Source organism: Syzygium oleosum, unplaced genomic scaffold (assembly GCF_021117445.2).
Source record: "Syzygium oleosum isolate NSW1041296 unplaced genomic scaffold, Sole_v2.1 Sole_v2.14, whole genome shotgun sequence".
Taxonomy (NCBI): domain Eukaryota; kingdom Viridiplantae; phylum Streptophyta; class Magnoliopsida; order Myrtales; family Myrtaceae; genus Syzygium; species Syzygium oleosum.
The window spans coordinates 1,668,131-1,736,971 of record NW_026607498.1 but is presented as its reverse complement, the minus strand read 5'-3'; the positions used below and the strand labels follow the sequence as shown (position 1 = coordinate 1,736,971).

At 42.2% G+C, this 68,841-nt stretch overlaps 9 protein-coding genes and 1 long non-coding RNA gene across 17 annotated transcripts in view; 4 read left to right on the top strand and 6 right to left on the bottom strand.

Moving 5' to 3' along the window:
* Positions 1 to 12,738: 12,738 nt before the first annotated feature.
* Positions 12,739 to 17,434, top strand: LOC115694038 (uncharacterized). Of its 5 annotated transcripts, none has more exons than XM_056317764.1 (4): positions 12,739 to 12,952; positions 13,302 to 13,391; positions 15,476 to 16,142; positions 16,511 to 17,434. In XM_056317764.1, exons 3-4 carry the CDS (start codon positions 15,535 to 15,537, stop codon positions 17,196 to 17,198), a joined length of 1,296 nt encoding a protein of 431 aa, XP_056173739.1. In that variant the 5' UTR covers positions 12,739 to 12,952; positions 13,302 to 13,391; positions 15,476 to 15,534; the 3' UTR covers positions 17,199 to 17,434. The 5 variants fall into 5 exon arrangements, with proteins under 5 accessions (XP_056173739.1, XP_056173741.1, XP_056173737.1 ...); XM_056317762.1 differs by having other exon boundaries at positions 12,740 to 12,952; positions 13,302 to 13,417; XM_056317766.1 differs by lacking the exon at positions 13,302 to 13,391.
* A 1,398-nt stretch (positions 17,435 to 18,832) lies between these two features.
* Positions 18,833 to 23,534, bottom strand: LOC115694035 (tubulin-folding cofactor A). The gene is made up of 4 exons (XM_030621141.2): positions 23,401 to 23,534; positions 22,416 to 22,570; positions 19,332 to 19,418; positions 18,833 to 19,239 (listed from the first exon to the last, which is right to left on the bottom strand). Exons 2-4 carry the CDS (start codon positions 22,566 to 22,568, stop codon positions 19,138 to 19,140), a joined length of 342 nt encoding a protein of 113 aa, XP_030477001.1. The 5' UTR covers positions 22,569 to 22,570; positions 23,401 to 23,534; the 3' UTR covers positions 18,833 to 19,137.
* On the top strand, positions 19,412 to 20,605 carry LOC130139876 (uncharacterized). The gene is made up of 2 exons (XR_008817924.1): positions 19,412 to 19,489; positions 20,412 to 20,605. It is a non-coding gene; the product is annotated as an uncharacterized LOC130139876 (long non-coding RNA).
* A 9,501-nt stretch (positions 23,535 to 33,035) lies between the features above and the next one.
* Positions 33,036 to 37,614, top strand: LOC115694030 (protein NUCLEAR FUSION DEFECTIVE 4-like). Of its 2 annotated transcripts, none has more exons than XM_030621136.2 (3): positions 33,036 to 33,561; positions 35,649 to 36,555; positions 36,842 to 36,982. In XM_030621136.2, the coding sequence occupies exons 1-3, from the start codon at positions 33,253 to 33,255 to the stop codon at positions 36,877 to 36,879; spliced, it is 1,254 nt and encodes a 417-aa protein (XP_030476996.1). In that variant the 5' UTR covers positions 33,036 to 33,252; the 3' UTR covers positions 36,880 to 36,982. The 2 variants fall into 2 exon arrangements, with proteins under 2 accessions (XP_030476996.1, XP_030476994.1); XM_030621134.2 differs by having other exon boundaries at positions 33,047 to 33,561; positions 35,649 to 36,559; positions 36,842 to 37,614.
* On the bottom strand, positions 35,964 to 39,824 carry LOC115694034 (B3 domain-containing protein Os04g0386900-like). Of its 2 annotated transcripts, XR_008817915.1 has the most exons (5): positions 39,590 to 39,824; positions 38,803 to 38,963; positions 38,103 to 38,360; positions 36,819 to 37,266; positions 35,964 to 36,570 (listed from the first exon to the last, which is right to left on the bottom strand). XR_008817915.1 is itself a non-coding variant. In XM_056317684.1 (3 exons), exons 2-3 carry the CDS (start codon positions 38,938 to 38,940, stop codon positions 38,061 to 38,063), a joined length of 438 nt encoding a protein of 145 aa, XP_056173659.1. In that variant the 5' UTR covers positions 38,941 to 38,963; positions 39,590 to 39,815; the 3' UTR covers positions 37,892 to 38,060. The 2 variants fall into 2 exon arrangements, 1 of the variants encoding a protein (XP_056173659.1); XM_056317684.1 differs by lacking the exons at positions 35,964 to 36,570; positions 36,819 to 37,266 and having other exon boundaries at positions 37,892 to 38,360; positions 39,590 to 39,815.
* Positions 39,825 to 40,368: 544 nt separating this feature from the next.
* Positions 40,369 to 42,599, bottom strand: LOC115694031 (xylulose 5-phosphate/phosphate translocator, chloroplastic). 2 transcript variants are annotated; one of them, XM_030621137.2, is made up of 2 exons: positions 41,051 to 42,599; positions 40,369 to 40,597 (listed from the first exon to the last, which is right to left on the bottom strand). In XM_030621137.2, the coding sequence occupies exon 1, from the start codon at positions 42,403 to 42,405 to the stop codon at positions 41,062 to 41,064; it is 1,344 nt and encodes a 447-aa protein (XP_030476997.1). In that variant the 5' UTR covers positions 42,406 to 42,599; the 3' UTR covers positions 40,369 to 40,597; positions 41,051 to 41,061. The 2 variants fall into 2 exon arrangements, with proteins under 2 accessions (XP_030476997.1, XP_056173658.1); XM_056317683.1 differs by lacking the exon at positions 40,369 to 40,597 and adding an exon at positions 40,709 to 40,726.
* Positions 42,600 to 46,788: 4,189 nt separating this feature from the next.
* On the top strand, positions 46,789 to 52,807 carry LOC115694033 (AUGMIN subunit 7). Its single transcript, XM_030621138.2, has 9 exons — positions 46,789 to 46,996; positions 47,106 to 47,191; positions 47,332 to 47,393; positions 48,814 to 48,905; positions 49,144 to 49,269; positions 50,328 to 50,418; positions 51,164 to 51,271; positions 51,383 to 51,481; positions 52,357 to 52,807. The coding sequence occupies exons 1-9, from the start codon at positions 46,863 to 46,865 to the stop codon at positions 52,552 to 52,554; spliced, it is 996 nt and encodes a 331-aa protein (XP_030476998.1). The 5' UTR covers positions 46,789 to 46,862; the 3' UTR covers positions 52,555 to 52,807.
* A 2,015-nt stretch (positions 52,808 to 54,822) lies between these two features.
* On the bottom strand, positions 54,823 to 56,130 carry LOC115664318 (aspartic proteinase CDR1-like). Its single transcript, XM_030586260.1, has one exon. The coding sequence runs from the start codon at positions 56,128 to 56,130 to the stop codon at positions 54,823 to 54,825; it is 1,308 nt and encodes a 435-aa protein (XP_030442120.1).
* Positions 56,131 to 58,702: 2,572 nt separating this feature from the next.
* On the bottom strand, positions 58,703 to 60,028 carry LOC130139932 (aspartic proteinase CDR1-like). Its single transcript, XM_056317931.1, has one exon. The coding sequence runs from the start codon at positions 60,026 to 60,028 to the stop codon at positions 58,703 to 58,705; it is 1,326 nt and encodes a 441-aa protein (XP_056173906.1).
* Positions 60,029 to 67,246: 7,218 nt separating this feature from the next.
* LOC130139931 (aspartic proteinase CDR1-like) overlaps positions 67,247 to 68,841 on the bottom strand; it is a 3,994-nt gene continuing 2,399 nt past the window's right edge. The window contains exon 2 of the mRNA XM_056317930.1: positions 67,247 to 67,723. Coding sequence (XP_056173905.1) covers positions 67,247 to 67,723 — 477 coding nt within the window. The remainder of the gene's footprint in view (positions 67,724 to 68,841) is intronic.

Below are 68,841 nucleotides of genomic sequence, written 5' to 3'. Positions count from 1 at the left end.
CTTAATATCCTAGATAATATCAATAAATGCTGAATATCCAAGATGTCACATTGCCTCTCCACGATTGAGATGATACGCATGCCAACTAGGGTATGGCCCTCTTGCCTGGTTCAGCTGGCTCATGTACCCCCACAATACACAAGCGATGGCTAGCAAGCTAACTCCTTATCAAAAATTACATGTTTCAGAATAAGTTAACTAATGTCACAACCCTTACCGATGCCGTTGAGAAGATGGGTTTAGAGGCAATGCCTAAAAGGCGAACCAACAGCTCTTGATTAGGTGTAAGCTCTCCCAAGCCCTTATCTCACGCGACGTTGGGGTTCATTTTAAGTTCCAATTAATCCTAAAAGATTTTATGTAAATCGGGAATTGCCACTAACCTATTGAGGTCAATTAGAAACCAAGTGACGCACGAGAGAATACCTCACTTCCTTCCCAACCAAAGTTTTCTAAGTTCTGGGACTTGATTATACTAATAGTTATTATTAGTGCCCTTTCGGTGCCTTTTACTTGATTGGGTGTTCATCTAAGCTATCAAATGGTCTCGTTTACCAATTATGAGTCCTAGAGGTCATTTAAGTCGTTAAGTGTTCATGCGATGGTTTTAAAGGGTTTATGATGATCTTAAGGTTTGTCCTAACCATTCTAAAAAGGAAAAAGAACAACCAATGTAAGAAAAGTGCGGTAATTAAACATTCAAGTATTGAAAGACTTAAAACAAAGGTACAGAAATGAAAACCCGATACTCGTTGGGTAAAGAATATTACACGGTTCTATTCTAAACCCCGAGACATGATCTCTCATGAGCTTGACCCGATACTAAGTCGGGCAAACGAAATTACACCACCTTATTTTAGGCATCGGGACATGAACATCTGTAAGCTTGGGTCTAAAGATTAGCCTATCTTAGATTGTATATTATTGGCGCTCAATAATGATTTAGAGGTTTGGAATTCCATGTGGATGCATACACTATCCTAGTCGGGCCCTCAATTCGATTTAGGATGATAACACTCTTTAGTCATTTCCAACTCTCTCTCATTACGGCCTTTCCCAAATCACCTTTTTATTTATTAGAAATGATCCTAGTTTTTTTATTTTTGGTCGAAGATCCTAGTTTAGACTAAACTATCAACTATCATTTTTATCTTTTGCAGGCGATATCTAAACTATTGGGAATGAAACTAAGCCTAGGAAATGCTAAGTGATTTGGATGTCGACATGCAATTCGGTTACCCATCCACCTCGTAATCAACTAGAGATTAATTAGTTAATGTCAAGTGATTACTAACCTCCACTAGCAAAATCCTCAAGCGGTGGGCTAGGTCACTTAACACCAAAATTGGCCGGATTGACTGAATTGGCAAACTATCAAAAGGTCTAGGACTAAATTAATTAAATTGAAAGGTTTAGGACTAAATAGGCACAATTACAATACGTTTAGGACTTTTTTGGTAATTTCCCAAAATGAATTTTGACACATTCTTCAATGTGAGATCATTCCGTCCCTCCATGAAGGAAACTAAGACTTTTTTTTTTTTGCTAAATCGAACCTTCCATTGCATCAGAAAAGTACAATATTACACAGAAGAGTTAGAGTCTACATCAACACGATAAATTAAAGAAGACTCCGCTAACACTAAGTTTTTGACTATAGGTGGGAGATCATTAAAAAAGAAAGACGAAGCATTTCCCAAATGATAAAAAGCCCATTTTGCAAGCTCATGAGCAGCAACATTACTAGATCTGTTGATCCACTTGAAACTCCATTCTGGGTTGTTGCTGAGTAATGAAGGAAACTAAGACTTGGCAACTTATTAGCGTGCAAGTGTCAAATTTGGACAATCGAAAACTTGGGAAAACTATAAATTTTATGAAAAGTAAGTGTGTATAATAAAAAAAATCAATGATTTGATAAAATAAAATAAAATAAATTAATCACATGTTCATGAGAAATCAAATATAAAGAAATTTTCCACTAAAAATTAAAGTTTTTTTTTTTTGGTTAAAGACTAAAAATTAAAGTTAAAATTAACTCTATCACATAAATTTTGGGCAAAATCTTCATTAAATTACGTAATGAAATTGCAACATTAAGCAAAAAAAAAAGACCACAAGAAAAGATTTTGAAACTTAAATTAGATATAAAACTACCATTAAAGGATTTCACGAAAGTCTGAGTAATTCGAGATTTGGAAATGATATCGAAATTAGTATTAGAAAACATGTGAATGAACTTAACACTACAAAAAAACAAGGTTTTAGCGACGAATTTTACGACGGAAAAAAATCCGTTGCTAATTTGGCGTCGCAAAATTTAGCGACGGAAAATATCAATTTTCGTTGCTAATTTGCGACGAAAAAAAATTCGTCGCAAATTAGCCACGAACTTTATTCATCGCAAAAAATTCGTCGCAAAATTCGTCGCAAATTAGCCACGAACTGTATTCGTCGCTAATTGTCCGTCGCAAAATTCGTCGCAAATTAGCCACGAACTGTATTCGTCGCAAAATTCGTCGCTAATTATTCGTGGCAAAATTCGTCGCAAATTAGCCACGAACTGTATTCGTCGCAAAATTCATCGCTAATGTGCCACAAATTTTTTTTTTTGTCTCTAAATTGCGACGAAATGTATTCGTGGCAAAATTTGTCGCTAATTTTTGATGAATTTTTTTTTTGGTCATTAATTTGCGACCAACTGATCCGTGGTGAAATTCGTTACTAATTTGCCATTCCAAATTTTGACTTTTGCCACAGACGTTGGTCCGGAACGGATTTAGTGATGATTTTTTATTAATTCTTTAGCGACAAAGTGTGCGACGAATATTGTTTACGGACGATTTGGATTTTAAATCTAATTAAAAGTAAAATTAATTTCTAGAATTTATATTTAACATTGATTAAATAATGGAGTAACTGCAGCCCCAACGGGCTCGGCGCGGCGGTCGGCCAATGAACAAGGCCTCGGCACGGTCGTCGGCACGGCCCTCGGCCACGGGCTAGGTGCTCGACCACGGTAGGGCAAGTGGCCGGGCGCGGCGACGGGCGACGGCCTGGGCGGCTAGGCGACGAGCGGGCAAGCGGCACGGCTGGGAAGCGGCCAGGCAAGCGGCGAGTGGCCGAGGCAGTGGCTGGGACGGCGGTAGGCTCGGCCAGGCGAGCGGCCGGATGAGCGGCTGGGCTGGCCGGGCGAGCGCGACGACGGCGACGGTGAGCTGGGCGAGCGACGACGGCGACGAGCGGCTGCTGGGCGGTGACGGCGACGGCGACGGCGTCAGGCGGTGAGAAGGCGAGCGACGGCGACGACGGCTGGCGACGACGGGGACTACGGGTTGGCGGTCTGGCGACGACGGGCTGGCCAGGACGGAGGGCACGGCCAGAACAGGGGGGTCAGCGTTGATGGCAACGGCGTGCGGTGACTGGACGGCGGTCGGGGGCGGCACGGCGGCGTTGCAGGCGGCCGGACAACGCCGGGCGAGCGGCTGGACGCGACGCGAGCGAAGGGACGTGCGCGCGCGAAGGGAAGAGGAAGACAGCCGGCCAAGGGGGGAAAAGCACGGTGGCGGAAGGCGACAGCGTCGGCGACGGGCGACCGGACAAGAGCCGGCGCAAGGCGGACGGCGCGCGGCGACGGGCGACGAGCGGCGGCTGCTGGTCTGAGCGAAAGGTTGCACTCGCGGTTGGCTCGGGGCGAGGCGCGGTCGAGGGGCGACGGCGGTGGCGCGGTCGAGGGGCGAAGGCCGTGGCACGTCGGCCGGGTGGAGCCTGACGGCCAGATGGCGACGCGGTGACCAGACGAGCGGCGGCGGCGCGCGGCGGTAGGGTCCCGTTGGTGAGTCGTAGGAGGAGCAACGGACGTGCGCGCGAGGAGGAAGAAGAGAAGAAGAAGAAGAAGAGGAAGAAGACAAGACAAAGAAAAAGGAAGAGAGAGAAGGGGGGAAAAGGACGGTCTGGGCGAGAATTTTTTTTTTTTTTTGGTGAAATGGGTGGGAATTTTTCCTTTTTTTTGGTCAAATCCGTCGCAAATTTGCGACGAATTTATTTTTCTTCGTAAATTTGCGACGATTTATTTTTTCCGTCGCAAATTTGCGACGAGATTCCAAAAATAAAGGGCATTTTTCAATCCGTCGCAAATTTGCGATGGATTTATTTTTCGTCACAAATTTGCGACGGATTTATTTTGCGTCGCAAATTTGCGACGGATTTTGCCACGGATTCCAAAAATAAAGGGCATTTTCCAATCCATCGTAAAAATCCATCGCAAATTTGCGACGGATTCCAAAATAAATGGCATTTTCCAATCCGTCGCAAAATCCGTTGTAAATTTGCGACGGATTTATTTTCCGTCGCTAATTTGCGATGGATTTATTTTTCCGTCGCAAATTTGCGACGGATAACCTAAAATATATGAATAGGGCTCTGATACTAAGTCAAGAATGTGATAAAAAAAATTAAGAGCAATATAAATATATATATATATATATATATATATATATTTATATATCATTGTCAAATGAAAAGTACATGAATCTATTTATCGGTTTTATAGGATGACTATCTAAACGAAAAAATATCAATTACAATCAATTAAAGGACATATAGGGAATCTTCTAAATATTTCTCTAATAGAATGCATGCCCTCTATTCACTCGTCATTTGGATGTAACCCTTTAGGAGTAATTCATCTAATTGGTTAAATCAAATTGGTTAGGTCTAAATAAGAATATCTCTTTTATATGATCTCCTATAGATATCCCCATATAGATACGTTGACTTTACATTTCATACATCCACCCGATTCCGATCTATTTGAAAATTGCTATAATTTATTTACCCATATATTTACGCATACATAAGAGCTACATGCGGAGGAAACCGCCATATTCAACGAAATAGATATCTGTATTATCTATATCTAAGTCTTGAAAAAAAAAATAAGATAAGATTTGCAGTTATCGAATCTAAAAAAGCTTATTTGGGACGAGAACATTTTAAGAGATTATCTAATATCTTGAGTTTATAATAGATCTTCTTATCTAATTTGAATTTGTAATATCTAATCTCTCTTAGAATTGGACGTGTAGCAAATCGTCCAATCTCTTTTGAATTTGAACTTGTGACAATCATCCAATTTAGTTTGAATTTCAATTAATAATTGTTAGTTTGCATTAGATTGATTTCATTAGGCAATATTTAGTTTGTCTTGTGATGGAGTATATTCCTTATGTAGTCCTCGTCCTTATCACGAGAGATTGAGACATGGTAATCATCGTGATTAGACTTAGAAGAACTTAGGTTTAGTTTTAGAACACTACAAAAAAACAAAGTTTTAGCGACGAATTTTGCGACGAAAAATTTGGCAAAATTCGTCGCTAAACGAATTTGCGACGGATTTTTTTTTCGTCGCTAATTTGCGATGACGGATTTATTTTCCGTCTCAAAATTCCGTCGCTAATTAGCGACGGAAAATAAATCCATCGCAAATTCCGTCGCAAATTTGCGACGATTTATTTTCCGTCGCAAAATCCTTGTTTTTTTGTAGTGTAATAATGCGATGAGAATTCTTTCTTCATAACATCCATTAATCAAATTGAGCACAAGTACATTAATAGAGTAATTATAGAGGTTTATTTACTTTTCAGTAGAATCTGCTATTGAGTAATATGGTTGAAGACAATACGTATTATTCCCAATGAGCAACTTAAAGTGTACAAGATGAATAGAACGACAGTAGGATTCGATCATTTGATCAATGATCAAGAGAAACCCTAACTTGCACGAGAAACCCTAAAAATACGAAACGCATTTCTTCCAGATCTTAGTGCTTCTATCCAAGATGGCATTTGAGCTCTTCACGAACTCAGGCCTCGCTAGAATGGTCTTGACCCATCTGTCATGGCATCCCGTTCCCATCCTCACAAGCTTCGAGCAACACCCTTTAGTGACTTGTCCTTTCCCATAGAAGATGCCTAACCCGATCTCTTGGCCACACTCGTCGTCGATCTTCGTTTCGCATGCCTTCATGGACGGAAGGCTTCATGTGAAGTATGAGCACCAGTTCCAGACCGACGTGCTCCCGCGGAGAATTGCCATCTTGTTCGACCCGAGCTTCGCAGAGGCGACGTGCTCGCTGACTAGCTTGTCATGGCAATCTTTTCCGATTTCCACGACCACTCCACAATAGTCGTTGCTGAGCTCTCCTTGGCTGTGAAAAATTCTCGAAAAGATTTGTTTTCCGCAATTCAGGTCGGACACCGGGGGACATGATCTGTTGTGCGGAGCGGATGAGTGCACTGTTGAAAGCCACTGGCTCCAAGTGCTTTGGCTTCGCGCTAGGATTGCCTTCGAGATCTCCTGGTACTGCGGCGACGACAAAAGAGTCGTCTTGACTAATTTGTCATGGCATGTCTTTCCCATTGCCGTCATTGAAGAAAACCTTTAGCAAGATCTCGTATCCACACTTTTCGTCCAATTGTCTCGCGCACGTTGCAACCTCCGTAGGACGACCCACCGAGTCGACGTAAGATGTCGCTGAAAGCACATGAACAATAAGGACTGTTAGGACTAGCCAGTTGTTATTGAAAGTGGCCATGCTTGCTCTTCTATGGCATATGATGTTACTGGTTTCTGAATTTTTTTCGCTGTGGATTGGGTTGACAGCATATCTATTTATAGTTGAAATACACCATAATCATAAGATTAAACGATCTTACAGATGCATTAATGTTATCTGCAGTGATTCATCTCCTGAACCTTTATGACCATCCATGAGTTCAGACAAAAGCATTTAATTTAGTACCAACACAAATTCATGTTTCTAGTATAACGTCCAGAAGAATTTATTCCATCTCATTGAAAATGTAGACATAAGTAATTGTCACCTTAGAAACCCTAAAGAACACTACTTATGATCTTGATAGAAGCGCTTGGGATTTCTTTCAAAATGAAGGAGGGTTTGACACAAAAGAGTTAATACTACCTAAGAGTCTGACATCAGAAAAAAATGCAGAATTTTCACATGGAATTATAGGAAGAGGGGTGCCGCCGCCGCCCTTCCTTCATCGGCTGCCCCAGTCGGGGCCTCGAGCAGTACACCGTCCCTCACACGGAATCCAGCGAGGGCCTCCAGCCCTTGCGCAGATCTGGACGACAACAAGCACCAGTGCATGGTGGTGACATCTCTTGCCACCACCGAGCGTAGTTCGGTTGACCCTCGCTCAACGGTGGCCAGTTGCCACTCCACCGCCGCGTCACGGCAAGCAGGCCCTTGTCGGTAATCATGCGATGGCCGCCGGCGATTGTGAGATGACCGGCGGCCCTTGCCAGGAAAGGAGTCTCTCTCTCTCTTTTGTGTCTGTTTGTTTTTTATTTTGCCCTTTTTCCTATTTTTCTTAACTTTTTTCGACTTTTGTTGATTTGATTTTGATGTGTCTATGGTTACCATAGCTGATTCGGATTGCCCCGTCGAAGGTCTATCGGACCAAATTGACTCAAAAGGGCTAATTTAACTATTTTGGGTTACACTTTCTAACTATTTTTATGTTTCGTACTTGATTTTTAGATCAAAACGAGGTTGTTTATACCGTATTGAATACCTTGTCGTTTTAATCATGCTAAAATAAAGAGAAAACTAACATTTCATATATCTTCTTTTTTCTTTAGTATGTCACTGGTATTAAGGTCGCACTCTTGATTCGATGAGTACATTTGAATGTCTTGACCTCAATTGGACTTATCACAGCTATATCGTCCATCGAATTCTATAAGATTATGCTTAGCTGCACATTTTATACTTCTAGATAGTATAAATTTCTATCTTATTGGTATTCCCATTGTTATCCTTAAACCCTAAGCTATGATGATGATAATTATCTTGCATATTCAACAAACAAAAATCAATTACATGCATAAGGCTTCACTTAGGATTGGCCAACAAATTCCTTTTCTTCTTCATAAGACAATTTCGAAACATAATGCTGTTTGTTTTTTTCCTTCCCTTTTTAAAGTACGAGTTTGTCAGGCCGTGCCGCCCGACAAACCATGTGCCGAGCGCGGACCGTGACGGCTCGTGGATCACGCCACGCCACAGTCCTGCACCATCAGCCCCGCATGGCCCCCCGCCAGCCGGGCCCCAACTCCCGTGCTCGGATGATACATGTGAATGCATGCTGGACAGGATCTGCAGATTCCAAACGCTCCATGCAGCCGATCAACGTTCGGCGCCATGTGAAAACGGGATGAGCAGATAGCTAAAGACCGAAGACTCTTCGCTCTGGCTTCAAGCTCAGGACATGATCTAGGGTAGCCAGGAATGTCGGGATCCGAAGAGGACAGACAACGCACGTTCCCCATCTGCTGATCTCTTTTCCTGGAAGCAAAAGAAAATGATGAGGGGAGCTCGCAGGGTCAACGGTCAAGGTCTCCAGGAATCAAATATGTATTGAGACACGCACAGTCTCTTCCTGGGGATTGACAACTGCTGCACCACTGCACAGCATGTTCCTGCGAGCAGAGTGGTTCGGAACGGGGCCCCACCTGCTCCACGTGGTGGGTAGCTGTCAGCGTTAGGGTCGTGTAGGGTCGATTTGGTGATTTTTGGAGAGATACTTCTTCAAATTTTCTTCTCAAAATTAGGGATAGGGGCGTTGAATTTCGTTTCGCGAAATGATAACGACACGAATGATCCATGTATAATGTCGTCGCCGAATTTTTAATTTATTCGATGTGATACCTGAACTTTAGTCTAATATGCATTGTCCTCCCTGAGCTTTTTTTTATTGCTCAATGTGGTTCCTGAATGTTTGGTAAATGCTCAATTTGATCTCCAGATTATACGAGAATATCCAATATTATGCTCCCATTGATTCAAGTTCACGGGCAATATTGAACATTTTCATATAATCCAGAGGCGACATTGAACGTGCACCAAAAGTTCAACAATCACATTGAATAAGTTAAAAGTTCAAGGACGACATCACGCATTTGGCTAAAATTAAGGGACTTCATTGAATAAATTAAAAATTCAAGGGATCTTTCCCATAACTTAAAACGGTTCGTGTGAAGTTGCTCCACCCCAATTATATGCTTCAAAGATCTATAGCTTTGAAAAATATATTACAAGTATAGGTGAAAAGCAATAGGCCAGCGTGCCAAAGAAATTTCGACGAAAATGGGTGTGCCAAGATGATCCGACTTCAGACGACTGGCAAGCGATCGAGATCACTCTGTGGTTCCACACTCGATCGCAAAGTGCATGAACGAACCTTCGGCGGAGTGATAGATCTACGGATGTAATCGCGGGTGAAAGAAAGTTGCATTAGAATTGTAATTACAAGTGAATCGCTCGTTAGAAACACGCAGTAAAAATGGGTACTAGCAAACCGAGACACACTAAGGGCCGTTTGGCAACGTGCTTAAGCGGTGAAAATTTATGTTCTTTTGTTCCCAGAAATAGTTTGGGAACGAAATGCGTTTGGTAAACTTTTTGTTCCGGGCACATTTTGCAAAAATTTGTACAGAAACGATTTTGGAAGACAAACAAAAGTAAAAAAAAGTTGCTTCTTGTTTCTCGGCACAATTTTGAGAATCAGTTTTTTTCTTTTCTTATTTTGTGTTGTTCTTCCTTCCAGGCCATTTGGCCGCGCCGGCGCCGGGCTGCGGCGGCCAGCGATCGGCCACGGCCCGGGGCAGCGAGCGTCACGGCCCTCGCGGGCCGTCAGCGGAGCGAGGTCGCCCTCGCCCGGGCGGCGAGGTCCAGCCTTTGCCCTCGCCGGCGAGGGCGACCTCGCCTCCGCCGCGGCCGAGCGAGGCCGTGGCGCCCCGCCGCCACTGGGCCGTGCCGTCCCGCCACTCGGCCCCGGTCGCCGGCGATCGGCCATGGCCAAGAAGAAAATGGTAGAAAGAAAAAAAAATTTTAACAATTCAAAATATTATTAAAATATTATTTGGGAACAGAAATTTTGTGTAGTTCCAAACGCATTTCATTCTTTTCTACTCTAGGAATAGAAATTTTGGACAGGTTTATCAAACGCCTTCAAATACTCGAAATTGTTTAGGGCACAAAATAAAAACAAAATCATTTACATTCGAAATAGTTCTACAGTCTGAGAATGGTATTCATGCGCACCCTAATTACAATATACATGGTATAGTTACGGTACAATACCGTCACGACGTGACTATAATAAAATCATATTTACTTCAAATATAATATAGAGAGGTTTCTTTCTATTTGACACGATTAAAATAAGTTTAGGGACTATATTGAATATTTTCACATAGTTCAGGGACTACATTGGACAGGTACTAAAAGTCCAGGGATCACATTGAATATTAGACTAAATTTCGGGGACTACATTGAACAAATTAAAACTTTAGGGATTACATTACACATTAGATCAAAGTTAAGAGATTGTTTGTGTCATTATCCCTAAAAGAATAATATGATAATTTATTTTTCATTACCAACTTTCACATCGAAACTAAATGGACTTATATTTTAGGCACAAAGCATCGCACTTATTTCTTTGTGCTCTCTATAGTCGGGCAAGCATAAGAATTGTACGGAATTACGTTAGTTATAAACAGCTTAAAGTTAATCAGAATCGATGCCATTAAAAGTTGATCATGGCTTTGAATATGATATATTTTTTTTAAAATTTTTTTTGGTCGAACTTAGAATATGATATGTTTTTTGGTTGAATTTGAATATGATATTAACTCGGGCCAATGTCGATGAAAAGTTGCGAAGACCATCGAGACAAGGGAGAATGTCTCGAGTCGGGCCATAGCGATAAGGCGGAGTCATCGACTAGGCAGAGTCGATGACGATCATGAGTACCGATCGATTAATAAAAACGAGTTAGGTATCGACAAAGAATAAGTAAACAGTATGTTGCCCAGTACATTACGTCATATGATACTGACCGTGAATATTGCCGATATTTAAACACCGGCATTAACCGCAAGAACCCAACATAATTAATTCGACAGCACGGGAAATCTTCCGTCCATCGGCCGATATCCCTGTCGAGAAGCATCGAAAAGATTCGCCCCGTCCCTGGCGGATTCATTTCCTCGGCGGTTCCTTCCCCCTTTCTCGGCGCACGGCCGTCCGGATCGATCCGGGCGGCCCCCCCCGGGCGCCGTCACCCGGTCCGGGCGCGGCGGTTCCCCGACACCGAGCCCGAGACGATTCGAAGGGGAGCGATTTCCGATGAGCAAAAAAGGCCGAAAAGATCGGGGGCCATGTCTAAAATTTACGTTGACCCAAGGCTCACTCCTCTCATTGGACAAGAAAATAACAAAAGGGGGGAAAGGAAAGGAACGCTCGTCGTCGATTGGCCTTCTTTTTCGGGATGCGGTGGATTCCGCTTTCGACATAGGAAAGTTGTTCTCTCTCTCTCTCTCTCTCTCTCTCTTTCGTTTTGTTTTTTTTTTTTGAACTTTCAAGAAAAGACCAAAACCAAAAAGCTAAAAAAGAAAAAAAGGAAAACCCTCCCTTTTTTTTCCTTTGTCGTACGGCATGGCATTCTTGTCGTTTTTTTTTTCTCCTTGGTTTTTTGATTATTGGTCATCTCATCCGGGTCAACAAATGCCGGCTTTTCGCACTTACATATAATCGGTGAAAAAGAAATAATTAGTGCAAGATGCTCTTTCGGAATTTCCGAAAAATTCGAAAATCTCGAAGTGCTTGTCCTCATCGTGCCTGGCCGTATTGAAAATGTTCGATCGATCTTTTAACACGCGGTATTACCAGAAAAAAGAATTAACGGTTTTCGAGTGGTCGAAGGCTTTTATCCTCGCATATAATAAAAAAGAACAAGTCGACCTTCGCAAGAGAGAGACAAATTATTGGAGCCTATTTTTAAACAGAAAAGAACGGGAGTGCTCGTGATACCGGTTCGATTGTCCAGGATTATCATTACTGAATTATGGGCTACAAATCATTAGGGAAATCATCGTCGATCTCAGAAACTCGCCGCGAACATTTATACCTCGCGCCCGATAAATTTTTCGTTTCACAAAATCCGAAGGCTTGTCCGATAAAACTATTAATATATTTGGCGGGCCACTCTTCCCTCGCTTTACTTTTGGGGGAGAATAGATTTTCCTTGTCCTTTTTTCGAGCCTTTCAAGGGGGGACGACGTGTCCGTTCTTTCGATCGTATCAAATGGAATTTACTCTTCGAATTATCTTGCTCGACGGTAAAAATTGCGATAGAAAACTTAACTAAGATATCCTCAAGACAAAACCCGTCTATATAATTCACAATTTGCAAAAGCACTAAGATGAAGAAGAACACGGCCCCAGAGAAAAGAAAGAAAAAAATGAAGTCACGCATACGTACGGGTATCCTCATCAATTGCAAAATATATATATATATATTCATTCCCCCATTATTATTATTATCATTATTATTATTATAATAAATTATAGTTGTTATTTATATTTTTCTATGAACCGAAGGAGGAGGAAGGAGGAGGAAGAGAGCGTTGGTTACAGCTGTCTTCACGACCTCTTCCTCCTCTGTCCCTCTCTCGCATTTCTTTCCCTTTGCTTCCTCCTCCTCCTCCTTCCTCTCTCCATTTCTTTATTCTCTCTCTCTCTCTCTCATTGCATCCCCACAAGGACAAACTTGATCACACACACACAAAAAACCCAAACAGCAGCAGCCCAAGAAGCAAAGCATCCTAGCATTATAATAATCCCCACCACCACCACCACCACCCCCTCACCCCCAAGTGACTTACTGATCCAATGATGATGGGTTGTGTTCGTCTCAAATCTTCCCATTGTTGTCCCCACTACTGAGCCCCCCCCCCCCCCCCATCTCCATTCTAGCTTCCTTTGAGCTTCTTCCCCTTCTCTGTCTCTGTCTGTGTCTTGTCTTTGGAATTGAATGCACATGCGCCGGGTTGAGGGGAAAGCCCATTTGCTCTTTTTCAGGTAGGGAGCTAGTTTTGTTTTTTTTTATGTGATGTGGGGGGCGGCACACATGCGCCCTCCTCCATCCCATGGATGTATGTTTGTTTGTGTGTTTGTGTGTGCGACTTGTTGAGCCATATATTTTATTTGCTCTCTAAGGAGAGAGAGAGAGAGAGAGAGAGAGAGAGAGGGGTGTTTGGCTTTTCCTCGTGATCCGTGGCACAGTGTTGATCTGTTTCGTTCAACTAATACCCACTAATCATAACTCAACCCATCTTTCTCTTTTTAGAGGGGAGAGAGAGAGAGAGAGAGAGAGATTCTGGTTTCTGAGCCCAACCCATAATTGGGTTTTTGCTGCTGAGTCATGCAGGTCCGGAATTGTCGTGCTTCGTGAGCTTTTCTGTCTCTGCTCTGGGGTGTTGGTTGTGAGAACTTCTTGAAGATATGAGAAGTGGGATCGGTACTCTTTCTTGAGCTTCAAGGGGGGTGAGTTTAAGTTTTGTTTAATTTTGCTTGGTTTGAGGATTCTTGACTTTTCTTACCCGTTTCTCCTTGTTGCTGTCTGTGTTGAGTTGCTCTTTATTGTGGCTTAAGGCTTATTATGTGCTGATTGTGACTTTGGGAGCGTGTTTTACATTTACCATATAATTCGTGGGCTGTGTTGCTTCGGTATGCTGTTGGTACTCTCCAATTGGCTAAGGCGGCTAGTTTAGGACTGAATGGCCTTTTCTTCTCGTGCAACTTTTGTAGAAATCCATGGTCAAAGTGCGGCTCATGCCTTGAAAATTAGCTTCTCTTTGGTTGTTCCTGCCAGGAAAATATGTAATTAGCTTCTTTACCGGGAAGTTTTCATACATTCGGTGGAAAAAAGCATAAGCTTCACGGCTGTCGTGGTGGATTTACTCCATGTCAAAGGGTTTCTTCAATGAAGTCGCTGGAAATTTTATATGCCCCATCTTGTGCTTGTTTTACTTCATCTTGATGTGGCCTAGGACCTGATTGCGTCGTGCCTGATAAGTATCCGTGTCGTCTGTTAATGGGAGTGAATGATCAGACGATATGGAGAATGGTTATCTATGTCTGTAAGGGCACAAGCATACCGATGATGACACCAAACCAGGTTATGGTCATTTCTTCTATATCTTGGTCCCGAGGTGAACTGTTGTTTATCAGGGTCAGAAAATGCGTGTCAGCTGCGGAAGAGATGAGAAACCACGTTTGTACATGTTTGATTTGTGTGGAATAGGTCCTTAACGTATGTGTGGTTAAAGCCTTTTACTTTGAGTGCTTGATCAGGATTACCCTTGGATTCTTCCAGGCATTTATTTGAGCATCTTCCTTTGTACATAAGTGTACATTCAGCCTGTAAATTCATTTTATTTTGTATCCTGGCCAAAAGAAAAGTTAACTTTCAGTCCTCATTGAATGAATGATACCGCTTTACTTCCAGTTGCCCATCTCCTTTAAACTTCTTTGAATCTATTCTTTTAGTTGGTATCAGAACATTGATAGTCATGGAGAATTCTAAAAATGCTGAAGTAAAGTTGGACTGAACTGAATCCCCACATTCTGTCGAGTTTGCTATTTCCTGGTTGACGTAAATTGCTGTTATTTATGAGGTGGATTGACCTACCTGTGTCATCAAAATCATTGTTTCAATTGTACATAGTCTTTAGGACTGTCTAATAGGTGATTAGAATACAAATTCTGTGAGTGCCATTTATGGACCAGCCACCTGATTGTTATGGCTATTAAGATTACCTGAAAATGTGAAACCAAAATATATTTCACTGATGTTTTTGGTTTTATAGAGCCTTTTGTGTACATTTAATATTCTTTAAGTTCCAATAAGCATGCCATCACATAGATTCGATGTGAACTTAAGTGCAAGAGTTGTTATGAATCCTTGAGAAACTAGAGGAATTTATCTTGAACCCAAGCATGCAGGAATTCTCGCTGATTTTCAATGTATTACTTCAAATGTTAGCTGAATGCTATAGTTTATTTCCTCTGATTTCCTCTGACACTAGGGAAACTATAAATGATAGAATTGCCTTGTCGTGGTCTGAAAGTTTGTTTCTAGTTCTCAGCCATCAGCATTTCATGGTAGCATGGTTTATTTTATTGGCTACATCCGTTGGTTATTCTGCATGAACGGCAAACAGATAAGAAAGATGCTAAGACGAAAAATTACTTATTTTAGAAGCAATAGTCACTTCTTTGTGTTGATTCTTGGCCAAAGATTAAATGCCCTATTAGACTCAGACAGCAAGAGCAAGAGGTCAGTGAGGAAAACCGTGCCGTCTGGAAAAACATCTTGGATGCTACTTTATGGCATAAACTTACATGATAAATCAGCTTATATAAGAAACTCTTTGCACTTCATAAATTCATTTGATAATCATCCATTCTTTTCTTTTCAGCTACTGTTAGATTTCGTATCTTATAGAAAGCCGTATTTATTCAAGCCACTAAATTGCGCCATCATCTCTAACCATTTAATGCTCTTTGGTTGATTGTAATCAGGCCTTTTTTGTGTCTCAGGTTTCAGCCATTTAAGAGTCAAGCTTCTCGTCCTAATGGAGAAATTTTTGTGACCTGTAATGGATCCTCAAGCTTTCATCAGGTTATCAATTGGCTCACTGGGGTTGAGGATCCCCGGATCAACTCTAAACTCTGTCAAATCTGGGATCCAGCCATTCTCTTCTTCATGTCTGTGCGAGATTCGCCTCCGAGGTTTCCCCGCGCAGACGCTAACTATCCCCCTGGTGTCCTCCCCTGAAGCTACCCCCGATTATCAGAGCATTGCTTCGAGCTTTTATCTCGAAGAATCTGATCTGAAAGCCTTAACTGCACCCGGCTGTTTCTATAGCTCTCAGGCACATCTCGAGATTTCCGTATTCACGGGAAGGAAGGGATCCCACTGTGGCGTTGGAAACAAAAGACAGCAACTAGGGACGTTTAAGTTGGAGGTGAGTCCTGAGTGGGGCGAAGGAAAACCCGTGATACTTTTCAATGGGTGGATAGGTATCGGCAAGAGTAAGCTGGATAGCGGAAAACCTGGAGCGGAACTTCACTTGAAAGTGAAGCTAGATCCCGATCCTAGATACGTCTTCCAGTTTGAGGACGTGACCAGATTGAGCCCTCAAATAGTTCAGCTTCAAGGATCCATCAAACAACCTATTTTTAGTTGCGAGTTCAGCCAAGACAGGTGACATGAAGTACATAGTTTATCTTTCAATTCCTTAATGACAAGTAATTCATCACCATACTCTCCTTCTTAATGCTTGACAAGATAAATCAAGTTTGTGTGCAAGAAATTTAGGAGAGATTATGAAAGAATATACTTGAATGAAGTGGAGTTGTGGATTCATTGATCCATGATGGCAATGCACTCATAATCATCAATCTGTAGAGAAGCAGCTTATTTTTCTCTGCTAACAAAATGAGGCATTTTATAAGTGAATTTTTGTCTTAATTGAGTCATATCCTGGGTCACTGATTCATTGATGACATGTAGGTCGAGTCTTTTTGCTTTAGCTGTGTCACACCACCTGAAAATTCTGTCATTAATAATAGGGTCCCCCAGGTTGACCCGTTGAGCTCTTACTGGTCAGCCGTCGACGGTTCTGATCAAGAGCCCGAAAGAAGAGAGAGAAAGGGATGGAAGGTGAAGATACACGATTTGTCCGGCTCAGCTGTGGCTGCAGCCTTCATAACTACTCCTTTTGTGCCCTCATCAGGTTGTGACTGGGTAGCGAAATCTAACCCAGGGGCTTGGCTGATCGTCCGGCCTGATCTCTGTAGGCCCGAGAGCTGGCAGCCCTGGGGAAAGCTAGAAGCATGGCGCGAACGTGGCATGAGAGACTCTATTTGCTGCCGGTTCCGACTCCTCTCAGAAGGGCAAGAAGGAGCAGAATTTCTTGTGTCTGAGATCAACATAAATGCCGAAAAGGGCGGGGAGTTTTTCATAGACACAGATAGGCAGATGAGAGCATCTGGGCCGACCCCAATACCGAGCCCGAGAAGCAGTGGTGACTTCGGGGGACTGAGCCCCGTCGTTGGGGGGTTCGTTATGAGTTGTAAAGTTCGAGGGGAAGGAAAGAACAGCAAGCCGTTGGTGCAATTGGCAATGCGGCACGTGACGTGTGTGGAAGATGCAGCCATTTTCATGGCGCTCGCGGCAGCTGTCGATCTTAGCATTGAAGCTTGCAGGCCTTTCCGGAGGAAGATCAGGAGAGGGTCTCCGACACGGCATTCGTGGTAGGGGGAGAACAGGGCTTTGACTGATGAAACATTGACTGGCTTCGGTTTTTCTTTTGCTGTGTCTTGTGACTAGTTAACAGTTGTCCTGATGATGATGTACATAATAATTTCTTGCTTTTCGAAACTTGAATACGAGTCGCTTATAGTGTTTCATGGGGCCGAACGGAACTATCGCTGCCAACAAAGCCAGTGGCAAATGTGAACTAATGGGATTTCAGCAATGTCACTCTGTGTATTTTCTAATTGGGGAGTAAGGAGTCAGGACTGAGCTTTAGAGGGTGATCTTTGGCATCTTCACATCATCGAGATGTTTCTACTTTGTTTAGACTATGCTTTAACATGATGTAGAAACTTGGAATGGTTTCCCCTGACTGGCCTGGCTATTTTGAACATTTCCCTTGTACTTCAATGATGATGATGATGATGATGGACAGAACCTTAGCACTCAATGACATAAACTTGTTGACGGGATTGATAAGCAAGAAAGAAATTACTTAATTCGTACAATAGATATATAACTTTAGGCAATTGCCAATCTTGCTAAATATATCGATGAAAATCAAGCGATAATGGCATATTTCCTGTGCTTGGCAAGAGATTAATGATATTCAGCTCTCTATCTTCAACTGTCATCAACTGACTTCTTATTCTTGTTTTCAGCACTTAAAGATCATTAGCACTTGAAACTAAAATATTCAGCACTTAATCTTCAGTTTCACCAAACAGGGTAAGTCGGGTTCTCACTGATAAACTACCTAAGTGGTCTGTGCATTGACATTTTCCTAAGACCAAGGAAGAAGGAACGGTGGACAGTCTTCAATTAGTGCGCGGCAAGCGGCCTTGCTCAAGACAACTCCAGCTGAAGACTTATCTCAAGACGAATCAAGTGCATGTCTGTTCAACGGATTTTAGACCAGCCTTGCCAAACTTTGGACTTCGGTTCAAGACTTATCAATTGACTGAAAAAAGCAGAGGATGGACAGCGAAGTCAACGGGCGTGTTTATTTTCCGACAATTCATCGCACATGACGTGTTTCCCATTTTAGTTTCGGCTGCAACCAAGAGACATGATAATGAAAATCGTACCATTCTCTAGAAAAAACAAACGCTTGCTCAAACGAAGAACTAATTCCTTTGAGACTCTGACCGGTAGCTTATTCCAAATTCAGAGAAAAGGACTGGTAGGAGTCTCCAGTCAAGGAAAGCCAAACTAGTATATCCAGTATGTTGAGCATTCTGCTCAACTTTTTCCCTCATTTTCCATGCTTCAAAAATCTCAAAACTAAAAAAACCAGATGCCGTAAATTTCCGTTCAAGTGGCTTGTCAAACAAATTACCCGTTTTCATTCAACATCGCCATCTTGCAGCCTACTTGGCCCATTACCTTTAATGATTTCTGCAAAAATTACCAAAGATCATTTGTCCAGAAGAGCACACGCTCAAGCTCGTTAATGCATCAATAGAGAAGATCATTTACGATTAAAGGCTGGGCACTGCTATTCAGGATAACAGTCATTACCTGAATGAAGCACAAATATTATGAATTCAAGCACAAAGATTCCCCCCATTGTTTTTCAGAGAAAGAATCAAGATTTCGGTTGATCCATTGCAGAGATTTGAGTTCAAAAGCCAACATAACAAAATCACAGATTTCATTCAGCAGTCACATCTGATTCTGATCCAATCTCATATGTGCCGTAAGAACTCATATAAGCAAACTAGTGCATAACTTGGAACCACAGAGCACGCAGCAGAAGTAAAGCTCTCAACCCCAAGAGGTGTGCACGGCAAATACCAGCCTAGATCTCACATGAAAAACCTACTGTCTGAAAACCCAGTAAAGTAGTGGAGGGTACAAGTTCCAGAATTAAGTGGACAAATACCATGTTCCATAAAAATTACTGCTTTATGTAACTAGAGTGCATTGCTTCCATCAGTTGCTAAGCCTCAGTGCTCTCGAAAAAGCGTTCAACATCTGCTATAGTGCTTCGAGCTTCCTCAATTTCAACGCCTTCCTTCTGATTTGACTCCTCCAGTTCCGCCTGAAATTGAACGTATTGTTCAGTGGACTGGGATACTGTGCGCCAGCTGAGAGATATGTGATTCAGAACTAAGGAAAAAAATGATACCATACCAAAGTGGCTTTTAAATCAGCTAGTGAAGCCTCCAAGCGCTTGCGACAGTCTGGAATCATCATCCTTGATTCAGCAAGTACATTTTCCTACAAGGGAGGATGAAATTGGAGATGATAGATTAAACATTGGGCACTACCACAGTATGAACAAAACACAGGTACATATAGAGCTTATTACTCAGGCTCAACGGGACATCAGTCAGATGCCTCCAAATAATTTTTTCAGTCTGAACATACACATCCAGCACTTTAACTATCATCCCATCTAAGAGCAGAAAAATTGAATCTTTTTTTCTATATTTCATTTCTAGCACACTTCAAAGGCAGGAGGATAGATCCTTTTTTCTCCAGTCGAAGCAGGAAAGGATACACAGTTTCTGTCTACCAGGTGAATACAAAAATTCAGATGGAAGCTCTGTACTGCCAATTATGGACCAGCCCCATGATTCTTACGGTGATTGCCTGAAAATATTTAACCGAATTTAACGAACTGATAACCTGGTAGCACTATAATCATATAGCTGGACTTGGTAACAGTCACACATTTAGGCATAGTGATATGCCCGCCTCTCATATTCTCTCAAGCTTTTGGTTATATGGCATTTTTATGTACATTAAATGTTTTTTAAGCTCCTTTAAGTATTATAACGAGAAATAAGATGTGAACTTAAGTATTAGAGCCATTAGAAATCATTGAGAAACTAGAAGAATTTTAGTTGAACTCGAGGATGCCGTTACGAATCCTTGAGAAACTAGAAAAATTTATGTTGAACTCAAGCACGCAGGGATACTTGTGTATTTTCAAAGTTAATGTTTCAAATGGTAGTTAACTACTCTAGTAAACTTTGCTTATTGCCTCAGATTCCATCTGCGACTGGGGAAATTACAAATGCTAGGTTGGCCATGTCATGATCTGAATTTTCAATTTTAGATTTCATCTGTCAGTATCTCATTCTACTATGGCTCAGTTGATTGTTTTAGGCTGCATTTGTTGTTTTCTGCTTGAATAACGAACATATAATAAAAGCTGCACTAGTCATGATTCTTGACCAAAGAGTAATGCAAAAGATGTTTGTGCAGATGGAACAATTTTTCTTGCTGATCTCTTGCTATTGCAGTCCGAATCCAAAAAGAGAAGAAGACAAGGTGATAACGAAGCACGTTTAAGGAAGATAAAGACCAGCAGAATGACAACAGGGTGATTCAGAAACGAAAAAGAAAAAATATCCACAACATTCCTGAGATCTTAATCATGATGAAAAATCTTTTCCATACACTCTATTGCTGTCATGAATCTCCTAAATTACACCACAAGAGAGGAAAAACTGTGTGTTTCCTTCTGAATAATTTTGGTTGTTTAAGAGACTGAAGAATCATTGAGGGAAAAACATGGCCAGCCTCAAATCTTACTAAAGCTGTTTCATAGTGACTGAGCCAAGTAACAAGGGCTTGTGACTAAGTGAAGATTTGTGAACATTCTGAAAACTTGAATATACCAGGTTTCACGTTCTATAGTGTTTAATAATCTGTAGCCAACATAATACCAACAAAATTCAGTAAAAGTGCAGTGCCAATTACATTGATCACAAAAAAAGGTCTCAACCATTATAAATGACTCGTTTGGCAGGGACAGCCATTACTGCTAATATTTTGGCTCTATGGCATCTGGACAAAACTATCATCTCAAAGTTTGAAGTTCATTCTTGGACCACTACAATGGGACATCAAGCCATAACTCATGGGGAAGAACTACCTTATTCTTGTGATTCTACCGTATCTCAAATAGTTCACCTCAAAGGAAGCCCAAGTACGCTACAATTTAACCAAGTTGGTAAATGAGGCTGCCAAAGAGGCCAGGTAAACTTAAAACGTACAATCATTTTATAGAATTATGTGTTCTAACTGTTCAAAAAGTTTAGTATTTAGATATTTAATATAAAATCAGGTATAAAAATTTAATTAACACATTTCTAACAAGCACGGGGCTGTCTTCTAGCAATGTGATTACCGATTTAAGAGCAAAGAATGAGAGTTTAGCGATTGATAATAGAATTTGTTCCAATAAGTTGCATTTCTTACATTGCTGGTGAAAATACTTATTTCCAAACAGAAAGAGAACACCCTAATGCTTATAGATTTTAATTAGAGGTTGTAATCACCAAATCCACAGATAGAGCCCCAACAAACATGCCTCAGCCAATCAGCACTGTAGACTTTGAACTAAAATCCTATAGCTTTCTAGGCTCTTTGGCTAAAATCAAGTTTTCAGTTCACATCCTTGATTAGATGACAGGATTGCTGTAAACCCAGTGAAAATTCACAAAATTGAAACCCACTGCATCAAATCTCAAAACTCAAACAGGAGCTTCATGCTGCATATGACATGATAAAGGAGAAGTTGACGACACGACCAAATCAACCACGCTATATATCAAGCGTCAACTATATATTTGGAAAAGCCTGAGGGAACTCTTTTTGTGAAATTTCTTTATAGAGAACTGAAAGAGACTACGTGGGGGAGCAGCCTGTTTTTTCCAAATGCTGAACCATGGGCATGCTAGCAGCAACATTCAACTACAGAGAAAACATCCTTTTTCATGGATGAGCCATGAAGAATGAGAACGTGTAACCCCGAGTAGACAATCTTGAGCATTACAGATTTACTAGTCACAAATGTACATCTCCACTAATACATGACACCATGAAAATCAAAACTTTCAGCTAAAGTCAATGGTTCAGAAAACGTTCAGGAACAGAAGTTAATAACTCTATACACATACCAATCCATTGTGGTAGAAACTTCTGACCATGATCAAGGCTGATCATAATTCATCATATCAACATCTTGAATGATAAATATTTAGGTCACCACCTCACCAGTCTATTGGAGCACATTTACGTCAAAGCTCAATAAGCATGCTACACAATGTGCTTCCATGTACTACATACCGCCAATTTACGGAATTCATATTAAATCTCAAAAAAGTCACATTCTCAACAAAGACCAAAGAGACAGCCACGACAACCACAAATCGTTATAAAAAAACCACAGTTCAGAGAACACGAGTAAATCGTTTCGAATACCTGTTGCTTAAGGTCATAGGGGTCAGCCCCTTTCTCCTTCATCTCCGCCGTCTTCGCGGCTTCTCTCTCGACCTCCTTCTCATAAGAATGCAGCTCCTTAACGACGCGCTTGCAAGTGCCCGTCTTGATTTTCAAATTCCTAACCGTTGCCATCACTGCCCCCACATCAAAGTAAGTAAAAAAGTTAAAAAAACAAGCACCACCCATTTTCAGAATTGGGTCTCAGATTCAAGCAAGCAACTTGGGGTGTCAATGGGTCAGATTGGGTCGGGCTTTCCTGATACCCGACCCAACCCAAAACGTAGAGGGTCGCACTTGACCCGCCCCGCCCCTACCCAAGACCCTATTTAGCATTTACCCCAAGAGATGGGTCGGGTAGGGTCGGGTCAGTGCTGGTGCCGGTGCCGGTGCCTCAACGCCAAAATCTCACCAGAGTTGTATAAATCGTCCTCCTGCTCAGTCTCTATCCGACGCCGGCACCCCTTTCTCTCGCTTGAAGGGTCCATGGACAGGGGCGGCTCCTCCCACTCCGCCTCGCACCGCCGTTTCCAGCGGCTCCCAACTTCCGGGAGGGCATGAACTGGGCGGTGGCCGGCAGGGTTCCCCGCCGCCGTCTCCCCCTCCTCCGGCCCCCGGCGCTGGAACTGATACTACAAAACCGGAAGTGACTCCTTTGTGTTCCATCTCTCCATGTTAAGCTATACTTCAATCAAGGGCCTTGGCGGGATCATCATCACATTCAGCATTTCTCGAGGCAGCCCAGCAGCATAATAAAGGGTCCATGTCTCAAAAGGGGACGAGGAGCACTTCTTGCTCTTTCGATTCAAGAGAAGCGAAACAACACAACCAAATTCACTTTTCAAGGCTCGTGTTTCGGGGAGATTCGAAGCAAATTACGTTGTTACGAACTTCAGATCCACAAAACCTGATCCGGGTCTTTCACACAGAGAGAGAGAGAGAGAGAGAGAGAGAGAGAGAGGCTTACCAGTCGCAGCGCCGTTCTTGCTCCGATCGTGCGGCGGCGGTCGGAGTGGGGGAAGTGGGGAGTCGTGGAGTGTCGCCTGAAGAGGAAGCGAGGATGTCAGGGTAGAGAGAACAGAGAGGGGGGCTTTTTCGGAATTTCGGTCCAACTTTTACCGGGTTCTCTTTTTTCGTATTTTTCGGGATTCCCAACATATTTATTGACTTTTAATCAACAATTTTTGTTTTCTTGCTGAGATTCTGATAAATGAATTTTGCATTGAAATATACGAGTCATTTTTTTTTCACGAAATCTACTTGTACATTCCCCACCCCATCCGATTAATCCTCGACAGGAGACGTGATCAATCACGCGGCTAATTTGGTGTGAACGACCAATCATATTGCCCCCGTATAATATTTTTGCCATTTTTCGTGGCGCTTAAACTATCGCCAATCACTCATTATGATTGGCTTATTTCGCTGCGTGTCTTGACAGAAAGGCATGATTAGCCAACGGCCTGTCCATTTAACAACACCGATCTCTCTCTCTCTGCTTCTTTATTTTCGTTGTTCAAAATTGGACACGTTCTATTTATTTGGTTCGAAAACGCCTCCCAAATAAGTTAAACACTTTTTGTCCAGTTCAACATTCCGATATTCAATTTTTGACATTTTTATCACGGGACTTGATTGAAAATACTAACGGTGGATCATTTCAAAAAGTTCGACGGCTGTTTCGAACCCAACGACAGTATAGTGTGATAGAAAGCATTGAATTTCGAGTTAGTGTACGGCCTACGTAGGAAGTACTTATCGAATAAGTGTCGAAGAAGATCTCATATGATGTTTTATAAGCTCTAAACCTCACAGGATCAAGTATTGGAAACAACAACCACCAGAGGTGGTGGTCATGCTGTCTACGCACTAAAATTGTTTTCTATTTTTTTATTTAATTCTAGTGTAGGTTATCTATCCATACAAGATATATGATATGGTAAATCCCTCCACATTTCTTATCCCATCTTATCCAACCAAAATTCTTAAAAAACCAACCCTTTTGCACATCGGAAAAAAATAACATGATCTTTCAAATGTCCTCAGGAAAAACGCAACCTTTCACCCATAAGACCAAGATGACACCTATCACAAACTTCGACCATTATCGCCGTTAGATCACTGTAAGCATCGTCTTACGTAGCTTACTGTGTTGACGTGCACAATGAACACTTTCATTGCGATAGAAAATGTTATTTTGGGTATAAAACACAAGAAATTTGTCAACAAAGATTCTAATTTAAATTTGGTAATAGAAGGTATAGTTTAAAAATGATGACGAGTCACGTAGGACGGCGAGTGGCGAATGGGCTGAAATTGAAATGGGTGTCAATTTTTGTCCAATTGGTAAAATGTTGGGCTTTTTCTAAGACATTCGAAAGGTCATGCTATTTTAATCCACGGGTGATAGGTTGGGCTTTCTTTTGGTAACATTTGAATGGTTTTGTGGGCCTTTTTGGGAAGTTTTACGTGGCTAATTATTTGTAGCAGATTGTAAACCCTTGATAGGCTACGGAATTAGTTTCTTAATGGGTAATACTCGATGCTTATCGTGTGATATGTACCGATGGATTCAAGCAATTGTTTGGATCCTTATCGTGTTCAAGCTTGATTTGTTGCCAAATGTATCATTTGCATTGCAATATAGAAATAGAACACTACAGTTATATGAGAATTGAGGCTTACGAGTTAAAGAGTACAGCCTATGTAGAGACTATTTATTGAATAAGGGTTGGGAAGATCTCGTGAAAATTTCGCACAATATATATAAAGCGGGAAAAATTGTCCAAAATGTCATCAACTTATTACACTTTTGTCAATTCAGTCATAAACTTTTTAATTTTGCCAATTGAGTCCTAAACCTTTTTTACTTTCTTCCTTTTCTTTCTACCAATTCTGGCGAGGGCCAATGATCCTCGTCGGCCATTGGGGGAGGGCCGGCGGCCTTGGCAGGCTTGGAAGAAAAAGAAAGAAAGAAAAAGAACATAAAAGATTTAAAAATTCGAAAACATATTAAAATATTATTATAATTTTTTACTTTCTTCCTTTTCTTTCTACCAATTCTGGCGAGGGCCAATGATCCTCGTCGCCCATTGGGGGAGGGCCGGCGGCCCTTGGTAGCTTGGAAGAAAAAGAAGAAAAAGAAAGAAAGAAAAAGAACATAAAAGATTTAAAAATTCGAAAACATATTAAAATATTATTAAAATTATCATCGTAAGTGATTTCCGTCTAAAATTGGCCGGATTGATTCAATTCAAAAGCGTGCAAAGGTTTAGGACTCAATTGGAAAAATTAAAATATCTATGACTGCATTGACAAAAAGGCAATAGATTTAGGACTTTTTGGATGATTTTTTCTATGTATATTAGATGGTATCATTTTTTTTTTAACGAATAAAAATCATGGTAGTCAGTCCGCTATCCCCTCATCGTTTTTATCAATAAAATAAGTTCTCTAGTTATAATTGTTTTATGCTCAAAATTAGGTGGATGAAATAAACCAACATCGTGGGACCCCGGAGACACTCTGAAGGGAAGACGGCCAATACTTCAACTGGAAGTTTGCAATGATCCATGCGTAGAGGACAATCGGTTGTGAAGTCTTGCGACGTGTCGTGCTGACGTGATTTCACCAATTACCACCCCCGGCGGCTCTCTTGTTTAACTTAACTAGTGTTCCCGGGGCACCTTTTTACGAAGAGCCCCCGGGTCGTTGAAAAGGTTCTTTCCGGCTTTTAAGTTACTAATAATCGGAGTCGTGATTCACGGCGTTTCACCCATGAGGTAGAAACGACACCGGTTGCTGATTTTGACCACTCTCGCCGTCTGATCGCGGTATGCCTCGTCCTACGTAGCTCACCGTGTTGAAGTGCAGAATGAACACGTTAATCACGATAAAAAAAAAACGACATGATTTTTTTTTTAGAGATAATGACACAAATAGTCCATGAACTTTAGCCCAATGTGCAATTAATGCAGTCCCTGAACTTTAGCCTAATATTCAATGTGGTCCCTGAAATTTTAGCCCAATGTTCAATGTGGTCCCTGAACATTTTCATATAGTTCAGGGACTAAATTGAACATGTAACAAAATTCTAGGGACCACATTGAACAAATTAAAAGTTCGAGAATTAAACTGCATATTGAGCCAAAGTTCAGGGACTGTTTGTGTCTTTTTCCCTTTTTTTTTTACCAAATGCAAAAAATTTGGTAATAAAGATTCTAAATAAATTTTGATAATAGAAAGTTAGAGTCCGAAAAAGGTGGAGTGTTTTGTGTTGGTCAATGTGGCTCATTGTGTACGTCGGGATTCAACGGCGGCAACGAACGGAAATCGCAAGGCATGTCAATTTTTGTTCGATTGGTAAATTGTTGGGCTTTTTTTGGGATTTATGAAAGGTTACGTATATTTATATTTTTACCATAGGGTGATATGTTGGGCTCTTTTCTTTGCGTAACGTTTGAAAGGTTGGGTATTTTTTTTCTGGATTAATACCACGAAAAATCCTAAATTTATATGTCTGTGATAAATTTACCTAAAAACTAATTTTTTTACCATAAAAAACCCTAAACTGATACGCCTGTGACAAATTTACCCAAAACTAATTTTTTGACTATCAAAAATCCCAAACTGGTACATTTATAACAATTTTATCATCCGTTAAATTGGATTAAAACCAGTAAAAAACAACAAACTAATACAACTGTGCCAAACGGAGTGTAAAACTCCAAACTGAAATATCCGTCAACTGTCACGTGTCATCAAACTTAGAATTTTGACAGTAAAATTTAACAGAAACTAATTGAGGATAAAATTGTTACATGTATGCTAGTTTAGGGTTTTTGGTGGTCAAAAAATTAATTTGGGGTAAATTTATTATACGTGTACTAATTTAAGGTTTTTCGTGGTATTAACCTTTTTTTTTTTTGGAGGGGGGAGAGGGGGAAGTGTTTATGTTAACTATTTGTAGCAGATTGTTAAACTCTTGATAAGCTACAGAAAGTAATTTCTCAAGTAATGCTCGATGCTTATCATGTGATAATGCCGCTGGAATCGAGGAATTTAGTTTAAATTTAAAGTGTCCCGTGACGAAAATTGTCTGGAAACACTCGATCGATCTTTGTCTGATGAGAACTAGAGACGCTTATCATCTTCAAGCTTGATTAGAATCCAATCTTGGGTTTTGTTGAAAAGTTGAGAGAAATTCACATGAGATTGGTGGATCCGGTAAAAAAAAATTGGAACCGTTAGTTCAGTTTGGTTTCCGAGTTGAACCCTCTTTTGAAGTTTCTTTAATATATATATATATATAATATTTATTTTTTTGCAGGCATCAAGAGTTAAACCATGGTATGAACAAACAAATACCAACATGATTATTACACCTGTCAAAATTGGTCATAAATCTATTTCTCAACCCATTTTTAATGGGCTGAGTTGTTATTTGAGTTAAATATATTCGGTAAATAACTTATAGACAGGTTTAGAATGGTAAAGCCTAAAATAATATGAGTGTTAAATGGTTCTACAACTTATTTATGCCTAACCCAACTCCATGACTCTCTCTTCATTCTCTCACGCCCTCACTCAATCTCGCACTCGCGCACTCTACACTCTCATCTTGATTTGGGTATGAACTTTCCTAAATTGAGTTAAATATAAAAGTGTTTTAATAATATGGGTAGATCAGGTATAGGTTGGGTCATTGGATTTGTATTACATAAAAATGGGTTAAATGAGTTAATTTGGGTCAAACTGTTTACGACCCGATCCGACCCAATCCACCTGTTAGACGGGTCTAATGACTACTTGACCAGAATGTACCAAAAACAATATGATGAATCTGATGAAGGCCATCACGCGGGCTCGTCCCAACATCGTTTCACTAGCAAGTTCTTCCCTGTGTGTACCACTCCAACTTACTTTCACTTTTACTTGCGCTCGACATTCTCATGATCTCTCAGAAAACAATTAATGCGTTGAGGCACGCTAAGATGAAACGTATTCCGCGAGTTCGTATTCCGCGTAGCTCCGTATATGCGTCCTTCTGTATCCGTTACAATTATTATGTCTATTACATCATAAGAAATCAAAAGGTTCGATCACTACAAGATCGAGAGGATGTGAGAAAACGAGGCAGCTATTCCTCAAGTTTCCTTCATGGGGGCCAAAATCATTCCTATTAAGTACCGCATATCATTTCGTAGCATCCTTCGTGTGATCATGCCTTGTCTTTTTCCGTACAGAAACATGTGGAATTAAGGATTCATTACATTTCATTTATGTTTGGCTCGAAACTGCAATTCTTTCCTATTACAGTCTCTCTCATGAACGTTCAGAATGTAGATTAAGCAAGGTTAGTATAAGATTGGTTCTTAACGTTGTGTCCCGTTGGTCGATTGAGTCCTTAACCATGTATTTCGGTCAATTGAGTTCTCGATGTTTTATAAAAAGATGCGATCAAATCCTAAGCTTGCCATATGTGGAGTCACGATACCCGATATCCTACGCGGCTCTACGGCGGCGGCTACTTGACATTATAAAAGGTCACGTGAGAGACACCGACGACGCGCATAGAACTTGATTTACATTAAAAACTCGTCTTATCAACACAGTACGATAAGGACTCAAATGTTAAGTTCGAAGATGTTAGGTACTGATTCTGTGCTTCTCCCGAGATTAATCTAAAGATAAAACAGATCTCGAAAGCTTCAATGTTTTCTTTGCAAGTTCATCCAAATGTTTGTTACACAAAGCGGTCTTGGAGAAGGAAAGTTAGCTAAGACAAAAAGCGTGGAGCTAACTAAAAAGTCTCGTCCCATTGAAGTTAGCCTCCCAAAAAGCATCGGAACCAGCACATCCGGTCAATTTGCGTGCACCACAGTGATTATCTTAAGAAAACCAAGATGTCTGTCCTCCAACGTGGCCCACTAATTAAATCAAATGAGAGCACCCACCAGGACAACAAAAGCTACATCGCACCAGAAGGCCTTTCTGCAACTAGATTTTTCTAGCTACTGCCCTCAGAAGTGAGAGCAACACAAGCAAACAAATGAACAAGACCCTTCATTGCCATCTCCAAGACGGCTTTGCTTGACTTCTGTGTGTAACCCTGGAGAAAGTTCGTTGGGAGTCTCAGCTTACTGACCAACCGTCTGTTGTAATATACTCTATTTTAATCTCGAGGCATGAGCGTGAGGGGCCGACTCCCTGGACGCTCGCGAAGCACCCTATCACAAGTCCCATAAACCGCGTAAGTTCGGGCCTTTAACCTGTGCAGGAGGTCTTGACTCGTAACCGTTTGCGCGCGGGACCGGTGGGTTTCGGACGGGCGACGTGTAGTTCTTGACCTGAAAATCCCCCAACGCCTCGATCAAATGCGCTGAGCTCAGGTGGGTTCATAAATGCCTTGCCCCGTTTTGGCCCGGACGATCCAAATTCAGCCTCGGATAAGCTATTTGTTTATGTACCGTTTGGCCAAGTTGGATGTAGCTATTTTATTGTCCTTCACCATATCATATAGTGCTGTATGCTATGTTAAGAAGAGTGCGTCCCTTCCGTGCCTGGGACAACGGAATGTCTTGAGACACGAGACCCTGCGTCAGCCATGCATCGTGCTATCCGATATCAAAAGTCGCCACTGTACCAACCGAGCCATCTGACCCCTGACAAAGTCGTTGAACGTTAGATGCAGAAGGGTTTTGGACGATCGCAAGTTAATGTCGAAATTCAGAAAACCTGGTTTTGGACATATGTCGCCGTATCGTCATCGAAAAACGCAACAGAAAAAACCCTAAAAGAAGCTGTATCAGAAGTTGAAGCAAAGGTTCTTTGCACGATGCAACTGCGGCAGATTGTATTTAGCTGAGTTTGGCTGAGAAATGGATTGCATTGATGCTTTGGTCTTGGAATAAGTAGGATGTATCATATACATGTCCAAAAAGAAGATGACAAACCACCAAAAGCTAGTACTATAAATCTCAATTTTCACTATAACTTTACCGCGATAAACCATCTATCTATCTATTGTCGTCGTTATTACTATTATTGTGACTTTGATGAAGTTCAAAATTAGTTGTCTTTTCATGTTATTGGTAAAAAAAAAATAAACTTTGAGTTTACTATTTAAGTTTTCAAAGTCTGCAAAGCAAAAGTATGATATTTCTGTTCGTATCGTAATTACTTCCTCCCTTACTTAGACATGATTATAAAATATAATAATATCGGGAATATTATCAAAACAGTCCTAAACCTATTGCAATTGCGCAAATTCAGTTCATTCGGCCAATTTTGGGTTGACATGGCAATTTTTAAATTTTTTTTATTTTTCCTTTTCTTTTCTTTTCTCTTTCTTTTCTTTTCCTTTCTTTTTTTTTTCTTCCTCCATTCATCTTCAACCTCTAGCCAGTCTTTGGAACCCGTGATTGGCTAGAGGCAAGGGCCGATGAGTTCGAGCCTCGCCTACGCATGGTGAAAGCTCATCTTCACTATTGCTGGCAAGGCTTGAACTCGCCCGAAAGGGAGTAAAAAAAAAGTGAAAAAAAAATAAAATAAAAATTTGAAAAATATCTAAAAATTGCCACGTCAGCATTAGCTTGATTAACTGAATTGGCACAAATGTAAAAGGTTGAGGACTGAATTGACACAATTGCAATAGGTTTAGGACTATATTGGTAATTTTCGCTAATAATATCTATTACCTAAGTTTCATAATTGATACTATAAAGACATTAATTCTTCTACTTTAAAACCAGACGTGGGATTAGGAATCAAATCGAGAATGAGCATATTTCATTGATTGCAGCTGATTCTCTCCAGCCACCAACCGACCATTGTCTTTTAATTACTTATCCGCATTTAATTTTGGTCACGTGAATTGAATTTCAATTTACGCGAATGTTTTCATCATACTTTTAATGTATTCGAGCTAGTTTTCATTTCCGGCCACACAAATCGTTGACTAGGGTAATTTATATGGGCAAGCTATGAAGGTCAAATATGTTAAATTATCGATTCAAAGCTTAAAATTTAGCTAATTACTCGACCCGCGCTTTGCACCGGCATATTCCAATTTGTGATTTCGAATCACTAGTGACATTATTTAGTGGAGATGTGATATAAGGAAAGAGATGAGTGCTAACGAACAATTACATTTATAATTCCAAAAGAATTGATAAAGGGAAAAAATGTCGTAATATTATGTTTCATAGACTGAGAAAATATTACAAAAGTATAGTCCGATTTTTGTCGTAGCTACGACTAAAAAATCAATTCTAGCTTAATCCAATTGTGACATAAAAGGTAAAAGTTACACCACAACAATCTAAAGCTCATGAACTTAGTTTTTATCTATATTTGTCGAACCATTTAAATGTCAAATTACGTTTATTTTTTGATTAAATTATTTAAAATAAAATACGTATTATAATTTAAACAAACAGGAGATAGAAGCTTGGGGATGTATTCTGTCCAATGTTTGTCGCATGGCAAAACTATGACATAAGACTCGTTACATGATAATCAGCGAGGTAAATTGAAGTGTCAAATAACAAGCATACGAGCCAATATTCTCTCAGCTCTTGAACTTTGTCCCTATCGATATTTTAAAAAAAAATTAAATGTCAAATCAATTGATTTTTTAAATTAAGTTAAAAATTATCATAAATGATACATATAATATAAAAAAATATGCCTTAATTAATATTTGGATATTATTCAAACGGGATATATATTTCATTATTGAACTGAATGAAATTGCTTGCACATAATAAGTAAGAGTTTAGAGTATCAAAACTACTTATAACAACTTAAAATTAGTTTTCATTATTAAAAATATTAACCTAAAATTCAGTCTTTTACCTCCTTTTGAAAACCTTGCCACTCTAACATAATTGTATGTGAAAAATACATTACAAGTCACAAACCTTACGTGCGAAATGTAATTAAGTCCTAAATGTTTTCATAGATTCAACCCCGATCCTAAACCCTTTTTCAAAAAAGTGCAATAGTCCCTTGGATGAACAATACCTAACAATGCCCACATAGAACTCGAACAGTGCCTGCACGACAACCTTAAAATGCACTTTCGAATATAAGTTCACGACTCGATCGAATATTATCGGTAGATATTTAGGACTTCATTGTATCAATATAAAGATTTAGAATTCGAAAGCATTTTTTTTTCAATAAAAAAAAAGTTTCGAACTTGATTAAATTAATTGAAAAGTTTAGAATTCAATCGCATCTGTACATTAGCTTTACGGCTTGCAGTGCGATTTTTACTGATCGTGAGTATTGTTCGAATTAAACATCAGGACCCAATTCTAACATCGAAAAATCTAGGCATCGGTCTTGAGGATGTACATGTGTATATGTATGATTGTACATATATGTGTACGTGTGCGTCTATATATATATATATAAATGTATATATTTAATTGTACATATATAGGTGTGTGTCTCACGCAGATACAGCGTCCTTTCAAGATTTGACCTACAAGCACAAACGTACTCATATCCACAACCATCTTTCTCTCTTTGAACATGGCCTGTTGCCACAGGCACATATGCACTCATATCCAACCTTCTTTCTCGTCTTTGAACATGGCCCCGCCGAGCTTGCACGCAGCGTCCACATCGCGTCCAACCTCAAAATAGGAACACTAACTTCCCCTATTTTTCTCCCCCCACGTTCCCACTCCCACCCAGAATCTCTCCCCTCTCTCTCCCTCGCTCTCTCTCTCGATCTCTCCCTCTCTCTCTCTAGGAAGAGAGCAGCGTGTGCGCCGGTGCCGGCGGTCGGGCGGGCGGGCGGAAGGAAATGGCGGGGCAGTCGCGGAAGTGGATGATACTGGTGGCGACGACGTGGGTGCAGGCGTTCACGGGGACCAACTTCGACTTCTCGTCCTACTCGTCCGCGATGAAGACCGCGCTGGGGATCTCGCAGGTGCAGCTCAACTACCTGTCCGTGGCGTCCGACATGGGGAAGGCCTTCGGGTGGTGCTCCGGCGTGTCGCTCCGGTACGTCCCCCTGTGGACCGTCATGTTCATGGCCGCCTTCATGGGGCTCTTCGGCTACGGCATCCAGTGGCTCCTCATCCAGCAAGTCATCACCTTGCCTTATTTCCTGGTCCGCGTCCTCCCCTCCCCTCCTTCTTCTTCCCTTTTTGTTACTTGCTTTCGCCATTTGCATTCTCGTTTTCGGATAGACGGGCACGTAGCTTCCTTGACGCCATGAAAATGCAGATTCCCAGATTCCTAATACACCGAGGGTCGATCGTGATCGACTTCCTCGCAATTTTTTTCTCTTTCTTTTCCTTTTCGTTCTTCCTTCTTTATTTTTTTTTTTTCCTTTTTTTGCTCGAGTTGTTCTGCGTCACTGGTTCGTCCTGAATGCTAGGAAAGACAATGAAACGCTGGGGACGTAGCCCTTGAGAACGAGTGAACCTCCCTCGTACACAAAGGTCGCATTCACAACCGCGAACGTAACCTGTGCTCTGTTTTCCCTGCCTTAGTCGCTAAGTCTATCTGATCAATGGATTAATTGGCTAAGACGTAATAGTTAGACAACGACACATCTTATCTATTTCAACGGCTGTATCGTGTGGACCATCGGGTGTTGAATTAGATGGAACGAAGTCGAAGTCGAAGCCGAAGTTTTGGTGGACAACGGCACATCGTGTCATTTTCTGTTCCTGAGTAGAATATGAGCCCGAAGTCAGCGTCAGGACATTTACGCCAAACACAAGTTGGTATGTTCTTAGCGACGAAAAAAAAAGCCGGGTTTGAGCTTAAATCGGGCGCCCGACTCGTCCGACCTTTAAAGATTTGGGATTCGAACGGTGGGTAACATAAAACCCGAACCCGACAAGTCCATGATGATTCTCCCGTTCCTTTGAAACCTACAAGGTTATGTATATGTTGCTGTCTTTAATTAAACATAAACAGAACAACATATATGACAGTAGTTATTGTATATGTCAAGATAGATTTATCATTTAATTCATGAAATGACATTATCCGGTTCAGAATATATGCTGGGAGAAAGTTTCAATTGAGTGAGTTCCAATCGGATTAGAGGTTCCCGTCTTCTCGTTTGAGGTGGTTTCAGGTTTCCCTCGGATTTGAGTTGGGTTCGGGATTCGATCGGACTTGGTGGGTTCGGGTTTGGATAGGGTCAACCACCTCCAACTTGCCCCAGTTTGGGGTAATTTAAGTAGATTAGCGTTGGTTGGGGCAAATGAAGTTGATAGCTATATCTATCCTAGTATAAATAACATTTCAAAGTGTCCATCCGTCACTTGACAAGCTACAACTAATATTCTTTGAAATCATTGTCGCTTGGCATACGGTTTTCGTTTCTACCAAAGGCATTGTCCATGTGAAGCAAAAATTGAACCTGGGATAGATTCATACGTCCTACATAATCACCATGAATATGGATTTAGAGTACTAACAACAGGGTCAGTTTAGAGTTCCAACCATCATGGATGACTGTGCACGTGAACACCATGTCGATTTATGCTCAACCTCGACTCGACGCACTGTAGCACACCTTTAGTTAAATCAAGTTGGCAAGACAACCCTTTGTCTGATTAGACGCTTATCTGTGTGAGCAAATACATAATCTCATTCCTATTATGGCTATGGAAGCCTGCCTTGCCAACACAATGTTCAGCTTTACCCCTCATCTGTATTAATGCCATGAATCACTGGATGTAGATTGCTTTTTCGATCTGCGTTTTGCATCTATATATCAATAGGGAGGCAAATGAACCAAAAATTCTTGGAGTACCCATGATAAAGAGGATGTGACTTTTAGCGAGGCATTTGCCATTCTCATCTGCCATTCCTCAGAAAAGGCTCATGGTCCAAAAGATGTATCTTCATGCATCTTTTAAGAGGAATGCCGACATCAACTGTAGTTTATTCTCTAAAGCCTCGTAGGATCTGTCTGTAGTTGAGGACCCAATAATGATCTCAAGAAACTTTAACCATGCTTTGTCTCATCTGAAGCCGCATGACCTCGTGTATGCCATTTATGGATGTATAATAGAATCGTATAAACTATGTGAGCATGGACTTAATAATAGCAAGGGCAGAGGGAACTTAAAAAGACAGCAAAGGAAGAGTTGGATGGCAAGGACCATACCTGTTAAAGACTTAGTCTGTTCCCCCGAGAAGGAAGCTAATGTCATTGCATTTTGAATGATGCAGGTATTTTTCCTGTCTTTGATGGCTGGTTGTAGCATCTGCTGGTTCAACACGGTATGCTACGTTCTGTGCATCGGGAACTTCCAATCAAACAGGGCACTAGCATTAGCCCTCACCATCAGTTTCAACGGCGTAAGTGCTGCAATATACACTCTCATAGCCAATGCAATAAACTCCGATGACGACACCCTCTATCCCTTCCTAAACGCCATTGTCCCTCTCTTTACGTCGGGTGTCGCCCTGATCCCTGTCCTCCGCCAACCGCCGCCTCAGGAGCTCCCACCTGATGCCATTAAACATGATTCACGCATCTTCCTCTTTCTCAATGGTGTTGCTGTCCTCACAGGCCTTTACCTCCTCCTACTCAACCCACTCTCTTATAATTCAAACCGAGCACGTCTCTTCCTGGTGGGGGCCATTCTCCTCCTTGTCCTTCCCCTGTGCCTCCCTGGCATAGTATATGCTCGAGACTGGGCCCGTCGTGTTATCAGTTCAAGCTTAAGTCTCAATGGGTCAACTTTCAGTCTTGTAGATGTTGATGACCTTGAGCTTCATAAGGAACTGATTGGAAGCGAACCAGCAGGGGTCCATGCTGCAATGAACGGGAATGGGAACACAAGTACATTCATTCTACGAGCTAAAGATGGGTGTTGTGGAAATGTGATGGAAAAGGATCAGTTGACAGTATTGGGCGAGGAGCACTCGGCTAGGTTGCTTGTGTGTCGCTGGGACTTCTGGTTATACTATCTGGCTTATTTGTGTGGGGGAACAATTGGGTTGGTGTACAGCAACAATCTAGGGCAAATTTCGCAATCACTTGGATTCGGCGCTCAGACTAGTGCATTTGTCACTCTCTACTCATCTTGCTCTTTCTTTGGCCGTCTGCTTTCAGCTGGTCCAGACTTCCTCCGTGAGTACGTACTAACTAGAAGACATTTACTATTCACTGTTACGCATGTATTGGACTCGTTAAGAACCCATAGAAATGCATTAATATGAAGAGAAAAGTTCTGTTTCTTGGTTTGTGCATGTATGAATCATTTAGCTACTCCAAAAGACCATAAACTTAGCACATACGCCATAATAACATAAGTGCAATTTCGGAAGGTCATTAAGGGAGGTAGGCTGCGCATGTTTCAACATGAAGAAGTTCTCGATTATATGTCAACTGACCTTGTCCATGTTCCTAATTGCAGCAAGATATACTTTGCAAGGACTGGGTGGCTTGCCATAGCACTCGTTCCAACACCAATCGCTTTCATTTTGCTTGCCACATCAGGTAGTGAGACAATTCTGCGCACTAGTACCGGCATGATTGGGCTCAGCTCCGGCTTCGTATTCTCTGCTGCAGTCTCAGTCACATCCGAGTTGTTTGGGCCAAATAGTGCTGGGGTCAACCACAACATCCTTATCACCAACATTCCAATAGGTTCACTCCTCTACGGCCTTCTTGCAGCTCTCGTGTATGACGCTGGTGCAGAGACCACAGCGCGCGAAAGCTTGCTTGGTGATGCTACGATATGCATGGGTAGGAAATGTTATCAGCAGACATTTATATGGTGGGCCTGTATTTCAATGGTGGGTCTAGCTTCCAGCATATTGCTCTTCCTACGAACCAAGCCTGCTTATGACCGGTTTGAGAGGAACAGAAATAGGAGAGAATTTTCTTAGCTCCTGCATGTGAAGAAATTTTTGATGCAGTAGAATATACAAAAGTGATGGATATAGCCAGCTCAACGAAACACGATTGAAAAATCCTCATCCCCCTTGGGGTGATGGAGAAATCAACTCAACCATGTATAAATACCAGGATGAGTGAGAAAGTTTACGGGTGACAGCCCTCAGATCTCCTAGTGAGCCACACTACTGTGGAGCTGCATGACCAGCTGCCCATTCCTTAGTCAAATTTATTTAGCACTAGAATTCTGTGTAACCATGGTCTCAGAAATAACAGAGCCTAATTAACATCCTCTGTGATTTTACTTGGGAGAATTGAACTGTCTAATGCAAATGATAACAAATCATATAGAACTAATCATCCTTCCTATCGAGTTGCAAAATCAACACAAAAACACCCAGATATTTCTTTTCAAGTTCAGAAAGTATCAGTAGAACAAGCTTGATGGCTGGCGTTCCTCATGGACACTGTTAAATGCTCAATCAATCAATACAAACCATTATCCCAACAGCTGTTAAAAGATAAGGAGAAGACAGTTTAATAAGGTTGAGTAGAAGGACAGGACGTATTTCTTTACAATGTGTAACAAGATCAGTAAATTCTCCTTGAAAAGTTCTGTTACACTAACAACTGAAACAAGATATGCCAGCAGCTAAAAAGCCAAGAGCGGCATTATCAGGATAGTAATGCTGTACATGAGGCAGTAAAAGATACATCTAGCCGACATAAGGGCTTTCCTACTCAATGACGATGGGAGCACCTGCTGTCTCACCACTGACCTTGGCCAGCAAATCAGCTGGGAAGTCACCTCTGAGAATTTGAACCTTGAAGGTCACTTTTGTGCTTAGGCATTCTACGAGTTCAAATACACATGCATCCCCAGTCTTAAGATGATTGTCGTCTACAAATTGTCTCCAACTGTAATCGAACCTTTTCCCTTTCGTAAACAGCATAACATCCCATGTCTTGTCCTTATAAGCGAGAACCGCTCGTGTGTCCTGTGAAGGCAGCAGCGGATGCATCCTGGAAGGAATGAACTGTATAACAAAGGAAGACCACACAGACCAGCCCAGGGATCAAGTCAATAGCGTAGTGCCAGTACATACTGAAGAATATTCAAGCAAGAGAACCTCCCCCTTTGAATTGAGCTCTTACCAATAACTCAAGGACCATTAGAGAAACAGAAAGCGGAGTATGAGTTTTCTAGTGAAACAAATTCTTTTTACAGCAGAGAAATGACTGTGCAATTACATGACAGATGAAATGCAAGAGGAAGCAAAAACAATAACTGGTGGCTACTATAACTAATATCGATCACAAGAAAGGGCTAAGACAAAGAGATATCACGGCTTGAAGATTCCCAATGCATCTCGTAAGGATTACATAACATCACAACCTTGAGAAATTTCCATTTAAAAGCAGCATTTATCATCAACCCACTATCATCCCAGAACCACATATGACACCACCGATTGTTACCAGATTATAACGGGGATGAACATGCGACTTTGAAAGAATCATATCGAAGAACGGTTTCCCCGAGAGCGGCCAGTAGTCATCTTCTTGACCTCCACTCATATTGGCTTCGCAAGGGAAGCGAGAGCACACCCGCGACATGAAGCTGCTAAGAAATTCTTCTACTGCAGATCAGCATAAGCATACGGAAACTATGAGCAGGAACATAACAAGAGGACCGAATCGCAAGAACCTTTCGAGGAAGCATAAATCAAACCAAGTCAACAGAGCTCAACACAATGCAATTGCTCATAACATTTCATCAATCATCCATCGTAACCCCCGAACATAGTGATTCAGGCAACTGAAAACAGTCCAATTACTCATGCCACTAACACCATGCTTGCTAGTACAGACGCACTTCCACAGTAATCGAACCAGCGTTTAAAAATTCCACAACCACGGGTCCGGTTTCAAACTGGGTTAAGGCTTTCTAATACCATACCAGAACCGACCCAGGTCCCGCCTCAGCCCCCTCTCATCTCTCACGCGCCGTGCTCTGGCTTTGCAAGCCAATGCAGCGTTCAAAAGTCTCCCTCTCCCTCTCCCTCTCCCCACGCCGCCTGTCCATGGAATTTCAAACGGACCCAACATCGATTTCGCGTCTCTTCGCCTACCCTCTTACGTTTTCGGTCGAGCATTCTAAGCACGCCGGGACAAAAGGGTCTCGCGTCGACGTTCTTGACCCCGAAGAGATCCGCAGAAAATGCGGGAACGGGAAGACGAGCTGAGCCGAGGGCGCAAGAAGTACCTTTGTGGGTCGAGCGCAGTTCGTGCCGTAGGCGGAGAAGAGGGATCGCCGGCTAGTGGCTTCAGCTTCTCCCTCTCCCTGGAACTCACGACCGGTCGCCGCCGCCGGAGTCGTCGTCGTCGGAGGACGAGGAGCGCCGTCGAGCCGTCGAGCCGAGCGCGGTGGGCGGACGGCACGGGGCAGAGGACGCGTGTTGCTGTTACGAAGCCCCCGCATTTTAATGGCCATGATTACATAAAACAAATCGAAGATGTAATATTTATTTTTATAATTAGGCTTTGAGTCAATTAAATTAATGTATACTTAAATTCCCGTGAAAATAATACTAATTATTTTATTTACGAACAAACTATAAATTATTTAAGATTGTTTTTTTTTATATGTTTACATGCATTCCGGAAGATTTTAGTGCGTTTTTATAAAGGCTCTTTTATATATGCTATATTTGGGACACCAAGGGGAAGAAAATTTGGAGAGAGAATATGACAAATTTCAAAATTTTCCTTCTCTTCTCTCATAAAAGTGTCGAAATCATTAAACTTTTTCGCTCAGATTTTTTATCACCCTAATTTTTCTCCCTTTTTTTTTTTGGTAAATGGGAGGTTAAATATGAAAACGATAAGTTAAAAATTAAAGGATAATGCTTTAGGGTGGGTTCGTTTCGAGAAAGAAGATACTTTACGTGAAATCATTTTTTCTAGGAAAAATGTTATCCTCTTCGATAAGGCGTCCTTCTGTTTCAGACACGACAAACCAATCGCTTACAGCATAAACAACACTCGAACAACGAGTTCTTTGTATGCACCGAATCACCATGAAATGCGTATAAGGACGAGGTTTCCGGCTCTGTTGTGAAATCGTAAAAGAGAAGCTGAACTGCGTATCTTATGCAGCCATGGCTTGAGCAGAGACGCACAAATCGCATTTCTCACAGACTGATATCGAGATCATCTTCGAAATCAAGCGGTATCTTCTTGAGTAGCTGGCTTCGTGTGGATGTAGGCCTCACTGCATGAAAGTATACAAATCTTTTTTGACCAAATCGTTGCTTTAGAAGTCAAATCCCCTAGTAGTCCCAATGTTACTTTGGCAATTTAAATTCAACCAAGTCGAGGAGATAATACTGGTGGTGACCCTCTGTCAAGATGCAGTCGGACACCATATCATATACACTTCAAGTCAAAGATCAATCCAACATTGTCATTGCATAAATGAATCAGTTCACAAGATGCTATTCGATTTGCTCAAAGGCGACATTACAATCCATGAATCCATATAATCAGCAGATTCTTAAGCAATTCAAACAGGCGCCTGGCAACCAACTTTGTGCCAAAAACACATCTCAGGGACAAAATGTATCAGAATTTTATTTGACTATCATGGTCTTGCAAAGCAAAACTAAAGATGACTGCAAATACAATCAAAGGCTAGAGACTGAAAAAGTTACAGGCAGAGACTGACCATTTCAAAATCTAACTCTTCTTTTCACCTCCTTGATTCTTAGCTTTCTTGGCAGATGTTGCCTGGCTATACAGGAAAGTCCCGAATATAGCGATGGCAGATCCGAGCGCATTCAAGGGCCGAACTGGGTTCCTGAACACCAAAACAGTCGACACAATCACCACCACTCTCTTCATTGTATTTCCGACAGAGAAAGTCAGCGGGCTAATATCGTCGAGGGCTTGATAGGAGGATTGGTTGTAAAGATGGTAAAACACACCAGACAGCAACACCCAAAAGTAAAATGTGGATGATTGTCCAACAGCTTCGATTGCCTTGTGGTAACCTTGCACCCATTGAGCTCCTTCGACGAAAACCGCAACCGGAAACAGATAGAACAACGAAAGTATAGTAATCCATCCATACAAGTTCAACCCATTCACTTCTTTGAAATTCTGCAAGCTCTTCTTGGAGTATATGTTTCTCAGCACAAACCCGACATTACTAATCATGGCACCCGACAAGCCTCCAAAATTGAAAGAAACTTCAGTGACCGCAGCAAGCGAGCAACCAAACACGATTGGAAGAATCGAAAGCCACACAGCCAAAGGGTACGAATCGCCCAGAAACGAAGAGAAGACGACCGAGAAAACGGGCTCGGCCGATTTGATGACGTGCGTGAACGACACGGCCACCTTCGAGAACGACACGCAAGCCGAAATGTGCCCTACGGTGTGGAACAGGGCGGGCCCAAGCAATGCGACGATGAAGGGCTTGGAGATTTTAGGACAAGGCTGCAATTTCAGGGACCAGAGAACGAGCATCCAAACGGAGCCGACGAACAGCTGGAAGGACGCGAGGAACCAAGGGTACGGGAACACGTTCAAGGCCTTCTTGTTGTAGATGTTGAACACTATGTTCTGGAAGTACCAGAGCCCGAAGACGACGGCGAGCTGGAGGGTCTTGCTCTTCTTCGAAACCGCGGCTTCGGCTTCGGCTTCGGCCTCGCCCTCCGGGCTGGCCTCGGACGCCGCTTTGGGGACCAGAGATCCGGTTCTTGAAGGAAACCCACGACGGAGCGAAACGGTTCGATCCAAAGCCGACGTCTTTGAGCTCGGATCTTGGATCTGAGAACAGGGTCGCGAAGACAACCCAAATGGGTGCGCGCGAATCCCGGCGGAGCCGAGAGATTTCGATCCGATGCCAAGAACCGGAGCTCCGCCGTCTCCGCCGCCGCCGCCGCCAAGAAGACAAGACGGGAACGAGGGCGTGCCGCCGCTTCTGCCGAGAAGGGCGTGGGCATTCATGGGGCGATAGCGGCGGCTGGATTTGGAGACAGCGACGGCAGGGGGTAGAGAGAGATTCATGCTGAGCATTTCTTGAAGCTGTGATGCGACGAAGAGAGAGAGCGAGAGAGAGAGAGAGAGTATAGGGTCTGCAAGTGCGAAGTTAGGACGGGGGAGAAGAGGTGAAGTTCTTGAGATTTTTATGGCTCAGGAAGATAGTTTTGACGAGCCTTTCTCGGCAGAGGGCACCAGTTTTTCCTCGGCCGCGCGTGCGCAGACAGAGATTGGTAGGTCGGGACCGGTCACTTTTACCGTTGCAACTTACCGCCGTAGCTACGTACGAAAACGGTCGTAACATGTTCTTCGGAGATCGACCTGGGATCCTAGTGCACGATGGGTCTAGAGGGGAGGATGCAGGGTCCGATTCGCGCGGAGTTCTAAGCCGGACATTCTGTGGTGGGGCACGTAATCCCCATGGCGAAGCCTAGGGGGGAGGCAACGATGCCGATTGCTTCCTCCTGCCCTTGTTTTATCGGCAAGAAGAGACGTGTCTCGACTATGGAAAACCGAAACCAAGAAATGAATCACGACAATTATGAAGTCCTCAAATTGTTGTAATTCATTTCTGAGAAGCTGAAGGTACGATTATGTTGTACAAGTTCGTGTCGAAAAAGCACGAGAAGTACTCTTGGTCTAAGTCATTATGTGAGCTTGTTTCCATATAATGCTTTGGACTTTAGTAGATGCATACTTCTTCTTTTTATAAAGGAACAGGAATAAAACCAAGTCAACGCTCCTTGTCAGGCCGAAACTCGGGTTGACAAGCAGTTCAAAGATTGAAACTGAGGACCAACTGGACCTAACCGAATTCCAGGTTCTTGATGTTGGAAGCTAGATCTGTTCTCCTAATAATTGACTCCATATGGCCGTGATGGTTGGTTTAGTGGTACAGGGATTACTCCCAAGTGGTTTGGGATCCCCCGATTACAAATTTGAAACTTCGGTCGCTTCTTGGCTTCGACAAGCATTTTTCCATCTGCAACATTGGTTCGACCACGCCATGGTATAGAATAATCATGGTTCACCTTGATGAGGCGATAGAGAGTAGAGACGAGTCGCTCAAAATGTACGGCAGTTAAAGCTCAAAACCGTACATTCTATCATGGGTGTGAAACTCCTACAATAATGTGCAGGGATTGCAGAGCTGGTTGTCCCTCCCTATCCATTTTACTGATAACAAATGACTCCATATATAATTAGGGATAGGCATGAGGCCTGGGAAATTTGCACCATGAGACCTGGCATGAGGCAAATCCTTGTGAAAAATGCCCTATGGGGTGGAGCAATTGATGCTACGAGGGTGGCCGGTATTAGTCCCACCCCGCCTCATTATTCTGTTACGATGAGCTAGCGGGGCAAACTTTCCTCGTGAAAATGCCCTATGGGGCGAAGCAATTGACGGTATGAGGCTGACCTAATATTAGCCCCGCCCCGCCTCATCATTATGTTATGATGAGACAGTGGTGGCAGGTTCGCTGAAAATGATCAGCAGTTATGACTCAAATCATACGATATGTTGTGGGTATAGAACTCCTACAGTAACATAGACTCTGATCACCCCTTACCATTCTTTTTACCGATAAAAAATTACTCCAGATGTAATTAGGGAACAGCACAGGCGCGCCCCTCGATGCCCTACCCGGAAGGGGGGGGGGGAAATTTTCCTAGTGAAAAATGCGCTTTTAGGGCAGAGCAATTGAAGGTGTGACTCGGGCTCGAGATTAGTCCCGCCCTGACCAGTTAATCTACCTTGATTGTATGTCTTGAAACACCATGTATAGCTGACAAGTAATATATTAAGATTCAAAGTACTGACACTCCGGCGTGCATTGATACTCCGGCGTGCATGTACTGACATGCGTAATTGTGTGTAACCATAGCTAGTGACCGACGCACCTCGCGGAGTAGCCGGTTTCCGTTCTGTAAACGGACAAAAAAGTACGTAGATGGATCCGGGGAGAGCTTACAAGAGAAAAAGGAATGTTCTGTTGAAATTTGTCCATTCAGTCAATGACTGCATTCCCGTGTTCTTGACCTCTTCAGCCTCTTTTTCTTAACTTTCGGTCTCCTTTCCATGTATTTATGACCACCCCAATCTGGAAACACTCGAAGCACTAGGGCGAAGTGTGTGCCTGTTTTCCCCATCCTTGCCCTCGACAGTGAGTCAATGGAAATCAAGCTATTAACACAAGAAGCTTTGTGTTTATACAGCCAAAGTAGGTACAGATTGCAATTCCGGGTACTCAAGAGGATTTGGCTTTGTGAAGTATGCGTCGGTAGAGGATGCTGCAAACTGAATAGAAGGAATGGATGCAATGGTCCGTTTTTTCCTGCAGATCTTGTATTTTGTCTGGCTATCTTATTTGATCAACGGTGAATTGGCTGCAATTTGAGCATTCCCTAATGTAACTTTGAACATGAGCTAAGCCATGGGCCAGTCTGTGTTCATGAACTCTGCAGAATTAAACTGACTTGATGACTTCTTGTGCCTTACGGCAATGGTTTATTCCTAGTTGATATCCAACTCTCTTGCTGAGAAGAATAACTAAAAATGTGTCCTTTTTACTTGCGTGCTATGCGGTGTGATTTCCATGTCACTGTAATTAAGTGGAATCCGATAACCTATGCCAGGCTATCTTCCATTTGCTGCGATGCAGTTTTGCGGCGAAGACCCCCCCTGGACAGGCAACATCTCAGGATGCATACACGCCGAGGAGAAAATATTAAAGCATTTCGATTTCACGACAGGCCTACAACAGCATGAACCAAGGTCTCAAATTGTTTTCTGTTCATGTACCTGTAGTGGACTCGGTAAGTCACTGACCTTGTTACATTATTCTTTTGAATCCAAGTCTGAGATCTTTGGTCTGTACCTTTATTTTGGCGCCTCGAAAGGTATGTAAGACAAGTTTGTGGGTGCTGAAGCTGTAGCTTTTGTTACTTTTTGTAGACTTCAGATTGTCACTTTGGAATCGGGTACGAATTTGCGCTCTCGAAATAATTGAAAATACTCTCAGAATACGTCGTTTGACCGTGTTATGCGATTCGCGGTTGCTCGCTGACGCAGAATGATATGAACTGATGAAGTGGGCATCTTGCTCATTTCCAGAAAGGCTAGCCATATGTGATGAAAAGCATGGTGTAAATTCTGTACATGTAACAATGGTAAACGATGACTAAAAAGAATGAGATTTCTCAGGGATTATGGTGATCGTAGCGACTGACCGACTAATCTGCATGTCTAAGTATATGGACTTTCAATCTTCAGGAATGAAATCGCCAATGTTCTTTTCCTGGTAGAAGAACAATGACAAGGGATTGGGGATTAGCAGCAAGACTGAAGCCTTTATGTGCAGAATCAGAGAAAGTTACTAAAAGGCCAGGATCATGTATTGGTTAGCCCTAGACCGTGAAATGGGTGAGTCAAGTCGGTTTTTAGTGGGTCGGAAATGGGTCCGACCTAAATTGACCCGCTCTTATGCAATAAAAGTTTACCGACGAATACCCGACCCAGATCCAACTCAATCGATAGAAAGGGAAAAGGAAAGGATTTTCTTTTTCTGTTTTTGCTTGGAAAAAATAGATAACATTCATTAAAGAGAGTTTTGTGAATACGCATCCAAAGCATTGAGCTGATTAATGCCCCGTTTGGTTCAGCATTCCCAATGCTCATTTGGGCTCTAAAGTCGCTTGGCCAAATGTAAATGGCGTTTGGCAATTTTTTTTACTCACTTTGGGAAAATGCAATTTCATTTGGAATGCTCCCTAAGGGACCTTAAAGTCCTTTAGCCCAAGTTGATTTTAAAAAATACTTACCAAATACTACTTGCATTTCGGAAAACTTCTTTAGCCCAAAGGTATTTGCATTCCCCTAAATACATTCCCCCAAAGTTGAACCAAACGAGCCCTAAATCTCGGAAAGGGAAAGGATCTCGAGCGAGCGAAAGGCGCGCGAGCCGCGAGGAGTGTTGAAGGCTAGTAAATGAGCAACAAGTGGAAGGGACCAGGCGCAGTAGAGATGGAGAGCGAAGATGGCGATGTGATGTTCAATGTAGTATATCGAACATCTATAAAAATTCAGGGATCACATTGAATAAATTAAAAGTTCAGGATTCATATTAAATAAATTAAAAATTCAGCGACCACATTACACATCGAATTAAAGTTCGGGACCGTTCGCATCATTATCCTTAAGTATTTTGCGGATAATATCGGGTTCGGGAGAGAGAGCGAGAGGGGGGGGGGGGGGGGGGGGAAGAGTGAAATTTGAATAAAAAGAAGGTGGGACCGGACCGACACGTGGCATCACGGTCCGGCCTGGCGGGGCCGGCCCTGGACGGTGACGTGGAGGGGCCGGGCCACCTAACGGCTTCCTCCCTCCTCCTCCTCCTCCTCAAAAGGAAGGACCGGAGCCGCCGTCCGATTCTCCGATCACTCCTCCCAGACCGCGCGCAGAAGAGAGAGAGAGAAGGAGAAGGAAGAGGAAGATGGCAGCGAAGCAAATGGAGGAGATACAGAGGAAGCTGGCGATGCTGAGCTACCCCAGGGCCAACGCCCCCGCCCAGTCCCTCCTCTTCGCCGGCATGGAGCGCTACGCCCTCCTCGAATGGCTCTTCTTCAGGTCCGTCCGTCCACCTTCCCACCTCTTCATCTCCACGAATCGAATCCAACTGTCACGCATCGCTCAAGCTCCTTTTCGCGCTCCTTGCCCCCGGGGGGCAATTCCGCAGGCTCTTGGGCGACAAGTCCCCGTTCTCGCAGCAAAACCTGCAGGGCGACGCCATGGATCGCGACGAGGAGACCTCCCGCATACAATGTGCGCGCCCCTTCCCTCTCCCCCCTCCCCTCCCCACCTCCCCACCTCTTCAATTTTCGAACATTTCACGGCCGCTTCGCGCTGTGGCTTTTGCAATTCGCTGGGGCCCCCTTTTCTTTTAATGCCTCTGGGTCGCGCAGATTTGGCGGAGATCGCGAAGTTCCTGGGCATAACGACCACCGTGGACACGGAGGTGGTACAGGTTGGTTGTCGATCTTCTTCTCTTGGTTTTGATGAACGAGCCATCTGGTCGTTACCCATTTGATCAATTTGGTGGCTGTAGACTTATCTGCATCGTGTTGGTAAATCGTTCTCGCCATGTCGAAATTCTTGTGCAGAGCTGCTACGATAATTACCTCCCGGCTGTCGGCAGTGCGGGGTTCCTGGCTCATAAAAAAAAAAATAATAATAATAAATAAATAAAGTTTTTTTTTTTCTAAATTAGTACACAGATGAGCAAGTTCCAAAATTAAAATTCCTAATGCATTAGATGATTTCTTGAGCAATGAGGCAGGGCTAAGGCCCGCGATTACCGTTGTTGAGTTTGTTTAAATTTAACCTACGAAACGCGGAAAAATTGGGGGCTTTCCAAATTATGTGGCATCGGGATTCTTATGAAGTGCTAGGACGTTCTGAATTTTTGACGTCTGTAGTTCTGGCTTTCCATGGATCGATCCGTGCGTCGCAAAGTCAGTCATGCTGAAGCAGTTTGCTTTGGAGATGAGGAGAGGTGACTGTCAATGCATGCGCATGGTTATGCATATGCTCGTGCCTATGTTGGGGTTGTCTGTGCTCGGATGTGTGCACACCGCGTGCGAGTGAAGTGTGCGCATGTGGATGTTGGGGGAGTGCGTGGACGTATGTGACGTGTATATGCTAATAGAGTCTGCTGTCTGGTTGTGCATGTTGTAAGGATGTGTGTTCGCTAGCTTTAGTGTGCTGGGCAAGGATGAACCTGTACTGTCAGGCTAGCGTGCATACTTCTTATTGAAAGAGTTTGGCTTTCCACTGTGATTTATTGAATATATGTCTAGGGCTACACGGTCTAAACAGAAGGAGAGGAGCAGAACCTTTTCTCTCCTGGTGGGTTGGCTAAATGGATCTTCTTGTGTTCTTCTGCTCAGTTTATACCGCATCCTCTGACAGATAAATTCGTTTTAAAGCGATTATTCATCTGGACATTGGTTTCTTCCGAAGGATAGAACATGTGAATGTCTTCATCTATATTTGTTAATTACCATAATACCTAGCATTGAGAAGAGCGCGTCGAGGTATGATCAAGAACATGTGGGCTTAATTCAATTGTATGAGTTTAATTGAGAATCATTAGATTTTGATAATATCTGTCTAAGGGTTTAATTCACTAAATGCTTGGACTATACTGATGTAGGACTATACAAACAATAATTCGCACTGCTGTTTCATCAATCATAATATTGGTGCAGTATTACATATATTAAGGAGCATCATTTATCCATTTTAAGTTGGGTAAACACAATTTTCTAGTTAAAGAATCCCTGGAATGATTGTTGTTGCATTTGTCTTGTCTAGCAATTCGGCTTAGCAACATTTGAAGTACTTCTATTTTAGCTTCTGATGAATGAGATGCGGTTTTGTTGCAGGGAAGAGGTACTTATGAAGATCGCACTGAAATGCTTCAGCTAATTGTGGATCTTGTTGAGGCGAGCATCTATGCTGATAATCCCGAGTGGAGGTGGGCTTTGTTGGTTGAATGTTAACTGGATTTTAACCCTAAAATAGCCGTCCCACAAGATTATTAAGACACTTGAAATTAATTAAAAATCTCTAGAAATGGAGTATCCAGGGATTGGCTCACTAATCTCTAGGGAATATGCACAAGATCTTTTTATACGGACACCGATTGAATGTTGAAAAATGTCCTGGCCAGCAACTTCGTCTTCTGAATTGGCGTTTGATATTGTCTTTTGCAGTGTGGATGAGCAAGCAGCAAAAGATATTCAACTAATAGATTCTATCGCAGAAAAGCAAGCTCAGATTTTTTCGGAGGAGTGCAAGCTGTTCCCTGCTGACGTTCAGATTCAATCTATATATCCATTGTAAGACATCCTCTTCTTGTTCGCCTGATTGTGTCACAATTTTTCGGTTACTTGCTAGAATGCAGTTCTTCTGCCCTGAAGTATGTGGTGAACTAAATCCTAGTTTGATTTTTGCAATTGCCTCCTAATGTCTAAGCTTGTTGCAAATAGCTAATTCAAACTTGAAGATAACGATCAGTACTCTTATATATAATTTTAGGTCCCTTCCATTGACCATCAATCGTTTTTAATTTTTCCCTTATTCTTTCAATCATGGCAATTATAATCCGGAGCTTTCAGTTTGTTACAAGTAGTCAATGAGTTGCTGATGCATTGTCGTTTTGTTTTTAATTTTGTCTCGATTTTTAGAATTCTCTCAGTTTTTATGAAATAGGGGTGCTGACGTCAAGTTCGAATCGGATTAGTTGCATCAAGTTGTGAATTAGATAGTTTCATCAAACAAATATGGTGTTATATCTTGACTGAGTAAGCACTCTGAGAGTGTACTAATTTGACATCGCAATGAGGTTGAAGTAACTCCAACTTGCATCTTTTACACTAAGCATTAATAAGTGAAGGCAATTCATGAATTTGTTATTTTTAAGAAGTTGCACATGGTGGTTTTGACTTTTTTCGGTCTTTCTTAGCCTCGATTACTGCTTGTCGACCGTGTGTCCCATAGTCTTATGTCTGACAAGAAAAGTAGGACATCATCAAGGAAACCATAAGTTGAATAATAGGGTAAGTGTCTGCACAATTGAATTTTAGCAGGCCGATGGCAAATGTTGAAAGGATAGGGAGGACAATGCAGGTCTTTGCAGTTGAGGGGGTAATTCCATTATGTAATGGGGTGTTTTTGGCATGTAGGCCTTGGAGTGCCAATTTCAGTTTTGCGATAGACTTAAATTGGGTGGAGGGAGGATAGGAAAAAATGAGGCCAGGATAAATTGCGCCTGACGCCATTTTTGAGCAGGGTAAACTGCAATTACCGCTTTCTATTGATGAAAAGAATATTTGAATGAAAATTTGTCAGTCTCATTTAGTAAAATCGAATTCCTTTAACCAAAGTTCATTTGCAGGCCAGATGTTTCGGAGTTAGAGACAAAGCTTTCAGAACAATCAAAGATACTCATGAATCTGCAGCAGAAAGTTGATGATTTAGCATCAAAGGTTTGCCCAATATCCTTTACCATAGCCATTTGTTTATACGTTTTTAATGTACTTCACATTATTAGCTGTGGAACAGCTCCCTTGTTACCACTATTCTATGTGAAGTTTCTCTCCTCTTCCTTTTACAATTATGATGTGTATAATGTAATACTGTAGACATTGGAGTTCTTGCCTGTTTTAACGAGGATGAAGTTTCTATTTATACCTTTAATCCTTCCAACAACGGCCTGCTTTGTGCTTTCCATTACCTGGCTTTGAGAGAGTCAAGGTTAAATGGATCTTCTAGGCCCTCAACACATCATAGGCTAGCCAAGGATCTGCATAAGTAATTTATTTATGTTGTGTTTTTTGGTGGCTGACTCTTATTGAGTACAAAGTTTGAGTTCAGCTATACTGCTCCTTGTTGGCCTAATTAGAATTGCAAGGAAGTAAATTTAGGTTGTTCTATCCTCTTAACATGTTGTACAAACTTTTTATTCAGATAGTTTTATGTATTTGTTCCTGATTTACAGCAGCATCTTGTCCCCAGATCAGTACTTGTTTTTTGACAGACCTAGATCAGTTTTTGGAATGTTCTGTTTTTCATGTTTTCCTGGATATTTCTGACTTCCTCATTTATATCTAGTTTATTCTTCTTAGAAACACTTCTAGAACATTTCTCAGTCATATTTCTTATGGTGCTCATCAGTTTTAAGTTCTCCTTGTAACCTTTTCGTTAAGTCTTATAGATTTTTCTTTGTCTCAGCATGCTTACAACCCAGATGAGGAGTACACAGAAGTTGAAGCGCAACTACGAGGACATTTGGAATCTTTTCTAGAAACTGCGAGAACATTCAATATGATATATACCAAGGTTTTCATCGTTTCTCGCCTTCATTTGATACTTTTAATTTCCTCTCTTTCAAGCTATCTGTCAAAGGTGGCCTCTTGTCAGGGACACATCTGTGATACTTTCTGTTTGTAGGAAATTCGCCCTTGGACACACATGATGGAGGTGCCCCAACTGCATGGGTTTGGACCAGCAGCTAATCGCTTATTGGAAGCATACAAGATGCTTCTGAAGGTATTCAAATGCTTTTTAAATATAGGATCTGATGGAATCTCACATACTCTATCACTTCTTTTAGCTGCATTGAATTCTGCCATAGGATCTTCTAAATCTTACGCAAAGTGAATCAAGAGTTGAATGTTGATAATGTGGAAAATAGTAGAAAACTTGGAAAGCCCTCAGTTTTGGTTTGCATGAAATATTTATTGAGCAAAAGTTTTCTTGTTTTCTAGTGATATGTTATTTTCCTAAGATACACCGGTACTCTCCAATCAATGACAGGAAAACTACCACCAGGTATTGTTTTTATTTGGTCTGTATGACCAGGGATAGTTTAAGCATCACATTAGATGAGTTAAGAGTTAAGATATCTACTTTTCTTGCATGTGTGTTATCCATGCTAAAATCACATGCTGTGATTGCCATAGCTGGTCACGGAGTTAATTTTGAATCACAAAATCTTAAGAGAAGCTTTGTGTGGGTTATGCATAAGCTTGTTGATATATTCAAATTTTTGCATGTTTTCTCATGTCAATTTTGCATCAAGATGTTGTGACTTATGCAACAAGGATCTCTCGCTCTCTCTCTTTGATTAAAACTTTTGTATGTGCATATAGTCAAAAGTTAAGAACTTTCAACTTTGAAAAAAGATATTTGTTATATATACTTGCTTCGTTTAATGGGATTTCATTTGAGAGCTAACCTAGAGTAATTGATTCATAATGTTCAATCCCTGAGCTTGATTAATATTGCATACAGAAATTTCAGCAATGGTAGTGGTTCTGTCAGTTTAGTAGGTTTCATTAGTTTCTATGACTAACTCATATCTGGATGCACTCAACAATCCTTGAGCATCTTTAACCTTATCCATTACTTAAAACTTTCTGCAGTTCCTTGGTAACTTGAGGAATCTCAGAGATTCATATGCAGCTCTGGCTGTTGGGTTGTCTGAAACAGCTTCTGGCGAACCCTCCTCTGTCACGAGAATAATCTCAGAATGTGAATCCGCATTAACATTCTTAAATCGTGACCTTGGTATTCTTTCGGCCTCCATTGCACGCGAAAGAGGTGAGGGTGTGCTCTCATGATTTAGTTGTCTACTGAGAAGTTACTCTTATTGTTTTCTGCTAATGAGTTCTAAATTGCACTGCCTTGTTCCTATTTAGAAAGAGATGCGATTTCATGCTAGAGCACCACATTTGTATAGTTGGTAAGATTGTCAATTCCTTGTATATCGGACTTGCTGCTCGTTGGCCTAAAGAAGAAATTAGGTGGGTTTGATTTGGACATGGATTGTCACATTTTATGAAGAAATTGCACTGCCTTGTTCCTATTTAGAAAGAGATGCGATTTCATGCTAGAGCAACCACATTTGTATAGTTGGTAAGATTGTCAATTCCTTGTATATTGGACTTGCTGCTTGTTGGCCTAAAGAAGAAATTAGGTGGGTTTGATTTGGACATGGATTGTCACATTTTATGTAGATCTTTGGACTTCGTTTGTAAGAACTGCTCGCTATCACGCATTGGAGCTTGTTGTGACAGCCCTCGTCAACTCCGGCGTTAGATGGGAATATCGGAGATAACCCGCCTTACTTTTCATTTCAGTTTTGCTACTCCTATTTCTTGTGTCACAAGTTTGCATCCAAAGGCTGTGTTTGTTTGGAGGAAAACATCTTATCGGAAGTCGTGTTCTTTCATTTGGAAAATGACTTCCATAGATAAGAAAACTTAGGTTTAGGAAGTTATTTTCCAAAAGAACACAGCTCGTCTTGTCGACTTATTGGGAACAGGTTTACCAAAGTGGCTTCTTCCATGAAGCAAGTCTGACCGGAATGACTCATCTTCCATGGAAGCAAAATCCTATTGATGGCAGCTCCTCTCAGTCTTCTTCACCTTCCTCTTCTCTCTCTATACTCAGTCAACTTCTATCTCCTCCTCCTCAGACTCACTTCTGTCATCTAACTAAACGCCCAAATTCTATCTCTCTGACATGAACTTCAACCTCAACCTCCAAGCAGTCCTTGCCGCGGTTGCGAGCTTTATCGGTGGCTCCCCCTTCCTCACCTGCAACCGCCGCATGGGGAACTGTGGGCACAACGTCCGATTCCAGACCTGCTTGATCTCGGACCCAAAGGAGCTCTCATCCATCGCCTGGATGTGCACCTCTCTCTCTCTCTCTGTATTGGATTTTGTTGAGCCCCATGATTTCTTCATGCTCTCATCCATTTTCTGGTGAAAGATACATAAAAATTCATTTATTTGCTCTCTACTGTTGGTTCTGCGGATATGAGTGGAGCTGGAAGATCAACTTGGATTGGTGATGCTTTGTGATCACAAGCCCACCAACTGCTTGTGAAAATTTCTCAAAAATATATGACTTAAGATTGCGGTGATCTTGCTAAAGTAGTAGTTATTCGCGTGAATTGGAGACGCGTCAATCTAACACATAACCATCAAACAAAGCATATATATCAAGCAATGCAACAAAGTGCTCCAGAAAAGAAAAATTAATTCTTTTAGAGATAACACAAATCAATTTCCTAATTTAAACGGTGGTAATTATTCTCCCAACTCGTTTTTGTATTTTTGCCAAACACGGGGAAATTATATCATTTTCCTGGTAGAAAATATTTTCTACTTCATTGTACTCTCCATGAAATAAACGGAGCCGAAATTTTGTTATCGAATGCCAAGTCATGTCTTACAAAAGTTTATATTGTGCTTTTACAAACGGAAGTGGACAATTTTTACCCAAAATACAAAATAGGGAAAATTGTTCAAAAAGTTATACATCTATTGCACAAAGGCCAATTCAATCCCAAATCTTTTAATTTTACCGATTTTGTTATAAAATTTTGACAATTTATTAATTTAGTCATAAACCTTTTAATTGTGCTAATTTAATCTCAAACCTTTTGACGATTGGCCAATATAGTCTTTCTGGCAAAAATATCCTAATCTCTCTCTCTCTCTCTCTCTCTCTCTCTCTCTCTCTCTCTCCCGATTTGCGTGATTACACCTTTTAAAAGTTTTATGACTTAATTGCATTTTCGTAACAAGTTTTAGGATCTAATTTCGCTTTTTAAAAGTCTTAAAACTCAATTGGACTTTCGTGATAAATTTTAGGACTTTTCAGTGTACTTATCCCTAAGTAGAATAATGACAGATAATTCATATGATGTAGAGAAAGGAAGAAAACAAAGAAGGTATCATACTTCCAAGAACACAGAATATTATTCAGTAACAGCTAGGACAACTTCAGCATGTTCAGCCAAAGGCTTTTCTTTTCAAAGATAAAGACACCACTCGATCCTAAACCATATGAATTGAAAAGACAGCACCCTATGAAAGAAATCAGTACGAGGTGCAATCAACAGGCTTGAAGGACAACTTATTGTTCTGAGTGTCGTATCCGATCAAGTAGTTCATCTGCGCCAAGTTGCCGTAGATCGTCATCAGGCTCGTTGCAAACGCCAAGCATACGATGTCATCGGCGACTCGAACAAAGGTGTTCCCTGCATTCAGTTCCACGTCCGCGCCCTTGAAATGGAACGTTATGGTGGGAATGCTGGACCCGACATCTGCCCTGGCCTGGTAACAAAGGCTAAGGATCTGTGACGGGTCGCTCGCCGGGGGCAGAGTCACTAACTTGCCCAGGACGTCTTCAATCTTGGTGTAGAAATCATAAGGCAGCAGCGTCAAGGTCGTGCCCGAGTCGATGACGATGTTTCCTTCGTCCACGGGATCGGATGTGAATTCTATCCTCGTCTTGCCGACGCTTACCGCTTCAAGGGTTAGGAAGTAGAAAGTCTTTGGGTCCTTTTGGACTAGAGGGGTGGAAACGACGCCGCGGCCGGCGACCACGGCGTTGGCCCCGAAGTTCAATTTGCTAGAGCTTCCACGATCCGAGGAATAGGGCACCAAGCAATAGGAGAATTTCCCGCCGGTGGCTGTCCCCAATTGGGTCAAGAGTGAGATGCTGCCGCCCCCGAGCCCGATGATTCCGTCCGTGCGATCATTGAAGGTCCCGCCGTTGTCGTGTCCACACCCGAAGATCACCTTGGGGAAGCTCACCGGCCGGCCGGAGGTGGACCCTAGGGTTAAGGTCTCTGTGGCTATGTTTCCCTTAGTGTATGACCTATCACCGTAAGAGTACGAATACTCGCAAAGCCCTCGTCTGCCGCAGGAGGTTCGGCTGATCGTGCTGCACGGCGACACGCTGCACGAGATGTCCTTGTACGTCGAGGACTTGCGAGGGTTGAAAAGCGGGGACGCTTGTTTGAAGCAATCATCGCACGGCTCGCACTGTGTCCATATGAGGTCGCTCCCGGTGTCGGCGATCCCCACGATAGCCACGGGCGGGGTCCCGAGCGAGACGTTCAGAACGTACTCCCCGTTGCTGGAGACGATCACCCCGGAGGGCGTGCTCGGGGCGTTGGCAAAGCTCTGGCCGAGACGGTCGGCTCGGGAAACAGACCGGCGGATGGCGTTGGCCACGCGTTGATGCGGGGTGTCAGCCGGGTTGTAGTACGGGGACCTCGACGAGTCGCGGTGGACCAGCTCCGTGGTGAAGCCATACTCGGGAGCAGATTGGCATGGAATGGAGAACGCAAGAATCAGAGCGAAGGAAAGAAGAGAATGAAATCTGAGAGAGGCTGCCATTGGGGAGATTGTGGGATATGAACCGTGCGTTCGCTGGGTGCAATGGCGGGTGCACATATCTCTCTATATAGGAACGCTGCCATTATGTGCAGACGATGGAATCTTAAGGGTCGATGATTTATTGCCTTCATTGGTAACACAGATTCATCTGAATTCAGAGGTGGTCGGAGGAGAGATAAGTGCATGCATGCGTCGTAAAAGGACATTGTAATCCAAAACATTTCGAGAGAGGAAAGGAAAATGTTGAACTTACCATAGTCGGACGCTACTCTACCTACATGCAATGCATGCCGTTTCAGTGTTTCTGAAATATCTAATGCTTTGTGCTGGATCGTTTAGGGATAAATCGATCTAATCGCTCGGCAAAACCCGAATTCTCGTAAGGCAATAAAACCGGGAGAATTACCTGATAAGTCCTAAACTTATTGTACGGATGTCAATTCAGTTTTAAAATTTTCAATTTTTGCCAATTTAAACCCTAACCTCTATGCACCTTACCAAAAAAAAAACCTTAACCTCTATGCAAAAGTTCGAATTAAGTCCTTCCGGGGAATTTTTACCAAAAATCGCTAACGTGGTGGTGTGCCATATATGACGGCTACATCAACGATTTTTGGCAAAAATTGATAAAAAGGTACATGTTCACACAAAGGTTTAGGACTAAATTAATAAAATTGAAGAGTTTATGACTAAATTGGCATCCGTACAAAATGTACCAAATCTCTTGTACCATTGTCAAATTTTTGGGTTTTTCTTCTGTTGGTCGGATCAAGTTTTTGGGTTCACTAGCCTCAGTGTTGCGCTTTTTTGTTGCCTTTTTTTTTTTTTTTTTAATGTTGCTAGGAATTTTGCGTACGCAACTTCTTTATGTCACTTTTTTTTGTGGTGGCCGATTCTTATCAAGTACAAAGTTTGAGTTCAGCTGCACTGCTCCTTGTTGGCCAAATTACAATTTGAAAGGAAGTTAATCTAGGTTGTTCTATCCTCCAACATCTTGTATAAAATATTCATTCAGTTAGTTATTGTATTAGCAATTCCTGATGACAGCAGCATCTTGTCCCTAGATCAGGTTTGAAGACTAAAAACCAGTTCAGGATTACATGCCGCGATTCCCTTTTACCACACTGATTATTCTGAGTGCTGTTTATTTAGAATGTTCAGGTACTTATAGAACATCGAGTTTAGTTTCTAAGTCATAATTATTATGGTCCAGCCTACATCAGTCCTTTAAATCTCCTTGAAACCGTGTCTTCGTCAAGTCTGATAGATTTTTGTTTGGCTCAGCATTCATACAACCCAGATGAGGAGTACAAAGAAGTTGAAGCGCAACTACCAAAGCACATTTAGAATCTTTTCTAAAAACTGAAAGAACATTCGATATTGGACCTGGGCAAGTCCTTAAAATGCTCAAGGAGAGATAGGGGAAGGAACTCCTCTTCGTATTCACTCTCTCCCGGGAAGAAAAGGTTAGGGAGGAAACTTAGGGGCCTGCAGGTGAGGAAGAAAAACTCCACGTCAGCTTTGACTGGCTACCGTCAGGTAAGCAAGTATAGTAGCCTCCCGCATTTAAAGTGATGCAGGGGAGCTTTAGTTCCTGCTTGGTTGGCCTGTGCTTCGTACAGTATCTTATAACCGACATGCCAATCAAGTGCTCTGGTTACGACACACTGTGATACCAAAGTTTTCATCTTTGTAACACACGGGTTTCATTCTTAATTAGTTTGACAAAAAGAACCCTTTTTAAGACACGGTAGTCAAATCAGTGTCTATGTGGAGTCCGTACACTGTATGAATAGAACACTCCTCTTTCCTAGTTCAATAGCTAATTACTCTGAATAGTGTGAATCAGTGCATTTTGCAAAGATGGCTTATCTTAAGCATAGGTGGATATTGAAATTAATAGGGCAAAAGTCATTAGAAATCTAAAACTATGCTTACTGTGATACATTTACTCTAAGCTTTTTTCTAATTGACACAAAAAATCTCAAACTTGTATATGTGTGACACATTTATCATCCGTCAAAGTTCCGTCACTGAGTACTGTTAAAAATCTGCATACATGGACTCCGAAAGGCAAACGGTGTTGACATGTTTTGTGAAACAAAAATTTGCCCACGTACCTTAAGTGAAATATAAACGGCATTGTTTTGTATTTGACGAAACTTTTTTAATATAAACGATATTGTTTTGTCTGAAAAATCATTTGACGAAACTTTTTTAACGGAGGGTGAATGTGTCACAATGAATATAGTTAGAAGTTTTTAATGTCACAAAAAACAATTTTGGGTAAATGTATCAGCATAGTTTGGAGTTTTTGTGGTTTTTTTTCCCGAATTGATAAGGACTCATAATGCTTATGATCTAGAGAAAGGAGGAAAACAACGAAGCTATCTACTTACAAGAACGCGAGAATATTATTCAGTAACGACTATAGTACAGAGGATACGTCCCATACACTCAACATCAGGATTGATCTTCAGTATGTTCAAACGAAAGGGTTTTCTTTGCAAAGATGAACACACCACTCAATCCTAAACCATATGAATTGAAAAGACGCACCCTATGAAAGAAATCAGTGCAAGGTGCAATCAACAGGCTTGAAGGACAACTTCATATTCTGAGTGTCGTATCCGATCAAGTAGTTCGTCTGCACCAAGTTGCCGTAGATAGTCATCTGGATCGGGGTTGGGATCACCGTGAAGCATATGACGTTGTCGACAACTCGGACAAAGGAGTTCACTGAATTCAGCCTCACGTCCGCGCCCTTGAAATGGAACGTCACGGTAGGAATGCTGAGCCGGACATCTTTCTTGGCCTTGTAACAAAGGCTAGAGAAATGAGATGGGTCTCTGACGCGGGGCAATTTCACGGACTTCACCATGGCGGCTTCAATCTTGGTATATAAATCTTGAGGCAGCAGCGTGAAGGTCGTGCCCGAGTCAACGATGATGTTTCCTTCTTCCCCGGAAGTGGAACTGTTGCCGGAGGTGAATTCTATCCTCGTCTTGCCGACACTTACCGCTTCTAGGGTCACGTAGTAGAAAGTCTTTGTGTCCTTCTGGATTAGAGGAGTCGAGACGACGCCGCTGCCGGTGACCACGGCATTGGCCCCGAAGTTCAATTTGCTAGAGATTCCGTGATCCGAGTAGGGCACCAAGCAATAGGAAAATTTCCCGCCAGTGGCTTTCCCCATTTGGGATATAAGCGAGGTGCTGCCACCCCCGAGCCCGATGATTCCGCTCAGGCGATCATCGAAGTTCCCGCTGTTGTGGTGTCCACACCCAAAGATCGTCTTAGGGAAGATCGCAGGCCGGCCCGAGGAGGACCCCATGGTCAAGGTCTCTGTGGCTAGGGTTCCCAAAGTGAATGTATTATCACCATAAGTGTAGGCATACCCGCAAACCCCAGCTCGTCCGTCGCAGAAGGTTTGGTCGATCACTCCGCACTGCGACGAGTGGCACGAGATGTCCTTGTACGTGGAGGACTTGCGAGGATCGAAAAGCGGGGCTGCTTGCTTAAAGCAATCCGTGCACGGCTTGCACTGCGTCCATATGAGGTCGCTCCCCGTGTCGGCGATCCCCACGATGGTCACGGGTGGGGTCCCGAGCGTGAGGTTCAGAAGGTACTCCCCATTGTTCGAGACAATCACCGAGGAGGGCGTATCCGGTTTGGCAACAGAGTTCGGGTTGAGACGGTCGACGCGGGAAATGGATCGGCGAAACGCATTGGCCATACGTTGGTATGGGGTGTCGACCGGGTTGTAGTATGGGGACCTTGGCGAGTCCCGGTGGACCAGCTCCACTGTGAAGCCATCATCCGAAGCAGATTTACATAGAATTGAGGATGCAAGAATCAGAGTGAAGCAGAGAAGGAAATGGAATTTGAGAGAGGCTCCCATTGAGATTGAACCGTTCAAAAACTTATATTTTCTTAGGGTTTGATGGTGAGTGCCTATATGTATATGTATAGAGGATGGGCAAAGAAATGCTTGAGAGAGATTGTAATTATGTGCACACCATAAAAATTTCAAAGGTTGATGATTTATGGCCTTCATCAGTAGGCATTAAGATGGAGTATTCCACGTTTCTTGATATTAAATTTGGGTATATAGTTAAATACATCCTCTGTGATTTCAGATATGGTAAGAGGAGATTGTGAATGCATGAGTCATTAAAAGAAATCATAATCTAAAAATTGATGAGAAAAAATTATTAACCTTCTATAATCGGACGTTACTTTTCCTACGTGCATGGCATTTCAGTGATTATGAAATATCTGAAGTTTTGTGGTGGATCGTGTAAGGAAAATCAAAAGTTTCTTCCCTCTCTTGCTCTCATCCAGTCACGGAATCGCTCGGCAAAACACAAATTCTTGCAATGCAATAACACGTCGTATCTTCTTATCATTTATCATGAAAAAAATTGAGACATAATATATCGGATTATAAACTCGTAATGCCTATATATTTTGTTGACGCAAAAAAATGGCCGACTTTTGGTTTTCATTGACAAGTATCAGAATTATTCTATAAGAGCATAGTTTGGTCAACAATGAACAAAACAATTGGCAGTTTGAAGGGGATCGACAAGTCCCCAAGTCATCGTCGACATCGTGAAGGTTATTTGTCGACACCTAAATTTTGACGATTTATTTAGAAGTTATTGCACAGAAAATTATGAATCGACCTCGGCCCCTGAACAAAAATCAATTAATTACATGTAGTTTATTAGAAGCAATTGCATTAGTAATTTGATAAACTCATAAAAATTGCATTTAAATTGAACCGGCAGTGGAATGGACTTATTCAAAAGGCTCCGAACTTAATTGAATCAAATTTGACTAAACCCAGGGAATTATGTTGGCCGAAATTTACATGAACAAAAGGGGGGTTCTGAGCTTAACGAGTTGGGTTAAGTCCATGTAATTGCATTAGAAATAGAACTGATAAAAGGCTTTGAGCTTAACGTTAATAGAGCCCATTATTTCCAAATATGGCTAAAAATAAGCCCATAAGGATTAAAGAGTCAAGCCCATAATCAGGATTAGGGAATAAGAAACCTCATTACCTCTATAAAAGGACTCTTATTCCTCACATTCAAAGAGGTCGGACACAATTGAGGTCACAATAAAGAACACATTGAAACACACTCAGAGAAAAAGGGGGAAGGAGGAAGTCCGGTCGAGCCACATAGCCGAACCCCCTCATGGCCGAGTCACCTTCGACACCGATTGCTGCTTGACGACAGTGAACCAGAAAAGCCGCGACACGGCAACCCCACGCGACTCCACACCGACCACCGGCTGATGTCATTGCTCTTCCAGTCAACGGAGAAGCCCCCAACAACGAGCTCAATCCCACTGTGACACCTGCACTCGCAACTGTCGACAAGTCGCTGCTCCACAAGTCTCGATGACAACTGGCCGAGTTTGCCGCACCATCACCGTGACGCCGAGCCCTCTGCCTCGCTGTGCCACCACACCTCACGCCCGCGCCAGGCCTGCACCATGATAAGTTCTAGCTCGACGATGAGGCTATTGTTCATTCCTGCCAACGCCTACCCGAGCTGCTGTCCAGTCGTGATCCAGCAAATCCGAGAGTCTCACTGACAAAACCGAGCCACCACCAAGAAGTTTAACTAGCCACCGAGAGCTAGTTAGCCGCCAAACCAAGCACCATCGTGACCCTCACCGTCGTCAGTCCTTCCCTTGCTGAGAGCTTTTAGTATGCAATTTAGTTTGGAGATTTTAGTGAACACCTTTGATATAAGTTTAGTCTTAATAGATTAATCTTTTGAAAAAGAAATTGGATTCCATTTAAATTTAGTTCATGGGTTTGCTATCCTAGAGCTTAATAACAAGGTCATCTTATATTTTTGACCAACTCGAATTAGATTACTTCAGTGCACTCTATCTTTCAATTGTTCTTTTGTTACTATTTTGATGAATTGGTTGTGATTATTTTATATTACTTTTGTATCGTGATTTGCTTATTTTAACCAAATGATTAGTTACATTTTAGGATCATAATAAACACACAAAAAAAAAATTAATAACATCACATGGACACTTAGCAGATCAAAATTTTAGGACTGATAATTGGATGAAAAGACTACATGTCACACTTTAGTTGACAATCAATGAAGTTAGGGTAGTGAAAGGGCATTAGTTTGAACAACTAGTGCAATCAAGTCTTCGACCCTAGATCTTGCGTAGGAAATGGGGTATTCTCCCGTATCTCATTTGGCTCCCTGCTGGCCTCAATAGGCTAGCGGTGACTCCCTTACGTGATAGAATACTGTTAGGATTAAATGAATTTTCCGTTGTCACTCAAGGTAAGGGTTTGGGAGAACTCGTACCGATTGTGGACCGTTGGTCCCAATTAGACATTACCTCTGAACCCGTCATTCTGCGACATGACTGTTGGGAGGGTGGCGACAGTCATGGGCGGGTTCCCAAGCAATACCTTTCATAAGGTGGCAACAATCACCCCAGAGAGCGTGTTTTGGGGTGCCGACAAAGTTCGGGTTGAGACGGTTGACATGGGAAATGGACCGGTGAATAGCTTTGGCCATACATTGATACGGGGTGTCGGCCGGGTTGTAGTATGGGGGCCCGGGCGAGCCGCGGAGGGCCAGCTCCACGGTGAAGCCATAATCCGAAGCAGATTCACATAGAATTGAGAGTGCAAGAATCAAAGTGGAGGAAAGAAGAGAATGCAATTTGCGAAAGGCTTCCATTGGGAAAATGTGGATTTGAACCGTTCAAAACTTATATTCTCTTTGGCTACGTTCGGTCGTCCGGATTTCTAACCAAGATAAGATTGGATAGGATAGGATATGAAATCCAACGGATTTGTTATATTCTATTTACTGTTTGGTAAATCGCAGTAATAAAGCCGGATATTTTCATATATTATTATGTCTATTATTTGCTATGAATGTTATATCAGTGTAAATGAACTTAAAAATTGCACAAACGGAGATGATAAAAATTTCTTAGGGAAAATTCCAATTAAGGATCTTAAGTGGGGTCCTTTTCTCAAAAGAGGACCCAAAGTGAATATGGTGTCAAATAAGGACCTAAAGTGCTCAATCAATCTCAAATAGGGGCCCGAAGTACTCAATTTGTCTCAGGTAAGGGCCTGGGTTCGCCGGCCGGCGAATATAGTTATTGTTCCGGCAACCGGAACAGTACATTTCATCTCCGTTTTTTTTTTTTTCTTTTTTTTTTTCTCTTCCCTCCGCGCCATAGCCGGGCCGGTGGAGGTCGCCGGCCTCGGGCGGAGGCGCCTCGCCCGACGCCGGCGAGGGTCGCCCTCGACTGGGCTGGGCGGGCGAGGGCGACCCTCGCCGGCGGAGGGCGAGGGCTCGAGCTCGCCGGCCATTTGGGCGAGCTCGGCCGGGCGCGCCCGCCCGAGATCTCGGCGAGCTCGACTCGCGGCCATGCGGGCGAGCTCGAGCTCGCCGGCCATGGCGAGCTCGAGCTCGCCGGCCATGGTGAGCTCCGCCCAGATCTGGGCGAGCTCGAGCTCATGCCGGCCCTCGCCATGGCTGTGCGGGCCGGCCAGGGCGGAGCTCGCCCAGATCTGGGCAGAGCTCGCCGGCCGAGCTCGCCCAGATGGCCTGCGAGCTCGAGCTCGTCGGCCATGGCACCCTCCCCCTCCCCTTCCCGCTCCAAGTTCTCCCCACGGAAGCCCCCGCTGGAGTCTCCGGGCTTCGCCGCCAGCCCCGCCCCGCCCGATACGGCCCTCGACAACCCGGATCTCGGGCCCTTCCTCCTCAAGCTCGCGCGCGACACCATTGCCTCCGGCGACGGCCCCGCCAAGGCCCTCGACTACGCGATCCGGGCGAGGCCGGCCTCCTCGAGCTCGCCATGGCCGGCGAGCTCGAGCTTGCCCAGATCTGGGCGGAGCTCGCCGGCAGCTCGCCATGGCCAGCGAGCTCGAGCTCGCCCAGATCTGGGCAAAGCTCGCCGGCCGAGCTCGCCCAGATGGCCGGCGAGCTCGAGCTCTCGCCGGCCTCAGCTCTGGCCCGGTCGCTGGTTGCCGGACTGGCGACCGGGAAGAAGAAAAGAAAAGAAAAAAAAATTGGACAAAATTGCCCCTATTCCAGTGCCGGAAATGTCGGCCAGTCACCGGCCGAAGAACATTTGGCCCGCCGGCGAGCTCAGGTCCTTATTTGATACTAATTTGACACTTTGGGTCCTTAATTGATACCTTGTCCACTTGAGGTCCTCTTTTGAAAAAAGGCACCCACTTTGGGTCCTTATTTGATAATTTCCCAATTTCTTATGACGCTCTTACCTATTTCATTTCTATTATTTTTCCTTCTCTTTTTTAATTATTTTCTTTTTTATTTCTTCCCCTTCCATCATTCTCTAATAAAAATTTATTAAATAGTAAACTATATAAATATGCCTAAAATATATAATAAATATAAATACTAAATGTGTGTGTGTGTATATATACATATATATATACATACATATATATATACATACATATATATATGTATATGAAATTTATATCATAAGATAGAAATAAATTTGAATATATAAATAAAAATAAGAATAAATAAAAACGAATTTATTGTTATTTTTTATTTTGAATTTTGTATATTAAAATTCAAATATTATTTATATTCAATATATTATTTTAATTTAATTAATTTAACAAGTTTGTTATTCGAGAAAAATAACTTTTATATTATGAATATTAGAAATCCTATCCACCTTTATCCCACCTCCACCATGGGATAATTTTATCTGGTCTATATCCCTCTTATCCGACTTTATCCTATCTTGAACAGGCACCAAATACGGGATAGGATAAAATTTATCCTATCCCGTGTTTTATCTCGACTACCAAACGTAGCCGGTTTATTGGGGAGTGCAAACATTTATAAAGGATGGGCAAAGAAATGCTAAAGAGATTGTAATTATGTGCAAACGATGGAAATCTTAAGGGTTGTTGATTTTTGCCTTCATCAGTAGTGGAGTATTTCTTGTTTCTTGATAGTAAATCTGGTAATCACATTCGCTCTGAATTCAGAGGTGGTGAGAATAGAATGTGAATGCATGCGTAATTAAATAGTTTGTTATATAAAAAATTAAGACAAAAAAATTTGACCTTCCAAAATCGGACGTCACTTTCCCTACGCACATGGCATTTTTGAAATACCTAAAGTTTTATGCTAGATTGGTTAAGGAAAATCAAAAGTTTCTTCTGTCTTGCTCTCATATCCAGTCACCGAATCACTCGCAAAACACGATGCCTAATCAATCTTAAATCAATTGTAAATATGCCAATTTAATTCTATACTTTCCAATTTTACCAATTGAATCTTAAATATAGTCATTCCAACCAATTTTCGTGACAATGTGTCACGTAAAATGGACATCCACTTAGTTTCACCCAAGCTTCATCCTGGTCATGGATAGATCACCCAAGTTCGGGTCCATAAGCAATGACAATTGCCATTTGAAGACTCGCTTTCGCTACGGCTCCGGTAGGTTCCCTTAACCAAGCCACTACCTATGAGTCGCCGGCTCATTCTTTAACTGGTACACGGTCAAAGAACTAATAGTCTCCTCCCATTGCTTAGGAGCTTCCGATTTCATGTTCTATTTCACTCCCCGATGGGGATTCTTTTCACCCTTCCCTCACGGTACTACTTCGCTATGGGTCACCCAGGAGTGTTTAGCCTTGCAGGTGATGACTGGACCACGATAGTGATTCCCAACAAAAATTAATTGAAAGGATTACATTGGAACTTCTCAAAAAGATTTAGAACTAAATTGGCCAAAAGTGGAAAGTTTACGTCTGAATTAGTATCCGTACAATTGGTTTATGATTGACTGGACAAATTTTCCTAATAACACGTTGTATCTTTTTATTATTAATCACGAAAAAATCGATACATAGTAAAAAGGATTACAAACTCCTTAATTGCTTACACATTGTATCATGTGACCACAAATAATGAAAAAAATGGTACATGGATGAAAATGTCACCGCTAAGCAAAGACCATCGATCATTTTAATCCATCCTTGTACTTTTTGGTCCTATGGATCTTCCATCAACAAAGGATGGACTCAAAGTGAATCAAAGTTGCAAGTTTTACGACTTGAACAAAGGAACTAGAATCTCAATACTTAAGCGAGCGAAACAAAAAGTTAAATGGAGTCTCTGAACTCAAAAACCTCCGACACATAAATTTTGGTTAAGCTTGCATGCAAGTGATGTTCCTTCTTTGTCTCGCGCTAATGAAATGTACGGTTGGGAGAGCCCTAGTTGGAGGAAATTTTTTTCCTAAATAAACATTTTCAATACACAAATATTATTAGGTGTGTTTGATGACCTCTAACTACATACAACTTAATTGATCATCTTCAGTGAAAAATCACTTAATTTGGCAAGTAAAGAATAATAACTTATTTAATGGATAAGTGACCAAAAATTCAATGGAAATTGAAGTCAGACCAATAATATTGTCAAAACCTTTGGATAATTCAAACCTTTCGTTATTTTGAACGAAACAAATATAATACATTAACTAATTTTCATTTATTATCAATTAGTGTTTTAGTTTCAATTTTAATACTTAAGGACTTCAATGCTTATTAATATTCAGTACTTAAATTTCGGTACAAAATCTACGTTTTTAAAGGCAAAACTTCACTGCTTTATTCTATTGAATTAAAATTTTGGAAAGTTTCCAATTGAAATATTATTTCTAATAATGTCATTCAACTTGATCTTCGAGTCCATATTGCAATATTTCAAAAGCGCTTTTGCAAAACTCGTACACTATACGAAATAGAATGCTCCTCCTCCCTACTTCAACAACTATTGCAACTCGGAAAAGTGAACTAGTGCATCTTACAAAGATTGAATTATCTGGAGCATAGGTGGACAACGAAAATTATTAATGACAAATAATTCTCATAGTCTAGAAGAAATGAGGACTTACAAGAAAACGAGAATATTATTCAGTAAACAAGCAAGAGTAGTATACGATGAATACCATATAAACCACATCATAATTGAAATTAAAAGACAACACACGACTCGATCCCAAACCATAAGAATAAGAAAGACGAAACGTACGAATGAAATCAGTGCAAGGTGCAATCAACAGGCTTGAAGGACAACTTCATGTTCTGGATGTCGTATCCCACCAAGAAGTCCATCTGCACCAGGTTGCCGTAGATCGACATCGCGCCCGGGTTCAACACGAAGCATATGATATCTTCGGCGACTCGGACGAAGGAGTTCGTTGGCCCAAGCACGACGTCCGCGCCCTTGAAATGGAAGGTCACGGGAGGGATGCCGAGCCCGGTATCCGACACGGCCTTGTAACAAAGGCTGATGAACTGAGACGGGTCGCTCACGCGGGGCAGTTTCATGTACTTGACCATGGCGGCTTCGATTTTGGAGTAGAAGTCTTGCGGCAGCAGCGTCAAGGTCGTGCCCGAGTCGATGATGATGTTTCCTTCTTCCTCGGAAAGGGAAGGGCCGGCGGATGGGAATTCTACCCTCGTCTCGCCGACGCTAACCGCTTCTAGGGTTAGGTAGTAGAAAGTCTTGGGCTCCTTTTATATCGGACTTGCTGCTCGTTGGTAAGATTGTCAATTCCTTGTATATCGGACTTGCTGCTCTTTGGCCTAAAGAAGAAATTAGGTGGGTTTGATTTGGACATGGATTGTCACATTTTATGAAGAAATTGCACTGCCTTGTTCCTATTTAGAAAGAGATGCGATTTCATGCTAGAGCAACCACATTTGTATAGTTGGTAAGATTGTCAATTCCTTGTATATTGGACTTGCTGCTTGTTGGCCTAAAGAAGAAATTAGGTGGGTTTGATTTGGACATGGATTGTCACATTTTATGTAGATCTTTGGACTTCGTTTGTAAGAACTGCTCGCTATCACGCATTGGAGCTTGTTGTGACAGCCCTCGTCAACTCCGGCGTTAGATGGGAATATCGGAGATAACCCGCCTTACTTTTCATTTCAGTTTTGCTACTCCTTCTATTTCTTGTGTCACAAGTTTGCATCCAAAGGCTGTGTTTGTTTGGAGGAAAACATCTTATCGGAAGTCGTGTTCTTTCATTTGGAAAATGACTTCCATAGATAAGAAAACTTAGGTTTAGGAAGTTATTTTCCAAAAGAACACAGCTCGTCTTGTCGACTTATTGGGAACAGGTTTACCAAAGTGGCTTCTTCCATGAAGCAAGTCTGACCGGAATGACTCATCTTCCATGGAAGCAAAATCCTATTGATGGCAGCTCCTCTCAGTCTTCTTCACCTTCCTCTTCTCTCTCTATACTCAGTCAACTTCTATCTCCTCCTCCTCAGACTCACTTCTGTCATCTAACTAAACGCCCAAATTCTATCTCTCTGACATGAACTTCAACCTCAACCTCCAAGCAGTCCTTGCCGCGGTTGCGAGCTTTATCGGTGGCTCCCCCTTCCTCACCTGCAACCGCCGCATGGGGAACTGTGGGCACAACGTCTGATTCCAGACCCGCTTGATCTCGGACCCAAAGGTGCTCTCATCCATCGCCTGGATGTGCACCTCTCTCTCTCTCTCTCTCTGTGTATTGGATTTTGTTGAGCCCCATGATTTTCTTCATGCTCTCATCCATTTTCTGGTGAAAGATACATAAAAATTCATTTATTTGCTCTCTATTGCTGGTTCTGCGGATATG

Excerpts from the sequence above, each read along its gene's own strand:
- LOC115694030 (XM_030621134.2), top strand. The coding sequence starts at position 33,253 with ATGGCGGGGCAGTCGCGGAAGTGGATGATACTGGTGGCGACGACGTGG. Across the intron at positions 33,562-35,648 it reads TCACCTTGCCTTATTTCCTG|GTATTTTTCCTGTCTTTGAT; the intron begins GTCCGCGTCCTC and ends TGAATGATGCAG. Across the intron at positions 36,560-36,841 it reads GGTCCAGACTTCCTCCGTGA|CAAGATATACTTTGCAAGGA; the intron begins GTACGTACTAAC and ends TCCTAATTGCAG.
- LOC115694034 (XM_056317684.1), bottom strand. The coding sequence starts at position 38,940 with ATGTCGCGGGTGTGCTCTCGCTTCCCTTGCGAAGCCAATATGAGTGGA. Across the intron at positions 38,361-38,802 it reads TTCATCCCCGTTATAATCTG|TTCATTCCTTCCAGGATGCA; the intron begins GTAACAATCGGT and ends TTTGTTATACAG.
- LOC115664318 (XM_030586260.1), bottom strand. The coding sequence starts at position 56,130 with ATGGCAGCCTCTCTCAGATTTCATTCTCTTCTTTCCTTCGCTCTGATT.
- LOC130139932 (XM_056317931.1), bottom strand. The coding sequence starts at position 60,028 with ATGGGAGCCTCTCTCAAATTCCATTTCCTTCTCTGCTTCACTCTGATT.
- LOC115694035 (XM_030621141.2), bottom strand. The coding sequence starts at position 22,568 with ATGGCAACGGTTAGGAATTTGAAAATCAAGACGGGCACTTGCAAGCGC. Across the intron at positions 19,419-22,415 it reads CCTATGACCTTAAGCAACAG|GAAAATGTACTTGCTGAATC; the intron begins GTATTCGAAACG and ends CCTCCCTTGTAG. Across the intron at positions 19,240-19,331 it reads CTGATTTAAAAGCCACTTTG|GCGGAACTGGAGGAGTCAAA; the intron begins GTATGGTATCAT and ends GTTCAATTTCAG.
- LOC115694033 (XM_030621138.2), top strand. The coding sequence starts at position 46,863 with ATGGCAGCGAAGCAAATGGAGGAGATACAGAGGAAGCTGGCGATGCTG. Across the intron at positions 47,394-48,813 it reads TGGACACGGAGGTGGTACAG|GGAAGAGGTACTTATGAAGA; the intron begins GTTGGTTGTCGA and ends GTTTTGTTGCAG. Across the intron at positions 51,482-52,356 it reads CATACAAGATGCTTCTGAAG|TTCCTTGGTAACTTGAGGAA; the intron begins GTATTCAAATGC and ends AACTTTCTGCAG.
- LOC115694031 (XM_030621137.2), bottom strand. The coding sequence starts at position 42,405 with ATGCTCAGCATGAATCTCTCTCTACCCCCTGCCGTCGCTGTCTCCAAA.
- LOC115694038 (XM_056317766.1), top strand. The coding sequence starts at position 15,535 with ATGGATCCTCAAGCTTTCATCAGGTTATCAATTGGCTCACTGGGGTTG. Across the intron at positions 16,143-16,510 it reads TGCGAGTTCAGCCAAGACAG|GGTCCCCCAGGTTGACCCGT; the intron begins GTGACATGAAGT and ends CATTAATAATAG.